The sequence below is a fragment of the Anas acuta genome, chromosome 5, assembly GCF_963932015.1.
Source record: "Anas acuta chromosome 5, bAnaAcu1.1, whole genome shotgun sequence".
In the NCBI taxonomy this organism is placed as follows: domain Eukaryota; kingdom Metazoa; phylum Chordata; class Aves; order Anseriformes; family Anatidae; genus Anas; species Anas acuta.
Window position 1 is genome coordinate 26726091 of NC_088983.1, and position 67570 is coordinate 26793660.

A 67570-nucleotide genomic window follows, 5' to 3' on the forward strand; every position below is an offset into this window, starting at 1 on the left:
AGCAGTAGCATATTAAAATAAAATAACACTTTTTTTTTTCTTTTTGTAAACCAGAACTGGTGTAATTGGCCAATGTCTGCTATTTCCAGCCTCTTACAGTTGTAGATATATTTTTCCAGTGGATGGATAGGTTGCAAGTGATGTGAATCGAGCCTCCTGATGTGTGATTTTTGGTGGTACTCTTCAGGACCTCTTATAAGCAGGATCTCAGGGCTCTGCAGCTCATAGCTGAGGAACCATAGGTTCATATACCATACTGACAGCTCATAAGGGAAAGAAGCAAAGAAATGAGCTCTTAAGTTGCAAAGGCTGCATGCTAACTAGATCTTAAATAAACCCTCAAGACCATGGATTCTGCCTTGCCCTTGTCAAGCTGCAGTGCTGCCCCTATGCGTGTCACCTAATCCAGAAGACAGCAGTGAACGGTGGGGGTTTTCACTTGTAATAGGATCTGTCCATCTTTATCTGCAGCACTGCATATTCTCTGGACCAAAACACTCACGTGTTGGAGACTGCCTCGTGGTGTTAAGGATTAAGCCTGTAATTTGCAACAAGTTTGATTTGTAGGAGGGAGTTCTCCCACCTCCAAGGATGGGAAAAACAACGTATTGCAACTTAATGCTGCAAAGACTAGAGTTTATCTACTCAGAGCTCTCCTAAACGTTACCTGCTCTGTTGGACTGATTCTGGTTTTAGGGTCCTTGCTTCATAGGGTGGCTGTGGTCTAAAAAGCAAGGTGTGCTCCAGGCTACAGGATACGTTTGGAGTTGTGAGACCTGGAGCTGGGAGGGATGCAGGAAAGCAGTTGCAGGTCAGGACTGCAATGAGTTCTCCAGCCTGCCTGTCAAGTGAGAACACAAGCAGAGGGCTGGGAGTGCTGAAAATCAAGGGAGAGGGTAGATTCAAACACGAAGCAGCTTTTATTCAGGGAAGATTCCCTTGCATGCAAGTGAAGTAAAGAAGTGTGTCTTCTTTATCCACAGTGGTGAATGGGCTTTAGCCAATTCTAACCTGGGCAATAGAGAGTCAATCTACTCCTCCCTGCCCAGCCTGAATCAACAAAGAAATGAGTTATTACTCTTTAATTACCAATACGTCACTAGCTCAATGGCAACTGAAAATGCACTGTGGTTTCTCTGGCTTCTAATTTTTTATAGGCAGATACATATAAAACAGTGCTGAGAGGGGAAAATGAATTGCTTACTCCATGGTCCTACAGAGAAAGCAAGATCACACAAATTCTCCATCTGTATTTACTACACGGGAAGACACAAGCAGGACTCTTACTCATCTAGAAATTGGCTCGCAGACTGGCTTCTCCCCAAGGTTGTAAAGTGCAGCAATGGTGGGGGAAATGAAAGCACAAAGCCAGGCCTAGATGCAGAAAAGAGGGCTCTGCCGGGCACTGGCTGCTGCCCTACATCCTTCAGTGCCATGTTGTGACAGTGGGGTGGACAGAAAATATTAGAAATACTAACAGAAATAGATAATAAAGGATGGCATAAACTTTGCAAGCTAGTTTTTAAATTTCATGGCAAACTGATTGTTATCCCAAGAAACTTTTTACAGGTTCTACTTTTTAGTTGTGATGTGTGCAATCTTTCATTTTTATCAAAAGAACTTGTTTAAATCTGTTGAGAAAATATGTATTTCTGTGACCTGAGAGGTCACACACACATTCCTTCATGCATTTGATCAGTGCTTTAAACACCTGTACCACAAACCCATTCTAAAAAAAAAAAACAAAACAAAACAACTTTTCAAGCTGTATATAGAAGTAAGGCCCATTAGCACTAGACATACTGCTTCATCATGGGAGGCCAAAATAAAGCTACATGCTGATTAATTGGTGCAACCAAATCCCTTAATTGCTAATCTGGGACCATATATCCCAAAACAATTAGTTCTCCATCCAGTCTTGAACACACATCTCCATGCAAAAGCAGTGGACAGTTAGAAAAAGAGGCCCAAGAAATTAGAGCATCAGATGTCAGGGCTTCAGCGGACCAAACCTGGGAGTCAGCTGCATTCCTAGTTAAAATCTGTCACAACTGCTATGCCCTAAACTGGAGGCCAGGAACTTCGTGGTCCTGAATACATGTTGTTTTCTCCAGCTGAGTCACTTCAGGCTGTTGTGCAATCACTCCAGGGAAATGATGGATGGAACACGCATTTGTTCTCTTCCTAGTCAGGGTAGGAGCACCACAGCACTCTGGGACCATGGGTAGGGGAAAAGACACCCTCAAACCCCTATCTTGTGCTTCTGGGATATCACCTGCAAAGGAGCCCTTTGATATTTCCAAAGATAGCCATCTGCAGGTCTTTCCCTTGGCAGCAAACCTCCATAGACTCCAAAGGGGGTTACTGACTATTGCCTGGCCAGAGAGCTTTCACAGCAGCCTGTGCCAGCCTAACCTCAGATTATGTCACTCAGACACAGTGCCATGCTCTATTTCTAATCCTGAAAATTTTCTGTGTTTTTTTTTTTTTTTTTTTTTTTTTTTTTTAAAGCCAGGTTTTCATTATCATTAGCTCCTCCTAATGGCAAACTTGGAATTCCTGGATTTTGGTTTTTATCACTACTAGATCTGTGCAACCCTGTTGACCTGTGAGATGCAGAAGATCCTGCATCTCCGGAAAGAGGTTGCCAAAAGATAGACAAAATCTCACATCTCGGAATGATGGGCCACTTTGGAAAGTTTGGTTTTGTTCTTTTTTTGGGGGGGAAGGGAGATAATTTCCAAGGTAGCAGGTAATATAATAAATTGCTTTGAGATCTTTGGGTAGATGATGCTGGAACCATGAAAGCTTTCAGGCTGGAGTAGGGGTTAAGACTTTATAAATGTTCTTTTGGATAATGAAACCATTAATTAACTGGAACCACCTTTGTTTAGGCTGAAAACCAAATAGCTCCTATAGAAGCTGCAGGATTGCTCTAATGCCAGGACTCGCTGTACTACAGCATCTCTCTTTAGTGCAGAAGAAATCAAGTCAGAGCAGAGTTTTATCCCAAGTCCCTTAATACAGTTTGGTACTGCCATCCTAGAGACACCTTAGACAAGCTCTGAGAGGAGTCAGCTGTTCCTCCAGCACACTAAGCAGAGCATTGCCTATAATGCTCTAGAAGCTAATAACACAAAGGATCCCAGCTCAGACAGCCAGTGCCTCCTCAGGGAAGGCAGCCAGGTAACTCCCCAAGGAGTTTAGAAAAGGAAACATCTGTTAGTACTCAAGCAGTCATCATCAAACCCCAAAAGTCTTGCTCTCAGCCTGTCCAGACCTTCTTCTTGTGCAACACCAGCAAGATTACACAAATCAGTACTCTCACAACCCTTATTTCTGCCCCTCTCTAGGTTTGGCATTTCAGTGCTGGCAAGAATATTAGAAAGTATTTTTTCTTTTTATTGCCAGCACGTTTAGGTCTATGAACTATCTGCAGAAACTGCTCTTTAATAACCCCTCTACACTTTACTCTTCCAGTTGAAACCTTTGAATGAAATAATGACAATATTCTGCATCTCTGTGCAGCAATGGGGAAAAGCTGTGGAAGTAACCCAGGGCTATGCAAAATCACGTTCTTCTACTTTTTGCACTGTGATTTTTGCAACTGCTCTGCAATGTCATATTCTGCATTAAAGAGTTTTCTTTTTAACAGTGTTAGCAATTGCCCAAGGGCTAGACATTATCTTCAGAGCATTAACTCATGTTCTGGTTCACATACCATGCCAAAAATGGGGGAAAAAATAATCTGCTTATTTGAAATCCTTGATAAAAAAATGTTGAGATTCTAAATGGCTAAACTTCACAGCAGATTCTCCACGACAAGGACCAGCTGTACTTCACCAGAGTTACCTAGTGGTAAAGTGTATTACAGGATTGTGCCATGACCTGCATCCAGCTGGTGGTTTTGTGACTGGCCACTGGGAAGTTAACTTATGTATATATGTATAGTAGCATTTCAGATCTAACTTAGTCTTTTGTTTTTAAGGTATTATTTCTTTCCTTGTAGATAACGAAAACAATCCAGTACCCTGGTGTTTATAGAGATACTGGAATTTAATTAATTTACTCAGTTATCAAAATTTTATTCATTTATTCAGCTAGCAAAACTGATAACAGCCATAGGATTTGTTGGTAGTACTAGATAAGGACTCGAAGCAAAGTTTCAGTCCTGAATCTTTAGAAATCTGGACAGAAAAAGGGGGAAAAGAGATGAGTTTGGAAACTGGCACTACCTCTGAATACATATCCTAGCCTACGAAAAGAGAATGGATATGTTTAGCCCTGATGGCAGCAAAAAGGCAAGCTGTAAAGCTATTGCCCTCTGCCTGTACCCATTTCCAGATTCCAGGGTGATGCAAGGAGCTGAGACACCCAGGGAGACGGGTGCTTCCAGTGAGGTGGGAGAAAAACCTTTTCCCAGTGATCAGAATGCTTAATGTTCAGAGACTGGTCCTCACCACCCCACAAGATGTCTGTGTACAGGCCGTGGAGAGACATTCGCTGCTACCTTCCAGCTTTATAACCCCATGGGCCCATCAATAAGCTGCAGTACAGAACCAGGAAGCTGTTGTGACACCTGGCCACTGTGAGCACTGTCCCAAAAGACAATATTGCTTCAGGGGGAAGACAATACTGCTTCAGCCCCAAACAGAAATCATGGGTTCAGCCCAAAAACAGCACTAAGTACCCCCAAACACTGGCACAGATGATGCAGCACGGGATGCTGCAAGCAAGCCAACATGGGGTGTCCTGCTTACACATCACACAACAGGAGGAGTGAATTCTGCGGCGCTGTGGCGGGATGGTAGGAAAGCAAAGAAACTGCTGAAGACCAGGTAAGGGGACCTTAAAGCCCACCTAATTCCAGCCCCCTGCCATGGGCAAGGACACCTCCCACCAGAGCAGGCTGCCCTCAGCCCCATCCAGCCTGGCCTTGGGCACCTCCAGGCATGGGGCCACCACAGCTTCTATGGGCAGCCTGTGCCAGGGCCTCACTGACCTCTGAGTGAAGAATTTTTTCCTTATATCTAAATCTAAACCTACTTCTCTTTTAGTTTAAGGCCATTCCCCCTTGTCTTGTCACCACACCCCCTGACAAAGAGTCCCTCCCCAGCTCTCCTGCATCTGCCTTTAGGTACGGGAAGGCCGCTGTAAGGCTTCCCTGGGGCCTTCTTGTGCTGGGGGCACAGGAAGAACACAGATGCTTGGTATCCCCAAAGCACATTTATAGGAATCATAACAGAAATTTTCATGGGAAAAGTCAATATAAGGCTGTCTTTGTGCATAGCCTTAATGAGAACAGACTTATTATTGCATCGATCACCAGTGTCTTCCAGGGACAGCTTAAACTTTTCTTAGCTTTGACCACAAATTGCTTCAGTGCAGGATTTTCCACAGGAAAAAAAAATAAATAAAAAAGGCAGTGCATTTCTTCTAAAAACCTCAACATGCTAACTCTGGGAAGAATGAAGTCAGAACTAAACTGAAGGGGTCACTGGGCCATCCTCTGTGGTGGGGAGGGCAGTGGCACCCCACAGGGCCCCCAGCCCTCACCCCGGGAGCTCCATGCACTTACAGGGAAAGTGAGAGCCTTGATTGCAAGCCTGGGGATGGCCAGGCTTAGAGAGCATCTGGAAGGCAGCTTAAAAACAACTGCCACTGAGAATTGTCCCTGTTAGCAATCTCTCCAGGTTGTAAAGTGGCAGCTGTAATTAAGGAGGGGCCTTGTTCAGAGCACATCCGTCTTTCACAGGTGCCAGTTTTGCACCTCTCTACCTTTTACACCTATTCCAGGGCCGCACAAGCCGGTGTGGCTTGTCGTTGTTTGCTAAGCAGGATTGTTTTGCTTCCCACAGGAAATACCAGATGTCACAAATTCTCTTTTATTGCTGAAGGGATGGCTGTGTTTGGGGGATGCCTGACACAGAAGGGTAGCCCTCCATCTCCCTTTCTCTCTGATGAGAGTTCTGCTCGGGGTGCCAGGCCTGGCATCTCTGAGATGGCCTTCCCTGATCCCGTTGTTATATGTTGCAAAGCCTTTCAGACTTTGGACTGAGCAGCTCCAGTCAGCAGATTGTGAATGACTCAAATGCTCTTCATCAGCAGATGTTGAACCTCCCCATTTCACTTTCCAGGAAGGGGGAAGAGATTGATTTATTCACTTTGCCAGGGTGGCAGAGGACAGAAGCAAACTCTAAAAAGGAACAACATATTCTCTGACATTTTTCAAATCCCGAGGCTTAATGCATGCAATCTGCCCTTCCAGGATTTCAGTCCTCTCATGAGTGATATTTTAATTTGCATCCAATTACAATTAGAGTGTGCACCATTTAACTTTCTAAGGGAACTCTGACAAGCTGACATGCGAGATGCTCCTCACAGCTTAGTGACAAACTGGTTGCAGAAAGCTATTGCAACTGTGCGTGCACATGGTTATGGTTGGATCACTGCTTCTCAGAGAGGCCAAACTGCTTGTCTTTGTCGTATGTTCCATGCTGCAAACTGGCAAGGGAGATTCTTCTTCTGCTCAAGGAGTGATAGAAGGAGGAAGGAGAATGGGAGAAGTCCGTCGTTGGGAAGAAATGTCATGCAAATGCCCCATGCTGCTGTGCTGAAGTCCTGAGTGAAGGCTTGGTTTTATTGCTCACCTTCACTTTTATTACAAGAGCAATTAGAGATATCAAAACTTTTGTTGGACATGGTGCAAACATAATAAATCGCCCATCCCCACTCCTCCTATTACTGATAATCTAACAACAATAAGCTAACCTGAAGCCTCTAGGTGGCTGGGAATTTATTGCTGTAGTAAGATGCAGATCACTGATCACCTCCCCCTTGCAGGCTCAAGCCTTAACAACCACTTTGTGGCTATATCTGCTGGACCTTTTCCTGCTCTGAAGGCTGGCAATTGGTTTCATCATCTTGGTTTCTGTATCACAGAACCTGCAAACTGCTTTTATCACCCGACAGTGCTTCCTGGAGCAGGAGAACAGGCTGAGGAAAAGAGGAAAGAAGTCTCCCCCATTTTTGCCCACAGTGCTGCCCCAAGCAGCGGGTTCTGTGGCTGTTTTTTTTTTTTTTTTTTTTTTTTTTTTTTTTTTTTTTGTGTGTGTTCCCCAGCAGAAATTCCCAGTAAACATGCACTGTGTGACTTGTCCTGCAAGGGAACATTGACAACTCCAGTCACGCAGAAATGGGACTGGACTTTTCTGCTCCTTCTTGTTCCAACAAAACAATAACATCCCAGTCCCCTATGCAGTGACTGCTTTTTCCTTTGAAAAATAAAGCAAACCAAATGTCTAAGCCATGATCCAGGGGCTCAAATCTGCAGAGCAACTCGCACTAATGGCCACTGTTAGTAAGAGAGAGGTGCAGTTGGATGGTTCCTGCAAAGTTAAACAAAGCCCTGATCCATCTACAACAAAATTCCCATTAAAAATCCTGATTTGTAGGATTTTATGCTTCTATGAATAAAGATAAAATGCAGACTATTGCCTAAATGTATATTTAGCAGAGGTCCCTGGTATGGCTGTGAGCTTTTTTGTCCCCAGGACACTTGACACTACTTGAAAAATAGGAGAGGAGCATGCAGGCACCTGGGGATGGGGTTACACTGCTATGCTCTGCTCCTGCTGGTCTTCTGTCTTGGTCACCAGCTGGGGAGATGGCCTTAAAGCCCTTGTCACATTTATCCTCAGTGCTGGTACTTGCATGTCATTAGGGAAGGCCAAATCATGTTCTCAAAGACACGTGGACAAGATAGAAAAAAGCTGAATCTGATGATGCAGGTACAGAGCAAAGGATCTCCTTTAAAAAAGGGGGAGAGCAAAGGATCCTTTCGCTGATGAGGAAGGCTTTAATGGGATGAATAAAGAAGGCCTGAAATCTTCTCTGCTTTTGAAAAGAGAAATTAGCTATTTTTTTCCTCAAATTGTTTTTCTAATTACAGATAAAGCCAAGTGCCACCTGGCTTTTCCTCTGAAGCGGTGCAGAAATGGGTGAGCTAATACCATTACATTACAGGCATCAACAACAGAGCTCATTTGAAATGGACCAGTAAGGAAAGGCACCCGCTTAAAACCATGTTTTCTTTTGTCAACACTTAATCAATTCGGACTTTAGACAAAAAGCTGAGAGAAAAGATTCTGAATGTTTCGAGTGCATCTGATGCTTAGTTTTACCTTCCTCTGGCAGATCTACAAATAAAAGCAGAGGGAAAGGGCTATTTCTTGCTGCCCCCAGAAAGAAGCACCACAAAGACAATGAACTTACGATTCTCTCTGGCTTCTTCTCTGCAGAAAGGGTGCCATCCGTTTGTGTTTTTCTTTCGGTAATGACCTGGTGTCTCAGCCAGCTCAAATCTAACTAGATAATACTCAAGACTGATGAAATCAAAGCTTCTTCAGACAAACCCTTCAGGGAGCTTCATGGCTTTGCTATTGTTCTCAGTTTTCTCATGATTATGAATTAAATCCTCTTGATATTGATGCTGTTACCCACAGCATCTTTGCAGCTGGGCTGCCAGCCCTTTGTTTTGGCAGTCTGGAGCATTCAGGATGGAGGTTTATGAGGCACTTCCCTTGTTTCCAGCCTGTTTCCAGCCTCAGGTTTCTCGAGAAGGTGAGGGGTGTTTCTGTTGGCTGGGAAGAAGCTGTCTGGGTTGGGAACAGTCTCATCTCTGTGTCACACAGCACACCCCTTGCACTGTGAGGCCGCACATCTTTTTCTGCTGCGATTTAAGTTGGGATGACAGAGGTGCAGGAGGCCTGTCAGGGTGACTCTGTGATTCCACTTGGCCTCCTGTTTGCCCTCTGGCTCCAGAGCCACTTTCCTGGCCTGGTCCTGTTCAGAGGCCACATCAGCAGCTCCCCACCTGGCACTTCCAGAACGTGTATTTCACCTGGGAAAGAGATGAGAACATGGGTGATGTCCTAGTGAAAGAGGCATTTTTCTGCTGGAAGCAGTCATCTCTGTGAAGTGGTTCACACTGAACATTTCGGTCCCTCCCTCTTACAGACTCAGATTTACTTGCAAGGCCCTTTAGGTCTCATTTTCTCAGAAGCCATAAGCTCTCATGGCATAGAGAGCACCTCTGCAGTTCCTATCTACATCCTAGCCTCACTGTCTTGCCTTCAGACCCTGAAATTTATGGTGCTAAGCTGATCAAAATTTTTGAAGAGTTCACAAGCCGCTTTTGCTGCACTTGTGGCCCTGTGTAACATTGGTTACTATGCCATTTTGTTTGGGGGCTGCAAATGGAGCACTTACTAAACAAGCCCTCTACAAAGCCTTGCAAGGGGTCACACTGCAGCATGGTGGAGCCAGACTAGAACCTAGAGCCCAGCAGTCCTGCCCCAGAGAAGGGGCAGGGAAACTTTTCTCTTCTTGCATAGCATTTCCCCCCACCCACTGGTCTCTAATCAGGGACTAAAGCTCGAGTCTTGCAGAGATTACAAATGGGGAACTATTTGCAGTGAGAGCACAGGCAACCTCTGATAAGCTGACGTTTCCTGACCAAGCAATGCTTTGCCAAGCAGTTCCCTCCCCTGAGCTCTTTCTGTGTGTCTGTTCGCTGTGCCAACTGCTAGAAAGTATTGTGTGATGGCATCATTATTTGCATGTTATTATTCTGGTTTTAATTTAAAGCAGCAGAGAATCTGAGGCAGATCTGCTGAGCTGGAGCCTGGAAAGGAACCACAAGGAGAAGTGTCTGTTTGCTGTACTGTAAACGGCTCAGCATCGATCCTGGCCTGTTATGGGACTGACCCCAGTCCTGTGTGGACTGCTTCCAATCATGTCTGTCTGTTTTCTCCTGCCAATCCATTAATATAAAGAGCAGAAAGGAAATTTAAACCGTCCTAATCACTTTTCACTGGGCCACAGCTCTGCCTCTAACCGTGCACATGCTTTGTCATTGCTAGCAGGTGATCATTGCTTATGTAGAAAGAATTGAGTGGCTGGCTCTTTTCTCGTAACATTTTCCCCAAGGTAAGTGGTGCAGCAAAGTACATGGAGTAAAAGGCAAAGCCTCCTGCAGCACTTAAGCTCAATTACTTTGCTGCAGTCTCTACGTGCAGTCGTGTGCCACTGAGAAACGACCAATACGTGGCAAAGAATACAGGTCTAACCCTCCTGTCCTTAATGTTTTGTGAACTGGTGCTTTGAGCCTTGTGCAATACAAAGTCCTGCATCTGCAAGGGTGTGGGGATGGGGCTTTCCATGGAAACAGCAAGCGTTGGGCTCCCTGGGGGGCTGAGCACAGCACACCTGGTAACTTTCAGGTAGGGTGCAAGAGAAGGATGGGGATCCAGGCCTGGGAGCATCCCACTCTGTGGAGCCTTTGCTTCTGTCTGCAGCCACTTGCTCCTCCCTGAGGAGCATTTGTCTGCTCTATATCCATCCATGCCCCTCAGTCTGCAGAGCCTTTTCTGCTCTGATTAACCCAAGACTGGCTCTTGTATCTGACACTGAGCTGTGTGGTGCCTTCTGATGGCCTTCAGGTGGAAAGGCCTTGGCTTTTCCAAATGCTCCTGACCCTGTTCAGGAAGGTAAATAAAGAGTTCAGCATTCCAAAATGCTTCAGCTGGGATATCAGTTAGCATTAAAAAGAAAAAAAGAAAAAAAAAAAAAAAGACCAGAATAAGGTTGGGTTTTAAGCTTTTGATTATACTGGAAATGTGACAAGAAGGTTAGCAGGAATCTGCCAGACTGGGCCAGCCCTAATGCTACCAATTTAAAATAAGGCAGACAAGTTTCTCCTGTGTTTTCAGCACCCAGTCCTTTGTGCAGTTTGGCAGTTCCCACTCAACCTATTTCACAGAGCACGCTTGATCTGATGAGGTGAAAGGGAGCTTTACCCTGCTAGTGCAGCAGCTGTTCTAGTCTCAGCCAGGGACAAAGCATGGCCAAGGTATGGGGAGATTTCCATGCTGTATGGGGAGCTGTGGCACCTGGGTATGGAACAGCTCTTTATTGCTACCCAGGAAAGGAGGACACAAGAAAGCAGAGTTCTTGCAAAATCCTGAAACACTGATAAGTTCCTGTACTCCACAGAGGCAATACAAGGAAATTAAGAAGAAATCATGACAGGCAAATAATGAAAAGCTATGGCAGGACTGAAAGCTAGTAGAAGATACCTGAAGAAAATTCCACCATTGGTTCCCTGAGTATATGTGAGCAGCAGGAGACATAAACGGTGGAGAAAGTTCATTCCTGACAAGAAGATCTGGGCCACTCAGTGGACATTTCCTCTGAGGGTGAGGATGTCCACGCAGGTGCCTGCTACTGGCACTAGAAAAGCATGAGCAGAGGCCCAGGACAGAAAGCAGAAGACTAACAGCTGCTCATCTATTGCTAAGCAAAACCAAAAATTACCTGTAACCGAAACAATGCAGTGAGGAGAGAACTGAATGCAGCAAAATGAGCAGGTAAGAAAGAGCACAAGGCCTGCTTCACAGTCTGCAAAGTCTGCGAGGATGGAGGGGAGAATGAGACAGTGAAATTGTTGTGGAATTGGAGATTGCTCCTGGGCAGGGAGGTCTGATGTGCATAGGCTGCTAGTCTTAGGGAAGCAGTGGTGAAGCTGAAGGTGTTAGCTGAAACTGCCCCAAGCTGGGCTGCTGCAGCAGCTCAGTAAAAAGAGGTGTCTGCTGCCTCTGGTAAGCACTGTATATAAAAATGCGTTGTTATTCTCCTGCCTGGCTGAATGAAGCATTTGTGAAGAGTCCCTAACTAATCCAGAACTAATGTGGCCCCCTAATCCTTCTCCTATAGAGCATCTCATGCCAGACTGAAGGATGAAATCTTGCTGTAGATTGAGCTGTGGGGCTCTTCTCCTCCTCACAGGCCTGTTGCCCTCACAAACCACCCTGGCTTTGCTCACGTTCTGTGCTTTATGGTGTGAGTCTGACAGTCGTGGTTGCTTTACAGCCTTGTGTGTGCTCCAAGAAAGCTTTGCAGCATGCCAGCAGCATCCAGCTCCAGCACAGCTATGAGAGGACACAGAATCTACTCCTCTGGTACTTGCTTCTAACACCTCTGTTACAGCTGGTTGTAAGTCCCAAGTGAATGCGGGGCTGTGGCACCTTCACCAGCAAGGCACAGTCCCAAAGCACCCGAGCTGGATGAGTGTGCAGGGATGGTAACAGCCACAGGTCCCATTGACAGTCTGGTCAGCATTCAGCTAAAGTAAGGCAGCTAGTCACGTCCAGGGTCAAGCCAGGAAAGTCAAACAACTGAGGAAGAGATGCGAGAGCAGTTTTGCCTATGACATATATCAGTCCAGGAGAGAATGGTCAGAGATGAACTTAAATGGGGGCTCCAGTGCACATGGGCAGAGGCTGTGGGGGTCCCAGGTGAGGCTGGTTATGTTAATTAAGGTCCATGGATGTCCTCAGTGCCCTGACACAGAGCTGCAAATGAATAGATGTAAAGGGCATGAATGATTCTTGGGCACAGTGACAGCCTCTGTGTCATCTTGCTTCTTCTGTGTCTTGCAGTGGGTAACCACAAACACCTAAAGAAGAGCCTGAGAACAGAGCATGCCTGGAGTCCAACTTCTCAGTGTTTTCACAGTCTCCAAGCACGTATAGTTTAGGGACTATCCAAGCCAAGTATGGCATCTGTGTCTTGGTGGCTCTGTCTGCCTTGAACCTGTCTGGTCTTTCCTGTCCAGCATCCCCCACGTCCTGTGGTGGGCAGTTCTGCAGCCTCACTACCCATCCTGTGAAAAGCCACCTCCTCCCGAGTGCTTTAAATATGCCACCTCTTATCTTCATTTGAGCCTCCTGAGCTTTTGTATCAGAGGAGGCAGTGGTTAGTTATCTCTGCTAATTTCTTCCATGCCTTCTTGAGCCATTTATATCTTGTCAGCAGGCGTAGGGTGGCTGCAGGCTGCAGGCCGTGTGCTCTCATCACTGCAGTCAGTTAACATGCAGTGCTTTGGTAGTAGGCTCTATGCCCTCTTTCTTCCTTTGAAACAATTTGTGTAATTTGATGGCACAGAGAAAAAGAGATGGAGGTACCCAGGCAAACATTTAGTCTTGCAAATACTAGACTATTTCAGAAAAAAAAAATAAAATAAAAAAAAAAAAAAAAAAAAAGCTACCAGCACTGAGAAAACATGGCATTTCTTGCTTTATCCCTTGCTGGCTGGTTGCTGGGCTATCTAAGCAGATCGAATCCCATCACATCTCGTTGCTTGCATTGACCTGATGCTGAAAAACACAGTTTTTCTGTCCATGTTCTTACCTGCTACCTATCACCTGTGGAAATTCAGTTTGAGACAGGGGGTGATATGCAACTCTGCTTTTCTCTCCTACAGAGATGGCTATTTCTTAATATTTTATTGATTATTTATTTATTTAGGTCAGGGCTTTTGGAAAGCAACACCTACTCTCCCCAAAATGCGGCTTGAGAGCTTGTGGAGATACAAAGGCCGTGGTCTCTGTTTTACATGCCTCTGGAGTAGGCTGCACCTCTCTGCCTTCTCTCTGCCTGTTCGTTCTTTAAATTTTACTCTTCAACTCTTAATGTGGCCCTGGAAATAATTCTTTCAGACAGCTAGTCCCCAGCAGCTTAGAGGATACTACTGCCTGCACAAGAGCAGCTGGACCCCCCTCTGCATGCCTGCAAGGCTAAAATGTGGTGATTATTTCATTGGAGAAGATGGGAGGGGAGAGACCCACGGTGGCTGTCCAGACTCAGTGCAGAACAGCTTAACCCCTGCACCACTGCATCTCCTCTGCTGTTCTGAGGTAGGAATATCTCTGCTGCTAGAGCAGAAAACATAGATCCCAGGCAGGTACAACAGGCAAGGGAAAAGCCCCACATATGGTGAGGGTATTGAGCACAGGCCACAGAAGCTGTCCTTTGAAGATGGCCCCTGCATCCTTCAGTCCTCCCCAGAGCTCTGCCAGGTCATGAATCTTCTGCCAGGCCCTGCCTTGGGGAGCGAAAAGGTACTCAGGGACCGAGGGAAATTTGCTCTTGTGCCATTGCAGACTGTTTCCTATTCACTCCCCTGGCTTGGCTGTCTGCTCAGCCACCAGGAGCCCAAGCCGCTCGAAGTAGCTCCCCTGTCTGACCCCATCCTTGCCTTCCCCACACTCCCACCCTTTCCATCCCTACCCTCCAGCTGTGTTTGTAAGTGCAAGTGCAGACTCCAAGAGTGGTCTGTGATGGTCTGCACGGAGACTCAGGGACTGCTTGTAGTGTTCTCCCTTTGCAGATCGCTCCAGCTCCTGCTCCCAAACACTCCCATTTGCTCCTGTTCACCAGCAGGTGACTGGAACCAGCGAGTGGCGAGGCCAGTAGCTTTTTGGTGTATCCCAAACAAGAAAAAGCAGTTTCCACCTCATAACTGCAAATGAGGGCTTTCTGCCCCTCTGTGCATCTCCCTCTGCTCTGGCAGCCAGCACTGCTCCTCCCTGTGCCTGTATCCTGACACGGAGTGCAGGCTGGGCACAGCCACATCGCTGCAGGACAGGAGAGGAGGCACTGCAGATATCTCAGCAGCCTGCGCTCCTCCTCCCCTGCCCGTAAGGCTGCTAAGCAGCATCAGCACGAGGGAGCTTTGAGCTGAGCTGTCACAACAAGAGCAGGAAGCAGCAGAGGGAAAGATGCGTGGGGGACATCGCGCCCTGCAGCGTGGGACCCAGCAGAGAGCAGGCAGTGACCCAACCCACCAGGAGGCTCCCGGAGCAGAGCCCTCCACGCTGCATGGCTCACAAGCATGTTTTATGTAATCCCCCTGGGATGGTGTTGGTACGTTGTGCAGGGGGGAAGAAAGCAAACCTGAGGAGGAAAAACATTTCCTTGTGGTAACACCACAATAAAGAAAGGAGAAGAAGGTAGCGCCCTCCCCTGCCTGCTCCTTCCCAAAGGGAAGGTTCAGCATCTCTCGCTCAGCTTTCTCTGCCGTCCACTTTATCCAGCACCCACTGCTCTTGAAGGGAACTGTTCAATAAGCTTTGGATTGGACCCATGTCAGCAGGAATCTGCAAAAGCTGACAGATGAGGTGGGAAATGCCAGCAAATCAGTGGTGCCCTCTCCTGCCTGCCCCATCATTCATTATTGGTTTGAAGCCAAGTCTTTTCTGCTTTTACAGATTTTTTTTTTCCCCAAATAACCCTTTCGTCTCTCCTCAAGTCCTACCCCAGAAAAGCAAAACTTAGAGCATCCTCCCAGAGACCTCTTCTCTCACAGCAGTTTGCAAGCCACCGCGCTTACATAAGAGTTGGCACTTTTCCCCTTCTGCCTCCCATTTCCTTCTAACACTCTTTAAAATCTTGCAGACTCATTTATTTTCTCTCACGTGATCCTGGCAGAGACTTCCCTGCTCTCTATTTGGCTGAGGTCTGAGTGGACCCTGCACTCACCTGTCCTGCACCAGCACTCCTGATGGTGCCAGGTGGACTTCTTCTGTCTGCAGTGCAACCCGATTTAACCATATTTGCAGCTGCTTGGTATGCCGGGCTGTACAAAACCACATTGGTGTGCAGTGGGAGACGTTTGATTCACATATTATTCAGCTGTAGGGCTTGCAATTCCACCAGTGGGGTCCTGCAGCAGTGAGTAAGCCTCTGACACAGAGGGACACCTGGCCTGCAAACTTAAGACTAAGATGTGAATTCATCAGGTTCCGGTATTTATATGCATATATATGTATATATAAACCAGCTAGGATTTTAGTTATTAGTTTCCAGCAAGTGGTCACATTTAAAAGGAAAAAAAGACATTTTGCCACTGATTGTAGTAACTATAAAATGAGAGAGTGATGCAGGTTTAGAGGTCCTGGTTGTTTTCTAGGAGGCAGAGAGCTGACTCTCCCTCTCATGTGTGAATACAGAACAGTCTGCAGTGAAAAAAAAAACACGTTGCTCTGCATATTATTCACCCATGAGGTACCTTTGTTTATGTAGAGATTTCCAGCAGTAAGTTGTCCTTCATAATCCCAGCAGCTAACGCTGCAGCTCAAGCTTTGTCAAAGGTTGTCTTTTGCTGTGATTATTTCCATCGGAGAAAAAAAAAAAAAAAAACTGCTTAAAAGGGAGTGTGATTACCTGTGACACAGCACCAAGATGGATGGCTCCAGGAGCAACCGATTACACCTGAGAAAACTCGGCAGGCTCGAGACCATGCAAAATACGGGAATCTCTGACCTTGTGTGTTTTGTGCATTTTTCTGTCAGCCGATGCTAAATCCACATTAGTGAACAGCAACGAAGGAAGAGGCTGGCTGGCAAAGGTCAGGACTCCCACTGATCTGACTGTGCCCTTGCCTGTGAGTTTGAAAGTGTTGTCGGAGCCCTTCGAGCCCTTCTGTTTCCCTTTGGTGGCTGCTGCGGTCCAGCCCTGAGGAGGAGACCTTGCTAGCTGAGCTGGAACACGGTCGTATTGTAGCGCTGCTGACTCAGCTAGTTTGCAAGGGTCAGCTTGGAACCCAGCCTACCTGCTAATTTTTCCTTCGATGTCTGGGGAGTTGGAGCATGGGGACAGACCATCTGTCACGCCCGAATCAGAAGACATACTTTAAAAGTTTGCTCGGGAATTAAAACGTTCATAGGCTAGGGGTCAAACCTCGGACTCTCTTACACTTGAGTAACCCCATATGGATTGGCATTGGCAGGAACCAGCAACCTCTAGGGCACGCAGACATGCTGCATTACACATCTGAAATGCATGGCCATGCATGAAGATTGCCAGAGTCAGGCAGAAACAGCTGCAAAAAGCAGCACCAGGTTTTGATGGAATACGTGCTGACTCCCACTGGAGGGGAAACAACACCCATGGGGAGGAGGGAGGGCTGCCCTTCAGGCGACCTAGCTTCCTATGGTCAAATGATTGCTTCCCCTGCCAGCTTTCGGCAGAAAAAAAAAAAAAAAAAAAAAAAGCTTTTTGGCCTTAGCAAAACAAGGCCACAAAATCTAGGTCCCAGGGGTACCCGCATGGATTTCACGTGCTGGGATGAAGTGATCCCAGTGACCGACAGAGGCATCAGGACACAAGCTGCATGGGGGGAGAAATTATTTCTGAGAGCACAACTGAACTTGTCTACCACTTGGGTTTGGGGCATCTAGCCCTGCTCTTACACTGCAAACCCAGGAATTGTCAAGCTGTGGGGTGGTACCCAAGAGATATTTGTGTGCTGATTTTTTTTTACTATAGGTCTTGGATGTCCACAAGGGGGTTAATTAGGGATCAAATCACTGTTCTGCTCCACCAACATCGAAGTTACTGGATGCAGAGAGCAATAAAAGCTCAGCTGTGACTTGATCGTGAAGGACTGCTGCTTTATGTGGTGGTGGTAGGAAAACGTGGCTGGGAGGAGGTGTTTTACTAGCCAGGTGAGTGCCTGGCTGGAGATTTCAATAAGCCTTAGAGGTCTGGAAGGGGCTGGGGGATGTGATGATATTCATAACAAGGGTAGCTTCCCTATGGGGCTGCTGAAGCATGGGGAGCAGTGTCTGGCTGCACTGCCTGGCAGTACAGCGGGGCTCAATCTAGCCTGAATTTGCTTTTTATTTAGGCCTCTGGAAGGCCTTGTGTCTTTCTACTTCCCTTTCAGATGTGTTCATTTGCCTAATGCTGTGTCTTCCAACTGGCCCTGGACTGATCAATGCTAAGCAGTATGAAATATTATTTTTTTTTCCCCCTAAAATGTAGCTCTGCTGGTTACTGTGGGTTACAGGATACAACCTGACTTGTTCTTAGACTTTTTTTTTCTCTACCCTTAAGGATCATAAATCTGTATTACTGCTAGTGGGTGACAGCTGAGATATCTAAAGACTTTTTGATTAAGGAGCTGGAAACCCACACCCCCAAAGCCCAACTGCATGACTGCAAAATAGTGGAGTTGACAATGCTGCAGATGAGTCAGGCCCAAAGCAGCTGGGTTAATTTCCAAACACTCCTCTCCTGCAGTTCCTCCTCCTTTATATCTAAGGCTCCTGGCTGCCTTGATGAGAGTGATTTTGATTAATGGTGGAGAGTAGTGTGAGAAGACAAAATCAGTGCTGAATCCTCGAAGTATAAAGAAACAAATGCTGTTTTCCCCTGAGGTTTTTATTTATTCCAGCAGTGTTATGATGGTGGAAGAAAAGCTAGGGTAGGAGGGCTGGTTCTGGTGACTTCTGGAGCAGCAGCCTCTTACCTTCCTTTTCTGTGAATAGGGGAAGCTTTGGCTCAGGATGTGGGCTTTTTTTTTTTTTTTTTTTTTAATTAATTAATCTTTTAACAGATCTCTATTTCCAAGTTGGCTCCTGTGGTCTTCAATAAGAGGTAACTCCAATGAAGCTTTTCAAATTTTACCTTTTTGTGGGGATTCCCTTTTGTCACATAACAGTTATATGTTTTGTGCCTCTTCTTTCTCAGTGGAGGGTACTGAAATCATTCTTCCTTATCGACGCAGCTCATAGGAGTGTTAGAGAATAAGAGCTTTGTGTCCCACAAGCCCCATGTGTACTGGAGGGTAGGACTACAAACCTAACTTCCCAAGGAAGTCAGAGCAGCAAATATATAGTTGAGAATTAAAAGGGAGTGCTTGGAATGGGAACATCTTCTGTGTGAGCCTGCTTTTCTGCTTTGGTGAGGAGGTGCAAGCTGCTTGGAGAGGCCTGGTGGACAGTGCTCACGCCACAGTAATTTATCTAAATGAAGGAGATCCTATGAGACGAAATGATGCTCTGACTAGCTCATTCTCCCATCCTCTGTTCACATTGTTTGAATGTGTTTCAGTGCTCGTAGAGGAAGAGGAGCAGTAAAATAGCTTGTCAGTGTGAACAAAATGACAATGCTCCTTTCCCTTCAGAAGATCAGACCATCTCCTCACCTATAGGTCTAGCCTTTGAGTTTCCCTTCCCTTATTCCCCTATGTACTGAACAAACCCTTGGACCTTCACCAATGCAACTGTGCTCTGCCCTGCTGCACCTCAAAACCGTGCTGGGAGCCTGTGATCCCAAGGCCCTCTTCCCTCAGGGTTCTGCCACCTGCATTGAGAATGCAGCCCACCTCCAGTTCTGGGAATAAAAGGTATGTGCATGTGATCCTTCTGTAGGGAGTATATCACCTGCAGCATGCATGCAGGCAAAACTGAGATATGTGAAAGCAACGTTACCAGTATGTCTAGGGGAGCAAGCTCCAATGGCACGCGTTCACCTCCACATTCAGACGGGTAACCCGCAGAGAATGCAGTGACGCACAGCTCAAATGAAACTTAATGTGAACCAAAAAGAAAAAAGAGCAGCTCAGCTACACAAATCATTGGCAAAATGAAACCAGTTTGAAAGCCCAGCTGGGAAAATATGGCCAATAACAATTTTAATTCTTGTGTGATGAGTAATGTCTCCTGGCACCTAGCGAGCAGTTGACATCAAGCTAGCAGAAGTCAGAAAGGACACTAAATAATGCCATGTTCTGCCGTGATGTCAGCGGGTGATAATTCTGGAGCCTACAAGTAGGCATCAGTTCCCAAGAAGACTAAAGATAATCTTACCCTTTCTGGTACTCCATGGGTGGGCGACTGGGGAGCCGGTCTTGGCAGCAGGGGATGCTGCCCAGTCGTGCAGTGTGACTGAAATCCCTGGGTAGTGAGAATTGTACAGTCAGCTGAGTGGAGACTTATTTAGGAATCAGATGGTTTAGGTTTATCTGGCCATCCATGGCAACAGACTGTTTTTGTTGGCTAATGGGCTCTACAACCCCTTTAAAACATTTACCTTTGTTACCGAACGTGCTAATCAGCTGAACTTCAAGTCTCCAACCCAAAGGAGGATTTTGCTGTGAAAATTCTCTCTCTTGGTAATTTTATGGTAGAGGTGAGATGGTGGGAAGTTGGGAGAAGTACAGAGAAGAGAGATGAGGCACAGTGAAGCGGCTCCAACGCGCTTTAATTGAGCTGTGCTCATGCGTTGTGTCTATGTTGAGTGCCTGTTTTCTGACAGCCAGGCATGTCTGAGGTATCTCAAACTGGCAGCTGAAGTCTCTGATCCCTTTTGAAATGCTTGGCATGAAAGGTGAGTGGGAGATGATAAAAAGATGTCTGTAGCAGCTTTGGAAATGAAACTTGGATCTGCTGAGTCTTGAGTTGGTGTGGTGGGTACAAATTATACCATTTGGCTGATTTCTGGAAATATTACAGTGTTTACTGTGGCTGCTGGGTAGACAAGCCCATGAGAAGGCCACAGACAATTCCAAAAACCTCACACACAAGCAGTTATGCTCACACACAACACAGAGCAGAGCTACTTGATTGAATTTGACTCTTAGTCCAAGCCCGTGGATTGCTGAGGGGGTAGTGTGATAGATATTGGTATCTACTGCATCCTTTTCTCATGGTATAAAATTACACCCAAATGCAGCATTGCACCATTTCAGCACTGCTGGGGCTGCAAGAAGCCTGGCACGCTAAAGGTACACTAAGGAAAACAGTGGCTAGATTAGAGGTTGTGGGAATCTCACCATTGGGTTTCCATCGCTCTGCCTTTCCCACTGCTTTCAGGGTGAGGGTAGCTTGGTAAGGAAAAAAGGAAAGACCCCCAGAGTCAGAACTGCATCATATCAGATTTACACCCAGAACTGCTGTCTCCCAGTGGTGCTGCTTTCAAGAGATCAGCCTTCAGCAGTTGGTTGAGTTTTTGAACTGAGATCATCTCTGAATCACACCTGCTGCTCCTGCAGACTTGTGAAGGAAGGTGTGTCAAGGTAGTAAGCACGAGACCTGAGCAGTACCTTTCTTTGTGGAAGATACTCAGTGAGCAAAGTGTTTTCCTGGTCTCTTTTAGAGACTCTTGCCCTTTCAAAAGGAAGGCTGCAAGCCATGGTTGTGATCCATGAATACGATTCTCTGAAATGTGCTTATTTCTTTGAAGGGTGCTAACCCTCTCTTGCAGGAACTCCAGCTTGCCTTTCTCCTTCTGCTCTCTAGTCTATTAAACCAGAAATCATATGTTACTCCAGGGAAGTTAAAAACTACTAAAAATGGTTGGTGATCTATTAAAAACCCAAGAGGTTTATCTAGCATTTTTGGTAATTGTGCAAACTTTGTGGAGTATTTTTTAACTTGCTTGGTCTGCTTAAGGTTTGATGTGGCTTGAGTGATGTACTGAAAAAAACAATTGCTGCACTTAGTCATTAATGAGTGGAGGGCTGTATATCTCATTCATTCTGCTAATATGCCAGCATAGACAGATTTTTTTCAGTGTGTTACGTTGTTACTCAACACATTGTGCAACCATTTGGGGTTTAGAAGGACTGCACCCAGTACCTTATTAATTCAAATAGCATGGTGCCAGCCCTGGATCAAGGGGAACTAAAGACCTCATGCAGCTTCAGTGGTTTGTTTGCATTGTTTTCTATGCCAACAGCTGTGAACATTCTGTATGGGCAAAATTAGTGATGTAATTTGCAGTTTGTTTTTTTTCTGATGATCAAAAGATCAGAGAATAAGTGGCATTTGTCCATGTAGCTTCATACTGATAGAGGAAAGAAGCCTGCAAGTATATTTGTTTTCTTAAGGGGTTTTCTTTCCTGATGTGATTATGCATTTTTTCCTGTGCTTTTGCAATATCAGAATTGTCAGGTCCTCTCTTATTTCTCACTGTTGATGGAATACTTGGAAGGTACCAAAGAGGAGACTAACATACAGATATGACTCAAGTCTCTAAAATGTGATTGCCAGTTGCCAGCCCTGAACAATTCCCAAGTTGCTCTTCCTGTGCTCTCCCTATAGACACCTCTAGGATATACAGACCTTTGATATGAGCCTCCAAGCCAGCAGCACCACCTGCTCCCAACTTACCTGCTGCTCTTTCCCTCGGCATGAAATGTCTGGCTAAAGTTACTGGCCCCAAGGACCGAACAGCTGCTGAACTAGATTATTAACCACAAGGAGAGGAGCTAGAGAAATACAGAGACTAGTCACTTATGTGTATTTTTTCCCTTCAACTGGGGAAAAGACATGAGGTTAAAAGGCAAGAAAACCTTTGTTTAAATTGTTGGGTTTGTGTGCTGTCTCTTCATCGCTTTAAGGTAATCAATCTACACAGCTTCTGCCAGCCAAAAGCTAGTTCTTAGTAGCTGATAAAAAGTTCTTCCTCTATACCAACAGAGAATGTAGCTCTCTACAGCTGGTTAACATTCTTTATAAAACAAGAATAGAACACACTGTAGCATTCCATTATAGATCTTGGCAGTGCTGTACATGAATGGCAAAATCATATCTGTAATCACATATTAATCCATCTCAAAGATGTATAAGCTGTTTTTGCTGTGTCTTTTGCAAGGCTCTTTGTGTTCAGCTGGTGTTTTATCACATCCACCACATCCCTGTCCAAGATACATCCTGTGCCTTTCTCCCTTCCACTTCAAACCACCTCTTGTCAGCTTGGGACAAAACCCTATGTTTCTTGGTGTTTGTCCTTCCATGTGATTGTATTGGAAAGCATTTGGATTGAATATGCCCATGGCCAAGTAATCTAGCCCATGCCATATAATCCAGCCCATGCCATATGACTGATGGTAGTATATACTCCTCCCTGTTGTCTCGAAGGGGTAGAAGCACCTGGGAGTATTCTACTGCTCTTGGGCACAGTTGTTGGATATTATAGTGAGATTATTATTATTAGCCTCCTTTACTCTCCTCTCTATCCTTTTTCTTCTTCCTAAAAACAGATTTAATTTGAGCACCACAATGTTCCCTTGGATCTGGTGTAAGAATATTTATTAGGGAACCATTCAACAGCTTCTGCTTAAACTCTTCTTTCCCCTCCCCTCCTCATACCTGAACTCTTTAATTCTCATGTTAGTGGTTTCCCTCTCTCATCTAGCACATACCCTTTGAGTAAGCCAATGTCGTTTCTGAAGAGTGAGCCTGTATTACAGAAGTTTCCACACGATTTAGGACATAAAAATTACTAAAGGGGTCTGCCTGGAGCACCAGACAGGAAGGTTTAGCTGTGGTAGAGATTAGTGGTCTCCAAAGTGTGGTGTGCATACCTGGTGTTATGCAAGATGATCTGCTGGAGTGCAGGAAGAAAATGTTAGAACTTCAGTAGTACATGTATATAATGCATAAACAGATAGATATCCTTATATTGGGGAGTGCGCATTTTTTTTTTTTTTTTTTTAATATAGTGATAGGGCTATGCAATCAAAAAAGATGGGAAATGACTGCTCTATATTACCACAGCCTGCCTCCCCTTCCAGGAGGGTTTTGCCTAGAGGGTTTTATCTCCATGCTGCCAGTCCAAGGAGCCCATCGGACCAGCAATTTCGAGTGTACTTTAAACCTGGGTATGAACAGAAAGAGCACAGAGACAGGAGGGCCCCACATGAATAAAGATATGACCAGAGAGAGACCTCTGATGGTCTGGTTTCTGCATATATGCAAGCTAGAAGCTATTATTTGGCCTGCAGACAAGCAAAACTCCAGGGGTTGGTATGAGTTTGCCAAGCATTTGTTGTTTTCTGTTTTGAAGGGGGTCCCTATGATGTCCTCAACACAGAGGCTGGCAGATGGTGCTCTCTCATATAGTGAACGTGTATTTAGGACTGCTTTCTAGTATAAGAACAAACATTTTAGTGCCATTTAGAAATATATATGCACTGAGTCTGCATATAAAAGGCAAGAGATATTTTGTCCTATTAATATAGATACTTGTATATTTTATAGTTTGCAGTTGTGTTAGACAGTATTTCTGCATTCACTTTCAGTCTGTCATTCTAAAGAGAATAAAGCATGTGAAGCCAAAGAAGGCAAATATTTGCCCAGTAATGATTTAGGGATGTGGATGCATTTCTGTATGTATTTTTTAGGGAGTGTTTTTTTTTTCCTAATGCTGCCCCATGTGGGGCATTGCCACTCTGGCAAGCCCCCCCCCCCGGTGTCCCCTGAGATGTGGGGACATTGCTGCTGAGCCTGGCACTGGTGAGCAATGCCGGCTCCTGGGCTGTGGGGTCGTGGCAGAGGGGTGCATGTCCCCGAGACCCTCGCTGGCCAGGGTGGGCTCTGTGGAGCTCTGAAGGGGCAGTGCTGTGGCTGGGAGCTCCAGATGAGGCCCTTAGATGGAGGGGATTTGGAAAATCGGCTGTGATCTTCTGGCAAAAAAGCCAAAACAACCTGAAATGTTAACCTGAGCGTGACTGTCTGCTACCTACAAAATACAGGTGGGGCCCTGCTGTGAAGCCTGCCTCGATGGCTGGGAAGCAGGGCAGCACTGAAGTTGTCCAGCAGGCGCCGTGAAGTTGTTCTCCATCCCCTGTACTTTCTTCCTGCATCCAGCACCTCTTCCTGCCTCTGCGTGCTTAGGTTTCTCTGTCTCTGCATTGCCATCTACCGGTGAGATTGCCAAGAGACCACCGACGATGACCCATGAGGACCACACCAACCTCCAGCGACCCGCCTGAAGGTCCCTGGCTGCTGGAGCATGTAGGGCGCTGCAGCTTTCCTGCATGGTGCAGGGCATGTTCTCCTCGGACAGATGCTACTGCAAAGGCAAACGCCCCTCAGTCAGCTGCTGAGCATGCTTGTGGAGTGTGAGGTGGCTGGTGTGTGACTTGAACGCTGTTGTTCTGCTTCTGGGATGGGGCTGAGTGTAAAAGAGAAGACCGAAGAAAGCCTGAAGTGGTCTGGGTGAATGTCGATGTCAGGGCTTTAAGGATTGAGTTCATCTCTGCCTCCTGTTAAGTTTTATTCTGCAATAAGGGCATTGCTGTTGTCAAAGTGGCATGAGAGCTGGCTTCTATCAAAGACGTTAATTTTGGCTGACATGAATGCAATAGGTTAAAAACAAAAACACGGTTTAAAATAGGCTTTAATAGGTTAAAAAAAAAAAAAGTGGAGGGAAGAAGCTTTAACCCTTCCGTGTCCTTACAGGCTCATTGAAGGGGAGTACATCCCTTAGCCACTTTTGGATGTGTAAATGCCCTTGTCTAGCCTGTGTTCCTATCAGTCCAGCTCTCAAAGGGTGTTTGGGCAACCTCCTTCCACCCACTCCTTCTTTGACCCTTTTGGCAGTCCTGGATTTCCTGGGTGAAGGCTGGGAAACCAACAGGGCCTTGGCAGGCCAGAGAGGAAAGTCTATTAGGGCACGTAGCATGGCCCTCTGTAATTGCTTCCTCCTGCTGCCCTTTCCCCTGCCAGCCCCAGGGTAGTTTCTGAATCTCTCCTTGACTGGGATATATCCCCCACGTGCCAGGGGAAAATCCATAATCAGCTCAGTTAATGTTAAACAGATTGTTATTTGGGAAAGTAATCACCAGAAAGTATGTTACTGGTTAACCGCCCTCTCTTGCACTGGCTCTACCTGATCTCAGGAGGAGAATAATGGCACTGTGCAATGCTGTTCTCCATCCTCTGCTGACCCTGCATTGCCCCCCATTTAAAAAGAGGTACACATTCATGCTGCTGCTTTGTCATTAGAGCAGCTACCCTAGTTTTCCTCTGGTACTTGCACCGTTTAGGATGCATCTGACTTGTTTGGGTTGATTTTTCTTTAAAAACACACACAAACAAGTACTGACTGATGGCTTGTGAATATAGTGTCTCTTTCAACCTAGGAAAGCCTCAGAGCTTGTCTGAATTCAGTCAAAAAGTTTATATATTTTTTTAATTATTTTTATTTTTTTTAGCACAACAAACCAAATATATCTATTCTCCACACGGAATTAATTTGTGCAAATTTCTGTCCACCTCATGTTCTAATATAAAAGCTATAAACCCTGGGATGGAAAGATGCTGGGAAGAATGGTGTCTTGCAAAAATGCCACTAGACACGAGGCTGAGAGCAGCACTGCCAGGCATTGCTGTAATAATTTTTGTTTCTTTGGGTTATGTAAGTAGCTACAGAGTCTTCTTTCTGTGCCTAAGGCCAGACTGCTGATAGTTCAATGGAGGCTACTGTTAAGGCAGTGTGCAGAAAGAAAACAATTCAAAATTCATCAGCAAATGCATTGTCTGCACACACTTAGACTGGAAAAAGCGAAAACTCAACAGCATTGCTTACAGAGCATTCAGTCAGCCTCAGCTTCAGCAGCGCAATTTTCAGGTGTTCTTGGCATGGGATCAAGGTCCTGTTTTGTGGTGTGAAGAGGAGGGAGGGCAAGGAGGTTTGAAGCAGGAAACAGCTTCACTTGAATACATTGCACTCAAAATCAGCTGTGGTGCAGTGTGCTATTTGACCAAGGAGGCAGTATTTAAGCTAGATTCCTTATCGTGACTGACCTCTTCAAGCAGGATAAACACAGCTTTCAGCAGAAAAGATACAGGCTTAAATTCCAAGTTATAATTTGTAATCATTCTTTAAATCCCATCAAGCCAAAACTCTTACCCAACATGGCTCTAAGCAAAGATGAGATTTGTTGACTATTCTCATCACACTTTATTCTTCTGGCTGGAGGTTACCTGTTCTCTGCCACCCCTCTCAGTTAACCACTTTTTTGGGCATTTGGACTTTTGCTTATGTTGCTCTTCCAGTGTCCCTTTCTGAAGGGATTGCCTATTGTTCCCCAAAACACCCTTTGCACCAGCCTGGGATGCTCTTCAACAAAGGAAGCAGCTAGTGCAAAGCATTCTGGCATGACTCAGAAATCCTTACAGATGAGCTAAATGCAGCAGAGCAGAAACCAGGTCAACAGGAGTTCTCAAGAAAATTTAGCTATACTTCCAGCATCTCTCTTCTGATCTGTTTCTCTCCCAACTCTTCTACTTCAGTGTATGGCCATACCAATATCAGAAAGAGAGGTGTGATTAAAATCCTTGTGTGGACAAAGCAGGTTGTATTGGCTAGTGAAAGCATGTTTTGCTTTCCTTTAGGGAAAATTTATCAGACCTATTGAGAATACGCCCTTTCTCCTTCTCCCCTGCTATCAGTGAGGACAAAGCCTGTCTGCGTTGGGATGGTCCTCGCTCCTAAGAGCTCTTGTTCTGTGTGCACAGTACCCATCCCAAGCATTCCACGGCTGTTCACCAAGAAGATTACAAAGCAGAAGTAGAAAACATCACATGCTCCCTCCCCCCTTGTGGTGATGTTGGAGTCACTGTGCCATGAGAAATCCAAATGATGGAACAGCCAAGAAGGTCATATTTGAACCCTTGGGAATATGAATCAAATTATAGTGCAAGCTCCAGTTCTGGTTTGTGTGTGTGCGTGTATATATATATATATATATCCCTTCCAACTCAGGATATTCTGTTCCTATGATATATCCATATTTATGATGTATGACAGCACTGCTACCTACTGGAGCATATACCATACCACACCAATGGTGTGTAGCTGCCGACTGCAGTGCAGGATGAGCTGCAGCAGTGCTGCCACCCAGTCCTCGTACAGCATGATGCCCATCATGGGTGAACAATGCATTTACATTCACATAAGGGACTTTTCAGGTTGCTGTGTGGTAGCAGGGTAAGATGACAGGACTGTCACTAGAAACTTCTGCCTTGTGCCATAGACCAGAGGCTGTGCTGGACCAAGCCAACCACCAAGTTAAAGGCCTGGTCACATCACGGGCTCCCTGAACCTCACGTTAACAGTTTGCAGGCACCCTCACTCGGCCCTACCTCTTGCACAGTCCATGGCAATCTTCAACCCAGGCTCCCTCTGCCCTTAGCCTGTATTTTCTCTTCAACTCTCTGAAGGGTGATGAGCCTAGTAAGGATCTGCAAGCAGAGGCAGTGCTAGCCAGTGATGAGAAAGTTAATTAGGCGTAGAAGGTTACAGCAAATTGTGCCATGGCATCAGGTATGATACTTGTCTGATAATGCACTGCTAGACGTATCTTCCATGCTGTGGCTTAGCTGTGAGGGTTAATGTGTTTTTTGAGTTGTGCTTCAGGGATTCCTATGGCTGAGCATGACATCCATTTTTCATGATGAAGCTGCAGTAACACGATGCCAGTGGGACAACTCTGTATGTGTCTGAAGAGAACTGGAGCATCCTGATGGGTTGTGAGTAATGCTATATCTGTAGTTGTAATGTTCAGTGGGTGCACAGAACCAATCTTTTTCAGCTGTTTGCACATATTTAATTCATTATAATAACTCAAAATGCAACCACTTTGATGCTCTGTCCCTGTGACCAATTCTTTAATTGGGTTAACATTGCTACGAACATGGTATTACATGAAAATCTTGGCTTTAAAATAAGTTTATGAAGAGCACTTGGAATTTTAAGTATGAAATTTGACTTTAGGTGACTACTGCCAGTAGATGGAATACCCCGTATGCTGATATGGGGAGTTTAGCTCTCTGAAATTGAGATTTGCTTATCTGCATTTCTACTTCTAGGGACATGTGTTCCACATTTCCTTGCATACACCAAATCCATTTTAAAATGATAGTCAAGATCCTTATGCAGTGTCTTGATTGAGGAAGCTAGAAGGTTCAGAAAAGACACATAATTGCAAGGTCAACCAAGACTCACAATTCGGGGGGACTGAATTCAGAGCTGTGCAAAATGCAAGACCAGAAAGGAACTGTGGCCAAATTCCTTCAAAACTGTCATGCCAAAATGAGCAGCTATTCTACAGTTGGCTGCAGGCACTAGTCCTGATGGAGAACACAGGCTCTCCTTCCCCAACTAAAATGGCCTTTGTGTCAGCCCAGGGTTCCTCACTAGGAAAATGCACACTCCTCCAAGAGTGTGCTGCCTCAGTTCTTCGGTGCAATAGGGCATATTCCAACATCGAAATTTTGGAAAGAGTAATTCTCAAGGAATGCATTTCCTTATCATTTAATTGATTTTAATAAAATAGCTCCAAAGAACCAGCATGGGCATTTTTTTTTTCCCCACAATGTAATTTTTATTAGTAATTTATTCAGCCTAGCAGATGCCAACATGCAAACTATGCAAAGAGCAAATCTCTTTCTCCAAGTGTAAATATTTACTGATCATAGTCAATGGTATTTAGTACTCTGCAAACATATTGTCAACAGTTCTATCCAGACTCTTCCCTAATTGCAGCTTGAGAGTTGGCAGAGGCATGTCCTCTGTGAAAAGATGGCTACAGGAAGGGAAGAAAAAAAAAAAAGGAAAGAAAAAAAATATGATAACAGGCTAAATAGGTTGTTGGCTTAATTTGATTGGAGTTATACCAGAAGTGAATATAGCACAAGTTAAACTCTGGTGCAGGAGCCACACAGAGAGTTGGAAGGATGATCCCTGTGCCTCTAGAGGGACTACTCTCCCCCAGCAGGCCATGGGCCTGTCTTGGCACTGCTCTAAAAGGGACTTTACAGTGTAGGGTAGGAAGGTTCAACCTTCCACCTGCTTGAAGGGATGTAGTTCCACTCCTTAGACATAGAAAGAGATGAAGGATTATTTGCATTGCCTCAACTGGCTACCTTTATCTGAGCAGTCCAAAAGAGTAAATATTTGCTATCCCAACCACCATCTGTTCTGGAAAGGAGACTATTTTTTAAACACAGACCTGCCTTTTGTTTGCTAGCTGTCAGCACAAAACCCTGCATGGGTTAATGTCTGGAACATAGCTCGACTATACTGGAGCCACTTCTGCTTAAACTAATATCCGAAAATCTCCTTTACTGCACCTCCAGCACAATCCCCTTTGATGCCATTTCATTACATCCCATAATCTCTACTCTCCCAACAACCTCGAATAAATACAAACCAACTGAAAGATAAACAGTGGCTTAGACCTCATTTATATTCTATGAAAACCTCGTATTGCCTGCATGTCTTAGCACCCCAGCTTTTCACACAAGGCGTGTAAAGTTGCAAAGATCTTTAAACACCTTTCAAAACGATGTCCTCTGGGAGCCCGAACAGCAGACGTTCCCCGTGCATCACAGGGAGAGAGATGAGCAGGACATGTTCATGACATCAGGTTCTCTTTGTTTAGGTGATCACGGCTTTACTTTAGTACCTTTATTTTCCCATTCCACATCTGGGCTTCTCCATGTGCATTTTCATTTATTTTTTTTCTCCTTAGACTGCTTCAGAAATGTGCTTGTTCCCACCATGCTAACCCAAGGGGTGTGAGCCCTCCTGCTTCACATTATTTGCTCCATCTTCGCACTTGGTCCTGTCAGAAAATCTTTTTCTACAGCACACAGTCCTTCCCCCTGTTTTCAACCATCTCTTCTAATTCTCCTGAATAGCAGAGGTTCTTCCTCCCTTTCTCCTTCTCTGGAAAGGAGGGGAGGGAGCATTTCAGTAGATGTCAGTATCTTACATGAAAGATAGGATGATACATCTACACAACAGATGCAGGCAGACACGCTTTAAATTGAGTCCTTAATGTGGAGCTCTGTCTGGCTCTGCATTTTGTCTACTTTTAATTATCTGATGGACTAGGGTATAAATTCCTCCTCCTCATCGCTCATTTCTAAAAGCAAATTTCTGCGTTCTAAAATTACATCAGCATGTGTGAATGATTTCAGCATTGCTTTCATCTATGGCCAGATGAGCAGTAGCAGCTGAGATCCTACTTGAGGTAGCAAAAGCTCCTGTTTCACCTGTTCAATGTCACAATCACTGTATAAAGCATCTCACAATATGGACTATGCCTGTATACACAATGCTGTCACCTGCACTTTTTTTTTTTTTTTTCTGAAGGCTCTTCTCTGGGCCATCTGGAAGTAACCCAAAGGTGCTGAATGTGTGCTTGATCTAAAATGGGTGCTCATGGCTTGAAGAAGTTCTGCTCCTTCTGTCGTTTTGTGGAGCTGGCTGCACGTTGCAGAATGCTGCTCTGACACACCTATTAGGTACGTGTCCATCCGTACCGGTACACACTGCAGTGCAGAAACGCTCCGAAGTCCCACTGCTGCTAGGGTTGGCCCTGATTACACACCAAAGCAGCTGCAGACTGGTGCTGTGCAAACCTTTGGCGTTGACAGAAACACCAAAAACGGCAAAATAACCATTTATTATTGCAGGGTGTGCGTTACTGAGCTGTCAGCCCCAGCCTTTTTCTATCTAGTTTTTCCTTTCAGGGACAGTTGTGGACAACCAGCCCAGCCGCCCTTCCTTTACTCAACACAAAGCCTCCTGTGATGCTTGCTTGCAGAAAACGTGGGGAAAACGCACTGGTAATGAATTTAGTGTACCTAAAGACGCTCCTGCGCCTGCCCCCAGATGCAGCAGGAGTTTTCATGCTGTGGCACAAAGCTGCCCCTCTGGCTGCCCCTCCTCAGCCGAGAGCCGGCCGGGGCACGAGCCTGACCCCCAGAAAACAGACAGATCTCAACGCACGGTGCACATTTGGGGTAATTTACGCGTGTTGACAGCAAAGGGGCGTTTGTAGCCCTGCCCCGTGCGCAAACTGGAGCCGGGGGGGAGGCGAAAGGACGCTCACGCAGAGGGCGGAGGGAACCACCCCCTCCTCCAGGCCCCTCCACCCTCCACTGGGCCCAGCCCCGCGCAACGCCATTTCCGCCCTCCCCTCGCCGTTTCCGGGGTGACCGGAGAGGATGGGGGCGTGCCCGGTGGGGCGTGGCCTATGAGCGGGGAGGCGGGGCCAATCACGGACGGACCAATGGGAAGCGGCGATGGGCGGGAGGGGCGGGGCGCGGCGGCGGCACGTGGCGGGGCGCGGCGCCGCCCGGTTCCGCTCCTGCCCCGCGGGGGCCGCGCCGGTACCGGGCGTGCGGCCGCCGCCTGCGCCGGGGTAAGCGGCGCGCTGCGGGCGGGGGGGCACCGCGAGGGGGCGGGCAGCCCTACCGCCACCGCTTCTCCCCGGTCTCGCTTCTCCCGGTCCCGGTCCCCCTCTCCTCTCCCTCCCCTCCCCTCCCGGTCCCGGCTCCCCCCCCCAGCCCTTGTCCCGGTCCCGTTCCCAGCTCCGGGGGGTAACGGGGAGCACCCGGTGCCGCTGCATGCCCGCACCGGGAGGTGAGCAGCTCCCCCGTGATCCCCAATAGGCCCCTTTTTTGGGGGGGTGGGGTTGGGAACAGCCCTCCCGGTGCTCGCGGGGTGTCCGGTGGGCTTCGCGGCAGGGCGTCTGTCGTGGGGCTGGGGTCCGGAGCTGTGCAGCGCTGAAGTGGTGGGGAGGGAGGAGCCCCGTGTTGGCAGCGTGGTTAATAACCCTGACTGCACCCCAGGGCTCCCCGCAGCTCCTTCTATTTCCCTCTGGGCCCTTTCAAAGATCCGGGGTCTGGGGCGCTTCCTGGTGGTGCCACAGACACGCACGGAAAGTCTGGTGTCTGGGTAAGTGAGGGAGGCTGCACGGAATACAGATTGCCTTTGTGAGTGGCATTCCGCTCCGCGTGGAGGAATGAAGTGTTTTTCATCCTGTGCCCCATCACTTACCCCAAGGAAATGTTTTCATTAGGTTTAACTGTGCCCTGGGCAGTGTTAGCATGCTGCCACAAGACAGTAAGAACAAATCCTGTTCTTTGACCAGGCTCTTTAACGCAGCATCTGCCAGGGACATCCTGTTCCAGTGGTTCTTGTCCTGGTGGGTTTGGTGAATCCCTTAACTCGCCTCTCTCTGTCTCCAAACTTTGTCTTGTAGGACTGGCAACGAAAAATCCTGTGTCAGGATCCTATTGAGTAAGGTGCCTTGGCATCCAGCGTGTTAGCTGAATGAATCCCTGCCAGACTTGGTCATGCGACAGCACTCCGGCTTCCCGATAAAGTGAGTTAACCGACTGCTTGCCTAAGGAGCCACCATAGGAACGCTGACCCTCCCTGCCTGGAGCTAATCTGCGACCTTGCTGATTGAGGTGAACTCCCTGATTCTGAGTATTTGGTGCCCTTTAGGCCTCTAAGGGTTTGTGGCTGATCAGTAGCTTTGAAAACTAGGCTCTAAGATGCACGTTGTCTCTCTCTCTCTCTCTCAAACGCGCATGCATTTATTTATTAATCTTACTTACCTATCATAATCATCCACTACTGTATATGTTAATGCAGTCCATTACATGGCAATGGGTAATTTAGAAGGGATCTGTCCATTTTTATTATCTTTTGTGTCTATAACAGGTTAATGTGCTTGCTGTGCATGTTTGCTGCTTGGTTCTAGTTTAAATACTTTATATGCTTGTATATGCATGTGTCCTTCTTTGTACTTTTCTTGGGGAAAAGTTTGGACTATGTGCCTCTGAACGTGTAGCTGCAGACATCTTTATTTTTTTGTTTTAGCTGTAAATTCCCTGTTGGGTTTATAAAACCATCTGCCAGAAAACAGGCCTTGCATCTGGCTATCTGCTATTGAAATTCTAATTGGAACCTCTGGGCAACCTGCAGCCTCAGCCTCCTAAATGGAGTCTCCTGGTGCAGACTTTTCAGAGGCAACGGAAGTAATTTGCAAGCAAAATTTCAAGCTTCGGTGATGAAAAATGCCCGTGCTGAAGGCCTGATAATGTACTTAAAGGCTCTGGGTGCATACCCTGGATTACAGGGTAGGTGCCTGTTTAAATGTAGTAGCTGACTTTTCAGGGTATGTGACTGACTAAATTTTCAAGGGACAATGTTGCAGGGATGTTAAGGAATGGAGATGTTTGTTTTAAGCAGTGTGTGCTGGAAACATCCAAAACTTTGCCTGAAAAAACTGTGCAGAATTGATTTGAGTCGAGTTTCTTGTCTCTTGCTTTGTTGTTTTTTTTTTTTTTTTTTTTTTTTTTTTTTTTTTTTTTTAAGACTTGGTTAAAACTTTTCTCCATGAGGCTTTTAGTGCATGCTTCCACTGACAGCTGCCTGCGCTTTAACGCGTAGCATTAACCTAGCACGTGTTCTGGGTAGTGTTATCCATGCTTGAACCACAGTTTCATAAATTGAAAGCACCATAAAGCAGGTCCAGCCAGAGTTTATGCCAGCATGCTGAAGTGAAAAATGATGAGGAAGCAGGAGGAATGAACTTGTTACTCGGCTGTGCACTCACAAACCAGAGGAGCATGTGCGTTGTCGTTGCTGCTTCTTCCTGGTTGATGTGTGCTCTAGGCTTGGAGTGGTGCTGCGCTGTTCAGAGCAGTTGCATCAGTGGGTGGGTGTCTTGCACGTGTTTCTTTCCCGGTCCTGATCTACATACGGAGATCTTTGACATTGCCTGCGTGGGTGTGGGGAACAGCCACGCTCACATCCTTCTGCTCTGACCTGTTTCTGGCTTAGAGGCCTGCTCTTGGAGCTGGACCCCACACGTACGCGTGTTCAGGCACTGCTCGTGTCTGTTTTAATTTATCCTTCCCCTTTAATTGGTACTTTACATTTGATACACGCTCCTAATAGCAAGAACAATTATGCAATAGGAAAGCTGAAGGAAAAAGCAGACAATTCACCAGTGCTTGCGTGCAGATCCTCAGCTGCAGTGAATTGTTACAGCTGCCTTGCAGAGCAGTGGCAATCCACACCAGCTGACTGTTTGTCCTTTGAAGTGCTTAAATCAAGATCAGATGCCTTTCTGAAAGATGTTCGTGCTATTAACACGTAGCTGGTGCAAGGTTCATTTATGTGGTAGGTGAGATAACTCCCTTCGGCAGGGGAGTTACTGGATGAAATTCCATGGCTTATGCTGCACAGGAAGCAGAACTGGGGGATCTTTGTGGCTTTTTTATTATATTTTTTTCCCTCCTACCCTTCAGATCTGTGACTCTCTAAACCACAAAAATGGAGTCAAAGGGAGGTAATTCTGTTGGAGCAATCTGACTCAATACTGTGTGGGTAGTGTGTGGGGGCAAACGTTGATGTTCATGTCTTTTAGCCAGGCTGCCAGGACTGAGCAGCCAGCGTGCTTTGTCTTCTGGTGCTGAGATGGGACACTGACTCACCAGCTGAAGGACTGGGAGAGCATTGTACTTCTGCTGGATGCCTTCTGATGCTGTGTGCTCTTAGCTTAGTGAAGTTGCTTCCCTTCCTGGCTTCCAGCCTGTCCTCAAGGTGTAACCCTTTGTCATACCTGTACTGTCAATGTAATCCAGTACATTTGGATCTTGAATTACTCCCAAAGAGCTGTTGACCTTGTTGAATGGGAAGCCAAGAAGTCCTCTGAAATAAGCTGCTGTATTCCTTGAGCCCGTTCTGGCCTGCATGCAGTCTGCAAGCATTCATTCCTTCTCTGTGAATTCCACTCAGAAATTCATGGAGCTTGCGAATCTGGTGAGTTTGACAGCTGGGGTGTAAGGATGTTGCTGGAGCTGCAGGGACAGTAGTGATGCTGAAAATGAATGCAGGCAGAAGCTGAAGTGTGCTTTGGAAATGTCATTCACAGTTCTCCTAGCTCTTGCTGTTGGCAATCCAAGAAGGCTGTCACAGAGGTAAGGCCCCAGGGTGCCTGCAGTAGGTTGTCCTTTCCCGGATTGGGAGCTATCTCCTTGTAGCGTGGTGCAGGATCCCCCTCTTGCAGGGGTGTGAGGGTTTTAGGGTGACTTGTTCTTCGATTTGTGAAGTTATGACCTCAGGTCTTGGCTGTGTCATCGGCATGCCTTTCACTAGCCAGAACATGCCTTCCCAGTGCAATGCTGCGACTTCAGGTTTCTGAATCTCTGCTCCCAGCCCCTTCGGTGCTGTTGTTTGGTGGCACAGTGGGTTGGGTTAGAACAAAATATCTGCCTTCAAAACACTCCTCTCTTCTTTTCCTTCTTTCCATTACTGCATGTTCCTGTGAACAGATAATCCAGGCTCTACCGACACGAGCAAGCGACAAGAACTGTGGAAGTAAGTGGGTTTTACAGCTCAGCGAAACCACCCGCTTGCCTCGCTGGTGTGGAGAGAGGGGTGAACGCTTAGCTGCCTGTGCTGTCTGGATTCCTTGTTGCTTCAGGTCTGTAGGCTTATTTGTGGAAACCCTGCATGTAGCTGATGGCTCTGCCGTGTGGTTACCCTGATTATCACTGAAGTGAGGTTTCCTGCAGTTGGTTTTGAATGTCAGTCAGCGTAGGTGCCAATGCTTCTGGCAGTCTTCCACTACCTTTGTTTTTTCTCTGCTGTTGTGGGCTTTGCCTCCAGGATCAGATCTTGAATTCCAGCATTGAGGAGCGGGAGTGTCACTGTGGTGACACCGAGCTGCTGTGTGTCATCAGATGGGACGAGGCTGGAACAGGCTCCTGCGGCGCAGCTCTGGCTGCCTCTGCAGACACTGCCTTGCTGTGGTGGGAGAGCTCATCTCACTTCACGTAATGTGCTGTCCCTGCGACAAAGGACAGCCCAAGCCCGGATTTTCCATCATGTCCTTTCCTCCAAGTTAGAGTGATAACTTGCCAACTGTTTGGAAAGCGCATTGGGGCACTTGTTAATTTTTCTTGTAGGAAAAGGTGGTATGAAGGAAGGAACTGAGGGCCGAGCACCAGCAGTGTGGATTCTCAGCTCAGTCCTTGTGCTGATGAGCTGAGCAAATCAAGTCACTTCATCTTTGCAGCAAAATCCTTCCTTCGTTCCCTAGCTGTCCAGATAGGCCTGCGTCCACTTTAACTTATTAGGATCGGGGCTATCTCTATGTGCATGCAGGCAGACTTGGGCTGTAGGCCTTGCTGAGTCCTTTAGGTAGATTGCTGTGTAGTACAAAACACAACCACAGACGTTTGCCTTGCTGGGTAGGTAGGAGAGGCATCCTTGCACCAGTGGAGAGGAGGAAATGGAGGAAAAGATCATTGGGATTGCCTTCCCTAAGCGCCAGCAGAATTGGTGCTCAGCCTGGACAACTGCTTTATGCAGTAGTTCAGCAAAACACTTGAGCATGCACTTCAGACAGAGGAGGTGCAAGGGTTTTAAGTTTGCCGTTTTGAAAAAATGGAGGGAGAAAAACAATTTGGTGAAATGAATGAATATTCTCTTTGAATTTTGCGTGTATATTTGTGCTGGGTTTGTTTATTGAGCATAGGGAGAATTTGCACCACTTTAACTAAATCTGTGTTTAAATCCACTTAAGTTAAACTCCCAATACAACTTGAATGTGGAGACCAGACTGAAATCTCATTAATTTTAATAGGATTAAGCATGTTCTTTTGGTGGGTCTTCTTCTCTATCTTTCTTTGTCTGGCTTCTCTGTATTAAAAAGCAGGATAAACCTCTCTGCTCATCTATCTCTTTGTGCAAATGCTTTGACAGTCTCAGGGATATGGCTCTGGCTGCATACAGTAATTCTTCATGCATTTTTTTTCTTCTGAGCTTTCAGCTGTAGTCCTTCTGTATCCAGGCTTTTTTTAGCTTTTGCTTCCCCTAAAGGCCCCAAAACTTCTGACAGCAAGTCATAGTTAAGTGTTAGCCTGGTAGGTTTCTACCCTCAAAATGATTTTTTTTACGCCATCTGGACAGATCTGAAACTGGTGTGGAACAAGTCCATTAGGAGAGGGAGAATTGGTTGAAGTTAGCAGGAACTGTATGTGTCCAGATAAGCTAGGACAAAATTTGTACCGATTTGTGAACTGGGAATATGCTGAAGAACAGGCAATAAAGGACCTAATGCTATGAATGCAAACAGATTGAAGGGAAATATAGGGGATCTATTTAAAATCAAGTAAGCCATTAATTGGAAAGGAGACTGTGTAATGCATTTGTGTTACCTGTTTACACTGAGAAATGAGGAAAGGAAGAATACATTTTCTTCTGAATCTAACTCTTGACTATTTTTTATGTGTGTAAGTATGTAAAAAACATTATAAGAAAACTTCCTTTCCCTCTCTTCAGAAAATATGAACCCTGCAGCAGGTTTTTCTGCTCATTCCTGCAATGCCCTTCATGACATTTTGTTTGTATATGCTCCCATACGAAAAGTAGACCCAGGCACTAAGCTGGATGTGAAGAGACAGGATTGATTTTCATTTCCAGCTCTGACTGCTTCCAGCTATAGGATCGACAAGAGACTGTTCAGTCTTCTCATGCCTCCTGTTTCTCCCAGTGAGATAAGGGAGGCTTGGTCAGTCTTACCTCCACTGTGTTCTTTTGAACCGATGCCCTGTTGCATTACGGACTGATAGGTGTTACAAAGGTTAAGCTGCTGTATGTGTGTCAGCAAAGCTGTGTGCAAACTGTTGACATCATCAGCTTATCCTTTTGCTGGAAGAGTTAAACACCTTCCCCCTCTGACAGAGGTTACACTGAAGGGAGTGTTTGCACTTCAGTTCCTATATCTAATCAAAAAGGAGAGCGTGTTGGAAAATGTCATGGAATAAACTTTCTTTCTTCCCCCAAACAATGAACAGGAGACTTACTGAGCAAGTTAAGGATGGGAGTGTCTGATGGTTGAGAAGCATCCAGTGATAAGGTCAAATTCCCAGTGTCAGAGCAAAGAGCATCCCCATTTACTTCCTAAATCTCTACAAACAGTCTTCTGGATGCTAGTCTAATTGTTAATAAACAGAAAGTGTTGCTGTAAACTTTGTAATGCTTGTCTCAGCTGTGCTGATCAGGGTTTTTCCTTCTGAGACTAATTTTCTCTAAGGTTATGTCTGTCCTCTTGTTTCTGAAACTGTCCCAGCTGATCTACGAAAATGATGTTGTCACTAGAATTTCACAGTAATTGATGTGAATCTTCATGTGTGTTCCTGTCACTCTTGGACCTGAAGAGGCTTTAATAAAGGAACTCTTTTTACCCCATAAATAGTGAGCAGGCCAAGAGCCCTTGGAGCATTTCTGCGTGGCAGCTGGTTGCATGACAGGATCTCCCTTTGTGTAAGGATGCCTCTCAGGTTAAGCTTGCTGCATCCCTTACTAGATTCCTTACCACAACAGATCCTTGGTTAGTGATTAATAGCTTGCTAAACTTTGCAGGCTTCGGTAAGATTATATCTTTGTTTGTGCACATCTAATCCTTAAACATAAACCATCGAACAAGCCTGGGGCTAGGAGTGGATACAGCCACACGGAGGCTCCTTACCTCTTAATCAAGTGCATTTTGCAGTCTTGCATCTTAAGTCGCTGTCTTATTTACAATTAAGCTTTGTTAGATTGCAACACGTTAATAAATACATAACTGCTTCTCTCATATGAGTGAGGTGTATAGTTTCATCCACAACACCATCCTCAGAAGGAATAGCTGAATGAAAGAATTTTAGAATAAAATCAAAAACGCCTGGCGGGGGGGCGGGTTGTTTTTCCTCTGCCTTGCAGCTGCAGGTTTCAATACTGTTAGCAAGCTGTTCTTTTTGTGTTGTGTGTTCTACGCTTGGTCTCTGACCCCTCTGAAACTGGAAACAGATGTAATGCAAACTGTGGAGTGGGCAAGTAAGTGGTCCTCTGGGAGCTGACTGAGAACTGCAAATCCTTGTGCTAAATGAGCTCTTAGCTTGTTGCATGTCTTGGGGCAAATCCATTTATTTGCAGAGCAGTATTGAAATCAGCAGAGGTTCCTTCTGGATTTGAAGTATGTGCTCCAAAATTGTGATTCATGAGGTATATCCCACAGTGCACTCAAGCATTCACATTTACAGTTGCTGCTGCTCAACATACAGTGAATGCCATCTAGTGAACATATTTCATGTGTCCAATGGCAATGATTCATCTTTGTAAAGGATATCTGGATGAAGGAGAGAATTTGTGAAACAAAATTCATGCGCATATTTATTTTAGTAATTTATTAGACATGTAAGAGATGGTGATGCAGGAGACCACAAGTGGTTTTAATGTGCCTGTGTGTGTACATTACCTCTGTTGCCACCCTGATAGCAAGGTTGAGGTGAAGAAACTGAGTGAACAAAGATGTTAGGACTGAGCGTAAACAGTTTGCTTTCTATCTTGGCAAACTAATGTACAAATCCTGTTGTTAGACACAAATAAAAGACACTAGGATGAATGCTGTCAGGAAACTTAACTATTTCTACCACTGTATTTCTGCCCCTATAAATGGCTTTTGTTACTGTAGCATGGAAAGAGCTTGTAATGCCAGCTTAAAGCTAACAGTTCTATTTTTTTATACAGTTCCAGTAAAACATTGCATGCCCTTGGCCTGTTGTTAGTACATCTGCTTTGCTCCTGCTGAAGACATCAATGGCTGAAGTCCTGTGTACAGGTGAGCGCTTGCAAAAAGGTCCCGTGTTCACTTCTGATCTTTGCCCTGCAGAGGTGCAGTGCAGAATGAGGGATCTGTTGTTAATGACTGGGTTAACTTTTTCTCTTGTCTCCAGGAAAGTTATTGCCTGAGGGAAATGGAGGAAATGTGCAGCAGCTCTAAGAATCAAAGGCTAGATGGTGGGCGTGCCGTTGAAGTGGTTATAGTTTCTTTGATGTTATAGGCATTAGTATGTGGAAAGAGTTTCCTATCTTTGCCTTTCAGTGCTAGAGGATTTGGTAAGCAATATTTGAAACCTAATTCTTTCTGAGATGGCTGTCATAAGAACAAAAAATAAGGTGTGAACATCTAATCCTCATTCTGTAGGGTTCTCTTTCTGCTACGTTATCTGCTTGGGCAGATTTACCTGACAATACAGTTCCAGGCAATTGAAATATAAGTGCACTCCTGTAAAGTGGCTTGGATGCTGCAGAAACTGAGTGAGAAAGAAACTTGATTTTATTTTTTTTTTTGGTGGAGAAGCTCGTGGAGACGATCACTTCTTCCTAGGGCAGAGGAAACCTTTAATTTCTCCACACTTGTGAAGATCCTTGCACTGAAGGGTAAAAGTACTGGTTACTTGACTATTCATTCCATACCAGCTCTCAGGAATACGAGTTGTTATAATAGCTTTGTTAAATCCTTCTGTGGAAGCTTGCATACTTAACTCTAGATACAGCTGGCAGAGCCGATGGTGTTTCTCTGCCCTGCTGGAGCTCGCATGTGTCTCTGCTGTCATTACTCTGAATTAGGACCCTGAATGTGGGGTGGAGCCTCCTCTGATGGAGAAACCCCTGTTCTTGTGGCTCTTTAAGTCTTCATGGTTATTGACATTAGGATAATTTATGTACTTCCTGCAAATGATAAGGGGTCTGATATAACATTGTAATTTACCTCCTAAATGAGCAGAATAAGTATCACCTGAATTGCTTCTTAATTCCTGTGCTGTAGGTGAATCAATTTCTTGAAGGCAAATTTAATTCCCTCAGGGTGTACTTAAGTAGCATTTTGGTGTGCTGCTTGGCCTTTACAGAAAGGGAACTGTGGTTTGAGAGGAAGGGAGTCTGTGTTTGACCCAGATGGTTTGCAATAACTTCACGTGGCACTTGAGTGGTGTTTGCCTGAGCAGGGTTTGGCACAGGGGGTGGTGGACAGGAGGAAGAGATGAGTTTCACAAGATTGCTTTGTCATCAAGCTTTGAGGTAAGTTTTCAGGTTAGTTCATGCTTTGGCTAAATGCACCACTTATGCAAGTATTTTGTTGATGATGGCTAAGGGTCATTGCTCTCTTTAGGTGCAGGCTAGCCATGGTATGTAACAGGACGTGCAACTTGGTCACAGCTTCTGGTTTCAAAGAGGTTTTCTCAGTGTCCCAGTTTGATTGTTGTCCAGTCCTTTCTGCATTGAAAGAAAACTAACCTTTTTTTTATACCTTGACAGGTTTTCGTAGGGTTTGATCCTTGTTGAAATCTGATGTTAAGATTTGCTCTGTTGGTTCATTTCACGTAAGCCTAAAGACAGGATTCTGTGTGAAAGGCCAAAGTACATCTTTTAAAGAAGTTTTGTCAGAACTCAGTGTAGCTTGTTGTAGTACAGTTTGAGTGAGTTCTGCATGCTGGGCACAGGGCTGACTTCTGTTTGTTCAAACCTTAACTTTGGAATGACAGAAGAGAGCTGGAAGAGCTGAGGGCTGTTGCCCAACGGGCAGTGGAAGTGTCCCCACTGTTTCTTCTCTGTTTATGCTTGGAAGTTGTGATATTCATGCTGCTGAAGCCTGATGCCCTCCAGTTGCTGACAAAGGTGAGAAGTTGGTATTGGTTGTTACCTTCCTTCATAGGGCTTTGGCCCAACAATACATTAAGGCTCAAGGAACCAACCTTCTCTGCTTCTGCCTTCTGGTGGTGAGGTTTGGCATCAGGAACAAGCTGGGAGTTTTGCTTCTAGCTTCTTAGTAAGACAGCTGCAGCCTTCCACAAAGGACCATTTTCCCTCGAATACTGAGAAGAGATTGAGGGTTCTGCAATGAACTGACCCACAGCAGAGAGGGAACCTGAAAAGAAGACTGCTGGCCCTCTGACCCATGCGTTTGCTTAAAAGATGCCTCCAGAGTTTTCTGTGATCTCATCTGTAATCTTCAAGGTTTTTGGATTATTTAAGAAGCAAATACAGTTCATAGGTGTAGACAGTTATCTTTGTCTTGGCATATATAATATCTTAAAAGAATAATGATAGGTTTTTGAAGCAATTCCTTACCAGATTGGGAAGAAAGCCTTCACTTGCTTGTGAGAGTAAGTGAAAGCATCCCTCCCACCCGGCAGGATAAAAGTTCTGACAATTGGGAAGAGTTTATCTTTTCATGGCTGTAGCTGTTCCTTCTGCCAGGGCATATGTTATCACTCTGAGGTTCCTGTCCTTCTGTATGGATGACTTTGTTGTTTATGGGGCAGATCTTGGTTTACCACAAATCACATTGTACTGAATCAAGGAAATCTGAGCTGGTGTCAGCTCATTTGTGCACTTAGCTGTCAACCTGCCCGGTTTACTGGTGTGATTCAGGGCTGCTTCATGCGTAGCTAAGCAGCCTTTAACAGGAGCAAGAGCTGCCAAGAGGGCAAGGGTGGGTTTGTGGGTGGAGGCCCCAGCAGCCAGCTGATAGACTGTCTGTCCCGTGTGGTGAACTTGTCTGATATATAGTTCTGAGGATCCTAAACTTGCTTTGAGGGAGGAGGCTGAAAAAATGTTGTTCCCTGGTGTTAGCTGCCTGTGTCCCCACTCATCAGCATTTACAGCCTCTTCTCATTCCAGGTTTGCGAAGACTCTTACAACAAACTGGATTTGGAACAAAAGGTGGCGTTTGGTCAGCAGGAAGTACATGTTAATTCAAGTGTGAATTGCTTAATTCTTGACATGCCTTTCGTTTTGTGTTTGATTTCATTAAATTACAGCCTGTTCCACCAGTTGATTCCTGACCTTTGGGGGAATTATGGATGGGATCAGACTGGTTTGTACTGGATTTGGCTGGAGCTGAATTCTTCAAAAAACACGGTTCAGTGTATTGAAGAGAGTGATAAGAGTTACTACTTGTGGTGTGGGTTTCACAGACTTGTCCTTATCCTCATTTTTGTTGTCCATGCTTGGACAGCCTCCCCCAGGGCAGTCTCTTGACTCAGATAATTAGTGTATGCTGACCTCATTTTTGGACTGTGGTGGGCTATTCTTGTTATTCTTTTGGCATTTCTAGTCCAGTGTTCCCTTCATTACAGGATAAGAATATTTTTGGCATAAAATCAATAGCCAAGAGTTTCTAATGGGTTCAGTCTGTGCTGCTGCTCGTAGGACCCAACTGGAGAAGTAAGCCTAACTGCTTGCTTTTGTTTTGAGCCAAGGTGTTCCAAGTTGAGAGAGGACTTTTAGCTTTGTTTTTCAGAGCAGAAATCTCTCTAATAAGTGAAAGGCAAAGTACTACTCAAAGGGATGTTATTCTAATAGGCATGCAATAGTGTTGAAAATCTGGTTGAAATCTGTGTTCAGGTATGTATCATATCTCAGCCTGCTGGGTCTGTCTGTGTTTGGAAGTGAAGAGAGAAAGTAACAGCCAGTGGCAGTCTTCAGGAGTCCATAGGATAAGGATAGAAACGTGTAACATATTGAAATACTTAGCAGAGCTACACAAAAGTCTGTGTGGGTTCCTTTAGGAGAAAGATCCCATCAGTTTGAGACATATCTTTTCCAGCTGTGTTTTGCAATTGCAATTTTCCTGCTGTAGAATATAAGTTGATAAAAAGCATCTATGTTGATGAAATCCATTTGAACTGTGTTTGTCTTGGTGATTCTTTTTATGAAGATCAGACCCGCTTCTCTGGTTCTACGAAGGAGGAGGAGGGAAAAAAAGGAACAGGACATTCTGTACTAGAAGCAGAGTTCTACTCTATTGAGGCAAAATTTCAAAATAATGGTAGTATCTTATTTGATCAAATAGGGTAGGTGGGAGGATAAAGCAGACCTGTTACTCAGGTCACTCTGTGAAATGGTTTTGGGGTCCTTGTTAGCATCATCATAGGTGGATCTTCTATATCAAGCTCAGAAGGGTTCAGAAAAACTTGCTGCTGCCTGTGCAGTCCCTTTTCTTTGAATGAAATACACTTTATACAAAGGTGCTTGTACTAGGAAAGCTTTAAGGAGCTCAAGCGAAGGTTATTTTACTTAATGAATCGGTGTCAGTAATCAAAACTTATTTAAGTTCCTCTGAAACTGCAAGGAGGGAATGTGGAACGAGGTGAGTGAGCACATCAGTTGCCGTGTAGGAGATGAGTGACCCAAGAGCAGGGAACCTGCAGAGAGGGTCAGAGCAGCTGGGGGTGCCTTGCTCCCAGCCCATGTAGCCAGCTCGGTGGTGCTGAGTTGGGCTGGTACTTTGACAAGTGCTGCCTGGACAGCCACAGAAATCAGTGAGTAAGGAGAGGGAAGGATGTATGTATCACCTGTATGTTCAGATGACTGTCGGGTTGAAGTTTAGGTTGGTGTATGGCTTACAGAAGACTTTTTGTTGGCTAGGAACCTCCCACAGGGAAGGCCAGCAAGGATTAGGAGAGCTGCTATTGAATTTGATTCTCCCGTTGTTTAGAAAAATAGATGTGGATAATCTTCTGCACCCACCATGCCTGGTGATTTCCACATCTTTTAGGCTGTCAAAATCAAAGCAGTGAGGCCTGTGGCCAGCAACCTTTATTTGTTATTACTATGAATGTCTCCCTGGCTTGGAGATTCTGGGACAAATCCTCTGATTTGTGTCAACATATATACAGTGAAAAGCTCCCTTGTGTCAGACTGGTTTGTGATAACCTGGAATGTGTGATAATGTGTTCTTGCTGCATCTCACCTGGCAGCCCTTCCACATAAAGCTACCTTTGTCTTTTAACTAGTTTTATAGTTTAAAAAGATAGAGGTTTTTGAGTTGTTTTGCTTTCGAAAATCTTACAGTGGAGGCAGGGTTTTGAATTAAATCTTTTGATTTAACTCTCCATATTTTAGGATTTGTGTGAAGATCAGAGAAAAGAGATCCAAAAATGCTCTCCTTAAACCCAGTTCCTCTAGTGTTGAGCAAAAGTTCCCCTTCAGTCATTGTACTGGGACCATACTCTGACCATTGCTGTGCTGTCTGAACTTCTCTTTCTGAGCTCTCCATGGTGTTGCCTTATGCCTTTAATGTCAGGTGCTATCATTTCTGAGTATAGTCCTGCTCAAAACCATGCGCAGACTTAAATTCCTGAGCAAATCTGCAGACCTGTATGTTCTAGGTAGAGGTGTTTTGTTTCTAAATGCCTAAAATTAGCATTACAGCTACCTGAACCTGCAGAAGAGCATAATGATCTCTCAAAAATATCTGAAGTGAAAGATGACATGTGGAGCTATTAGCTTCAGTGCAATTTAACCTGACCCATATTGCTAGCAAATTGCTGACTTGTAAAAATTCTGCTGGGCCAGGAGGTGGGCGAGTGACCAGACATTTAACACATTTGTGGTTTTATTTGTTTGAGAAGTAACAGCTGGTTAATTGTGCCTTCAGGCTGAAATCCCTTCTTAAGTCTCTGTTAACTCCGGACTTGGGAGTTTCCAATTTAATAGCAGCTCAGAGCAGTTCTGAGTGTGCGTGCTGTGTTTTAACGTGGGAGTGCTGCTTCTGGCTTCCAATGTCATCTATCAGGAAGCACGAAGCACTTGTACTGCAAAGTAAATGCTTCTCTAGGTACTTAGAGCCCAAAAACATGAGCTTGCCTCCTACCCGTGTAGAAGGGTATTTGATCTGTATTAGCTTGGTGGCTGCGGAGTTCTGGGGTGATTTTTTGGGTGGTGTTGAAAGCTGTTTAATTTGAAACACGTGGTAGCAGATGCCCTGTGTACAATCTCCTGTTCCAATGAGACAGTAATCTTTGCTATCTTTTTTTTGGGGGGTACGGATTATGCTAGGGAAGGTTGCAGTTTTGCCATAGCAAACATTTTTATTCCTTGGAAGAATTTGTGTTGACAGATTTATTGTCCAGATCCAGCTTTATGCAGTTAGCATTTGGCAGTTCATTTTTCTTTATATTAAAATGGGATTGTTTCAGATATTCCAAAACAAGCCATATTTTCACAAATGAAACAGCTGTCCAGTCACTTTTCACAGGAAAAGTCCTGCAGAGTAGTAGTTCTCACCAAGTGAAATGCAGAACTTGGCAGTGAATGTGGGCGAAGAAGGATGGTGGGTGGTGGTAGGTGGGGAAATTCCTGGTTCTTAGGTTTTAACGTTTGTTTTGTCAGGGGTAACCTGTGATGGGCATAAAGCCTCAACGGTGCCAGTGTGGGCTTTTCTCATGAGTTAGTAAGAACTGGGTGAGCTGCCCTGTGCTCAGAGGAAGAAGTGGGGAGTGCAGGTGAGGAACTGAGGTGGAGAAAGACAGAGGCAGTCAGTGATGTAAGAGACGAGTCAAGCTGATAACACTCAAAACATAACTAACCAAAAAAGAACAACCACAAAAACCACCAGGGCTCTATCTGCCCAAGATTGTGAGTCAGTAGCACTGCCTTGCTTCCATGGGAAGCTGGAAGTGGGGAAGGAACCTGAGCTCTGGTTTCATCAGTTGTCAGACATGGGCTGTAACCACAAAAACTTCCTTCCCCTCTGTGTTATTTGTGGGGAAAGGAGTGTGGGAAGAGTCGCTGAAAGTCTCGAACCTTTAGAATATAGCCCTTTATCTGTCTATATGAGGCCTGACATTCAGACCCTGTGATTAATCTGCCTGTTGCATGGAAATGTTTCTCCATTCCTTGTGGAGCATGGTAGCTGCTGACCTTGCACAGCTGCTTCTCCCTGTTGCTGCTCCCAGGGAGCTCTGCAGAGCACAGCCCGTGGTGTACAGCATCGTTTGTCAGCGTGGAGCCTGAAGGGCTTTATACTTGGGAAACTTTCACGTGTCAGCCAAGCCCCAGTTTAATCACGGAGCTTCTCAGCAAATCTTGGAGTTCCACCCCTCTTAGAGAGTCTTTAAAATGTTTGTTTTAATTATGTAGGACATTTTGGAAGTCTCATTAAACATTTGGCCATTTACAAGCAGAAGAATAGATTTTCTTGCAGGGAGTAATAAGTGGCAGCTGGACAAATACTGTAGCAGCTGCAAATTTCTTTCAAAGATCACCATTTCCACGCCAGTCTTCAGAGGTTGCAGCAGCTCAAGCAGCCTTGTCAGAGGCTGTCTGCTCAGTGGCTGTGGATTATCCCTTGCTTTCTAGCTTAACATCCATCTAAATTGGTCAGACGTGAATTTGGAGGGGTGTTGATGACTCTGAACAAGGATGCTCTGTTCTTTTGAGTTTATAGTTGGCAACTGTTGGCATCTTTGGGCTCATTCCCTGCAGCTTGTGAATGTTTCTGCAAACGCTGCAGTTGCCTTTGCTGTGTGCCGTGTGGGTTGGTGGGAGATTGAGCCACAGATGGGGACTAAAATAAGATGGGACTGAATGAGGGGGCTCACATTTAGGGGCAGGGAGGATGTATAATCTTGTGACTGCTTAATTAAAATGTTTTCACTTAGTGGTTTGTCCTCAGGAGTCTGTATGGTGGAGTCTTTGTGGACTCAGGCAAAAAAAAAAAAAGTATGTATCATACAAAGCCATTTTAGTGGACATGTATAGGGAGAAACATCAGAAAAGCAGCAGCAGACCTTACTGATGTCTAACACTGTCCTACCAGCTGCAGTAAGGAGTGCCTGCTAATGTGGAAGGATGTGCCAGCTCTTCTGTAATACATAGCCAGCTGTTATGCTCTGAGGAAGCTGTGTAACAGGAGAAGGAATATAAATGACATTCTTCTGGGCTTGAGCTGGCAATGTTTGCTCTTTGCATCGTATTTCAGAGGACGTGTAACTTGTGTCCTGGTGTTGCAGAATCAACATCAAGCATCAGGAACGTGCTCCTCTTTGTGGGAAGGTCTGGTTCCCTGTGAGGTGCAGGGAGATGTTTACCTACCAACCTTTTCGCAGAAGTTACTTCTTGGAACAAAAAGATTCTATTTCAGGTAAGTCTTGTAGAAAAGGAGCCATTCTTACACATCACTCTCCTCCACCAGCAGGAGCCTTGAATGTGCTTCTGGGCTCATGTCAATGCCAGGTGTTGATCAGATTCAGCTTGTTGGTCCCGAGCCTAGCCTGGCCTATGTATTCATGACTGATTTTTATGCACAATTTTCTTCAAAACTCCCTCAGAGTGTAGAATCTTGCCTGTCCCATCTCAGTCACCCTCCCAGCAGAGCGTTTTGTTAATGCTGGAGAAACAATGGGGGCATGGAGAGTCTGTCCTGGAGCAGCAAGCAGACCTTTGACCACTGCAGCCTTTTCCAAGGAAGTGAGGAGCTTCACGAGCTTTGTGAAGTACAGTTAGAGGAACTGTGCCCGGAGCAGGGATCCCCTTCCCAGTCATCAGTGATGTGTTTGCAGTCCTGTAATTCATAACACTGCTTTACAGCCTCTGCTCAGCTCTCTGTGTTTATGGCACGTGACATTTTGTAGAAACACCTTTGTAATTAACTTTCCTTGGAGACCAAAGGAACTTGATGGCTTTCAAGCTGCTGTTGAGAGCATGATGTGACTTCATCTGGCCGTGCTCTGCTGACCAGGGGTGGTGACTCAACAGGAGATGCAGGGGAGAACATTTTAACAGAGGCTTTGAACCCACAGTTCAAGCTATATTTACTTGCTCTGGGGCAGGTTCTTTGCATAATGTAGTTAAATCATTTTCAAATGATCTGAAGGGCCGGCTATTTTTTCTCTAGCACAGTAACAAAGCGTTGTTGTTCCTGCACATTCTCAACCTGGTTTGGGGCTGTTATAATTCATGTGTGACAGACACGGTTACAGATACAAATCATGACCAAAGTGAAGTTTTGTTGCTGGGATAAGTAGCTTCCTTCCATTATTCTCATCCCTTTTTCTTGCCTTACTGATGCAAATGTGATTCAGAAATCAGCCTCATTTACTCTGGTGCTGCCCCTTCTGTCTCCAAACCTGTACATGTGTGCCATTTCAGAGAGAAACTTGGAAAGCCAAATGCTCCTAAGATTGCAGCACAGATTCTTTTGCCTCCTGTGTTCTGGCCTCAATTCACAAAACGAGATGTGCTTGTCTTTCCTTAGCAAAGCCTGGTTTAATTCTGTTTTCCAAAGAGTGAAATATAGCACTTGTTTTGAGAGCTGATGGCACATGAAATATTTAGCAGCAATTGCAAGCTGAATCCAGGCCTTATGTCTTTTCAATTTAATGGGAGACATAGCACCGTTATTTACGGTGTGTATTCTGCACTTGTCTTCCCTGCTTTGTTGTGACCCTGAGGACCCCACGATCCTGTGCTGTGTCCTCGTGTTATTTCCCTGAAGGACAAGGAGTCTTGTTCAGTTGCTTTCGGCTCTGGCCCAGCCTGAGGGAGTGTGAACTGCATGGGAGTCTTCCTGGCAGTGAAAAGAGACCATGGTACCTGCAGTTCAGCGTGCTGGGTGCCGTGGCCTTACTCTGGATTCCTCTGTAGCAAGTCTGTACTGTGCGCTGCCTGCTCTGTGCCTTCCTACCCAGCAGGATGCGAAATCTCAAGGTTTCCGTTCCACCTTCTGTCAGAAACAGGCGGAGATGCTCCGAGGAAATGGAAAATGACTTCTTTGCAGTTCTCTGACCTCATTTCATGTTGTTATGGGTTTTGGAGCAGTCTGCTGACTCTCTGAAGCTCAAGGGAGCACATGTTGCCCTAAATGACTTGCTTTGTTTGCGTACTTCACACCTCTGATTTCTAACAGCCCCTCTCCCTTGTTCCATGTTTTTCTCTAGCTCTGCCTCTCTCCTTTTGTCATGCCGGGCTCCACCTGTGTCCAGTCACTGCATGCACCTTGCAGCTGCTTAACCAGGAGCATCTGAGGCTGGGATGGCATGGAGACGAAGGGTTTATATTCCAAAGGCTTTGCTCTGCTCTTGCAACATCACCCCCAATCAAGTAGATGTTGTTTGAAACAATACTTTTTTTTTTGTTTTTTTCCGGATTCTTTGGCTTCAACTACAGGGAAATCAGCAAGAAGGGAGGAACACTTTGGAAACCCAGCAGGCAGCGCCTTCTGGTTGTGTGTGTACATTGCAAAGTCATCAGTCATTCAGTTGTTGACTCAAAGTTATTCTGGTTTTCCAGCGTGCTTGTTCCCCACTGAGTTACAGCCGCAGATGGTAAAAGTAAACTTTGCACTTCTCAGAGTGTAGTCTTTTCCCAGATTTTATTCACTCACTGGCTTTTGTGGTTTGGTTTGACTTTTAATTTCCTTGGAAATGCTTTACATATGGAAAAGGTAGCGCTCAGTGTGAATTTTGCTCTGATTTCTCAAAATTGCTTCCAATAGGAATGGTAATGTTCATCTCTTCATGTTGTCTCTGACTATAGCAGAGAATGGTTTCATCTGAGGAGCAGCATGACCTGGAGGGGAAGCTTTAGCTAGTACTTCTCTGGGATGTAGCTGTGTGGGGTGAACGCTCTGTGGAATTTGTTGGAGCACAAATGGAGCCATGTGGGACTGGTTAGAAGTGTGAGGGGAAGGGGGAAGTAAGGCCTATTGTTTGTAATTATAAAAGGCAGTGGTTATGTTGGGAAAAATGATCTGTAAGTAATTGTGATTCCTGCTATGGATGTATGAGATTGTGCGAAGGTAAAAGAGGCAAAAACACCCCCAACAACGCACTGGCTGGAGGTTCTGGTATTTGATACAGCATCCCAAGTGTCATCTGGACTGTGTTTAAGGTATGGCTGTGTCTGATTATCCCCTGGCTGGCATCAGGGCGTCATTTAGAAAACAGCACTGTGTTCTGGAAGAGGATTATGGTTGTGGTACTGGTACTCACTGGAGCAACTTAAGCACTTCACTGGGGTGGCTTTGCACGTGCTTTGCTGCAGCATGAGCTGTTGAACCCCTCACTTGAGCGAGCACAGGGTGTGCTTTTGCCAAGCACTGGGTGCAGCACTTACAGGGATGGCTGTGTTGCCTGAGGTCAGGCACAGTGTGTCTTTGAAAGCCTCCATGATGGTGTCTCCTTGTTCTCTGTATGTTTTGAGAGCCCCAAACATGGTCCAAATTCAGTTCTTCTGCAGTTGGGACCCTCTGTGGTAGGTCACCCTTGTGAACTGAACACTCTGCACCACTCATAAAGTGCTCCTGAGAGCTCTGGGCTGTTGCTTCTTGGCTTTGGGTCTTGAAGAGCAGGGAGTGTTCAGCTTAATGCTCACGTTACTGTAACGAGCATCACTTGGCCCTGAGGAGACTGCTTCCTGAGAGGGAAGGGGGAACTGCACTGAAGGCAGGCATTTCTCACAGCTGGGTTCAGTCTGTCCTCTGTTACTGGTGCTGGCCTAATCCAGAAAGGCTCCCAGGTGCTTTGGAAGGGGTGAGAGGCACTCACTGGGATTTTGGTGGAGCTGTTGTAGTTACATGGGACTGAAGTCAGCTGGGACTGGCTGGCAGGGGCTTCTGGCCTGGCAATGTGGTTGGGGACACAAGGCACTTTTGTGTGGGGCACAGTTATCTGCACTGACACAACAGCTTCTAGGCCTCGTGTGATTAATGCACGATTGTACAAGTAAGTGTATGAGTGCCTGGGTCAAGGCTGGGAGTCATGCAGTGGTAACTGAAACACTGCTATATCTGCATTTTGGAACTGTAATGGGAGACTTGCTCTTTTGGGATTGCTTACTGTGATTACAAAAATAATGCTAAGTGATATATCTATAATAGAGAGCTCTCTGTATTTGTATTCATTGCTGTTCCATTTTTTTGTATAAAAAAAGGTAAATGCATACATTTATTGCACAGCCAGTTCATTCCTGTTGACACTTGAGGCTATAAAATATAACTTCTTGTAAGTGTTGTTACCTTGAGAAGTTTACTGCAGACATAAACAGGGCTCTCTTTAAAATGTAAAACTTACATGTTAAGATCTATATTTTTTTCCTGTGGGCCAGGTACTGCTTGCTGGATCTCTGCCTGTGAACTTAAACAAAAACCCTGCAGTTGTTTCTGCGTAGCATTGACAAATAGTGCTCTGAGTATCTTGATAAAGTACCTACAGTGTCTGCGAGGGAACCCCAGATTGCCTGCTTTTAGGTTGAAGGATTCAGAATTTAAAGCAGCCTTTTTCTGGCTGTCAGCTGTAGAGATCTGTTTGCTCTAGGAAAACGTCTCTTGCAGGCAGAGTATTTTACATCTTTCCCTTTTCCTTACTGTCAGCTGGAGCTTTCTGTGGTTAAACTATGTGGAAGTGCCTTGCAATTCAGAGCAGTGGGGTAAGTATTGAAGTTACTTTGATGGAGTAACACGAATTGTTTCCCCTTTCAGATTCCCAGACTCAGACTTATGAAAACGTGGAACTGCTTTCCTGAACTGCAGATGTCAGCACGCTGTGTTGCAGGGCACTGCAGTTGTGCATTGCCCAGGGCTTCTCTCCTGTGTTGATTCTGTTTCAAATCCTTCTAGCTCACCCTTGGAAAAGCCAGAGAGCCCTCAGCCAAGCTGGGGCTGGCTGTAAAGCTAGTGCATTCCCTGGCAGGCAGGACTAGATGGGGCTGGTGAGCTGCCTTTCTCCACCAGACTTCTCAGAAATATTTCCATCTGCCAGCTGGGACAACCCAGGCCTGAACTTCTGTCTGTAGTGAGAAACCCACCCACACAAAGCAGCCGTGCTGCTGTGCCTTGAGTTTTGAGTCTAAATGTCTGATAGCATGTTCAGGTCTAACTGCAGGATGAGAGCTAAAGCGTGCTTCAGCACTGAGGGAAGTGCTGAAAAACTACTTAGGGAAGAGGCCAATGTTTGGTCTGGTTCAGGCTGGATTGTTTGGAAGTACCTGTTCATACAAAATTTAAAGAAAATCTTGGAAACAATAGGGTAAATCTAGATAGAAGCTGGTGATCTGCTCTGAGATCAGTAGGAGTTCCTCCAGTGCCAGGGTGAGAGCTCATCCACGGAGACAGAAGTCTCTTGTGTTCATTGGGAGCGAAGAAAATGCTTTGCCTATTTATTGTTTTATGTGTGGAAATGAAAGCTTACTGTTGGTGTGGGTCTTCCTCACTAACAGCTGATGTCCGTGTAGCACCTTGGAAGATGTGAATTATTGGCTCTTGCTTGTTTTGAATCGATGTTTTTGACAATCAGCAGGAAAATTGAAGCAGGAATGAACCCAACCTGATTCTTGGTTTGGACTGGCTTGGTGTAAAGGCAGGGTGTCCTGGGCATAGTCCAGGACTGCCTATATTATCATTATTATTATTGTTGTTATTATATAGATGCCTATAGTATCAGTGTTCTCAAGCTGGTCAAAATGCTTCTGATGAGCCTGGGAACAACATGAAGGGTTCCAGGATGAGCCAAAAGGCATCGTGTCTGTGTTACTGTGGGCTTTGAGTTCAGCTTTGTGCACACCGACTGTCTGACAGCTGTCAGATAACCTTCTCCAGCTGAAGTCAAAGCAAGAGGCAACAGAGCTCTTCCTGTTCTTGATGCTGTTCTTGACTGCAAATGATAAATCTCACATTTTTCTTTAAAATGTCTTTGCCTTGCAAAATTAGGGAAAATAAAGGAATAAAGTAAGTATAACCCACCGCCTGCAGCTTTTGTGTTGAGTTGTTTTCTGGTGATATCTGAGAAAAGGAGAGCAAAGTACTGTTTCCAAAGAAAGACCGGTGAATTTGGGAATAGGCTTTTTTCTTTCTGCCTCTGCTTCATTATCAGTATGTTAATCCTGGTAGTGATACCTGCCTGTGCCTTATGCACATTTTACTGTCATTCTTTCTGATAAGAGTGTATTTAGTAAAACACTTCAAGTGTAGCCTTTTGATATAAATCAATCACTTTCTTTTCTTTGTAGGTATGTTGCAGTGGATCTGAAGGTGATACAAGAAAGCATTCTACTGTGCTACAGGCTCCTCGAAAGAGAAGCCTCCTGGCAAGGCAACCCTGAAGATGTGGACTGCCGTTGTATTCTTCCTGCTGATTTCCTTCTGTATATGTGAGAACCGATTTCCTGTCCTGAAAGGAAGAGGAGTCCATATAGTGCAGATAAACAGGCTGACAACTGAAAGGCAATGCAGGCAGGCTTGTAAAGGCTCAGCTGCTTCAGGTGAGGTTCTCATCCTTCAGCAGGAATTCCAGCTGGCTTTTCTCTTTATTAAAGGTCTCTTTTGCTCCCCTGACAACTATCTATCTTAGCTCCAGTTGTTTACAGGCATTTACAGTTATGGCTTCTGTGTGCAGTCCTGCGGTGCTAAATAATTTCTGACAGCTTTGGTTAAATTGAATCCAGAGCAACCATTTCCCAGGGCCTTTCTAGCTTCCGTAAGAAACAGCATTCATGTGCTCTTGGTGTGCGCTGGTAGCGTGCAAATGGTGTTAGGTCACTTGACTTGAAGGATGATTATTCTATGCTGCCAGATGTTTGCAAGTGAACAGCGCTATAGTAGACAGCTGCACTGGAGTGAGTAGTCTTGTGTGTGTTTTATCCACCTTTTGAAGAAACTGGTTGTTAATTATCCTGCAACCGAGCACAGCATTAAGACCAGGGGAGATGAGAGCCTTCTGGTGTCTACCTCTGAGATGTCTTCAAAAAGCATTAAACTTCTAAATGAGTCTTTGAAAGGCGTCCTTATTAAGGACCCTAACTTGTCTAGCCACATGTCAAATCTAGTAGCGTTTAAAAAAAATCAGTGATGCTGTGGTTGAGATGAGATGGCAGACAAATGTCTGACAGGTTAATAGGAACATCATAAGGACTTTTTTTTTGATGCTTAGAGCTTAATTATTTTATACAGGAGTCTGCTCTATCCCTTCACAGTGGAAAGAAAGCACCTTTGCAAACTATTTTTTTTGTCTAGGAGATAAAATATGAGTGGGTTTGTTTCCCAGGCACCAGAGCTTCAGAGCTCCATAGAGAGCTGATACTTGGGGTCTGTAACATTACATGTTTGTCTCTTCCACCTGAGAATCTCTAAATGCTGTGGATGTGTCATCTTAACTTCACAAGATCTTTGTAAGGGTAGAGAAGGTGCTACAGCTGCCTATTCCAGAGAAGGGAGGTGAGGGACATCAGGAATTCAGTCTGTAATCAGGGTTTGGAATGGAGACCGAGCACATACTTTGCCCTGTTGCTGACTTCAGCCACTTTTTTGTTCTCATCCCCTTGTTTCTTATTGGTATGGTGTTTCAGAATGAGCAAGTCCTGTTGTGTGTTAGCTGTGTTGGGCAGAGGGGCTGAGGGTGTAAAAGTAGGTGACCTGGTCCATCTTTGAGAAGCCATACAAAAATACGTACTGCCCTTATCAGGTTTTACATTCTTTATTAAACCCACTAAAGCAATTTCATTCCTCTTTCTTACTTGGTGGCCAGTCTCTTTCTTTATCCTGTGTTAGCGGGGAGAAAGAAAGGATACAAACTCTTGGCATAAATGTGTAGTCAGGTGCAGAGAGATCATCTGGAGAAAAAGACCTGAAACGTCTTTTTTTTTTTGTATGTTAACATCTCAGGTATGTCCTGCTTACCTTGCTCATCAGGAATCTGGGAATCCTCAACTGACATATTCTTGCTGAGATGGGCACATTCTCCATCTTGTAACACTTTCCCTAGCAGCATCTGGAGGCTTGAAGCCGTTATGTTAGAAAACATACAGAGGTTAAGAGTTACTACCCCTGTTATCAGCCCTGGAGAATTTTCCAAGCAAAGAGGAGTGGCAGGGCAGCAAGTGTCTTGCAGTGGAAACAGCAGCCAGGGTCCTGGTCTGCAGCTCCAGCTCTCCTCAAAGGGAGCACTCATCAGTCCAGTTCTGTGGAAGCATTCAGTTCTTCCAGGGTGCGGTTCTGCTGGCAGCAGAAATCAGGCTGCTGAAAATGCTGACCCCATCAGTCTTTTTCTGACCTGACTTACTAGATATGTAGCTAATACAAGGTATGCTGCTGGCTTTTTTTCTTTTCCACGAGAAATGAGAACTGACACTATTTACAGTAGTAGACAGTCTGTGATCCTCTGCTGGCATGGTTCTCAAGCAGGGAACAGGAGGTGGGATTAGGAATCAGAGCACGTTCAAACATGGTTTCCTGTCTGAGGAGGGGACTTGATTATAGCCTCCTATGTGTGCCTGTTGAAGCTCTTAATTTTATTGCTTTTTAAATACCAATTTTAAAGTGTTTGAATGGTTTCATTGACTTTCTTAACATTTTATTTGGTAAGTCAGTAAAATGCCACTTTGCTAGTTTCTTTAGGGCTGTCAAAACAGACTACAGTTGTCGGTACAGGGATTTCTCCAAGTTCATAAATTTTCCACAAGCTCTTTTAATAACTGTGGTAATGTAAATGTTTTATTGTAAAAGTTCAAGCTTCTCACAGCCTTAATCCTCAGTGAGGGTAATTCTCTTTGTAGATAAGAGCCATGTGTACCATATGTGTCTGTTCTTTGCCCTTTTCTACACTTCTAATAAAACACAGAAATAAACTTCTTCTACTGCCATACACATAAGTTCTCTGATCTACTGATGGGTGGTCAGTTGGGTACACATCTGCTTCATCCCAAACCGAGAGCTATCTTCTCCTGTTGCTTCTTGTTACAGCACATGATATTTCCCAGTCCTAGAAATGCATTGCACACAAGGTAACAAGTTAGAAAGGATGCCAGGAGTGAGAGTTCCTTCTGTGATGACTTTTATGTGAGCTTATTTAACTTTGTGTTGGGATTTGACATACTGAAAGGCCATTTCTTTGATGGCTCCCCTGGCCAGTGGTATTATTTTTCAGCAGATGATTAAATTTGTGGAACTTCAAGCACTGAGATGAGAGCCATGTCTCACAGAGACATATGAGAGATGTCATCCATCTGCCCATGGCTGACAGTTACTATCTCAATTGCAACTCACTTTTTCTTCCTTATTAAGACATTAGGTGAATGCTAGCATATAAATGGGGTCTGTCCAAACTCAAAGGCACACCTTGTTATTGTCTGGGTGATCAAATTGTTGTTAGATGTTGGCTCCAGGGGACAAGCAGGTTGGTAGGCTGCAGCTGATATATATTAACTTCAGTGACTTCAATTATTTTCACGAAGGCTGAGTCAGGATCCTTTTACACTGTACCTTCCAGATATTAGTTGGTTTTTGTTTTAATTCTTCATTTTCAGCCATGAAGCAGTATGTTCAGTTATGCTGTGTATAATGACCCATTTTCTTATTTGTCTGAAAGTGTTCTTTGGTCAGGCAAGGGTTTGAAGAGCCTGACTAAGGTAAAGTCTGTTCTGGCCTATTGGATTTTAGGGGTTCTGTGTTGGAAGTGGCTAATAATCCTCATACCTGCCTTCTGCTGTCTTTAGGTAACAATCACTGCAACTGGTCTGTGCCCTACCAGAATCACTGCATCCTGTTGCAGTGCCACCAGCTAAGTGTGTGCCAAAATGCTGAAGAGCAAGAAATCAAAGATCTGCTTGGAGGTAATGCTATGCTTCAAAGTCTTGCTAAATCCAGGATCTGATCTTTTTTGCCTTAAATTTAAACCTTGACTGGCTTTCAGATAAAGGGCGATGGGTTATGAAATACCTGCAGGATGATTCTGTAACTGAAAAATGTTTTTCTAACAGCTCTGGTACTTAAACAGCTAACAGTTTTACTAACAGCTCTGGTACTTAAATGCACATAATATGTCTTTGGGTAACTTTTATTGGCCTCTCCATGTGAAAGGCATGATTCATTCAGCCCATGTTGCATTCCACATTCTTGTCCTTATGAAAATAAAGGCATAACAGATATATTTATATTTTTTAAAAGAGAAAAAATGTCTTGGCATTGTATTTTCTGAGATAGCCAGGATTTTTGTGCCAGAGGCAGCAGGCTGCTTATATAATCAGAGCAGTCTTAGTAGCAGCTGCTCATGGTCAGTTTTGAGTGCTAGGGTCTTCAATTTTAATTGACTAAGTAACAAAACAGAGCTTGCTCATAATCGAGGAGTCAATCTTCTAAAGTATGTTTCAAGAGTATGCCGTATACAGGCTTAAAAAAATTGTTCATTGTTCTTTTGCATTGGCAAAGGTTTCTCTGCAACATAGGAACCAGACCTCTGATAAGCAGATGGGATTTATGTCGCAATAAATCTAGATCACTAGTTGTGAAGGAGGTTCTCCTGAAGGACAAAGGTATATGTGGAAATTCTCAGTTTTGAGAGGTGAAAATTAGGAACCTAAGCATGAAGGGCTTATTGAGAATGTGTTACTTCATGAAAACATGACGCTGCTGCTTCAAAGCTGGTGTTCATGACGCTGCTCCTTTTGTGAACGTTTGTGTTGTAGCTCTGTACTTCATTACCCTCCTTTCATGGAATTAATTCCCTGGTTGGGCAAATGCCAGAGGTCTGTGGCAGGAAAAAAAAAAAAGTAACCCAAAGGGGTTGTATACAATAAAGGCAGGGGTCTGGATTTTCATGTTGTTGCTGACTCCGGGACCGATTCAGTCCGGTTTCTGCATGTACTTCAGAATATACATTCTGGTTAGCACATGGGAGTGGGAGGTCAGATTTAGGCTTGAGAGTTTTATTCTTACAACTTTTTTTTTTTTTTTTTTTTTTAAGAAATCATCTTTGGGGAAAGGGAAACAGTCCAGTTTCACCCCCAAAGCTATCCACAGAAAACAAAGAGGATGGTGAAGGCACAGATTGAACAATACAACAGAGAGAACCAATTTCCCTCTACCGCTCAGGCTCACAAGGTTTACTTGAGGCAGTTGGCTGCGACTGCAGGTTATCCTGAAGCATCAAACACAGGAAGACCTGCAAGCAGTGTTACTACCACCACCACAACTGTCAGTGCTACCACAGTTGTAACAACAGCGAGTACAAATGCAACAACTGTCCCTGGGGAAGCTAATAAAACTACCAAAGCCTCAAATACTTCGGGAGTGAACCTTCTTACCACCATGTCCACCACTGTCCCTTCTCCCACTCCTGCTAAGGACACTGCTTCCACTTCCAGGAGTATCAGCAAGCTCCTGACCACCGCTGAAAAATTAGGAAATAATAGCTTTAGCTCAGTATCAGCCTCCTCTTCTGCTCCCATCACTGCCACTGCTGGAGCAGATACTCAAACGAATCGCACCAAGCAGTTTAGCACAGCCACCAACATGATCAGTGCTCCCCACCCCAGTAGCCTCAATACTGTTGGAACTAGCCTGAAAACACCGAGCACAACATCAACCACGCTCACCAGACAGGATGCAGTGACATCTACCACTGCTTCTACTCGTGCTGCTACGTTCAGCCCCTCGGTGAGTCCACATTCTGCGAATTCAACGTTCTCCATGTTGCCAGAAACAAATAGAGCTCCAACATCCTCGAGTGAATCAACCTCTTCTCAGGGTCCTACGAGAGGTGCCATGGGTTTACCTAGTGGCCCTACAGCAGAAGCTACAACTGGGCATGAAATAAAGTCAGTATCTCTTACTCCTTCAATTAAACATACAAACACCACTTCAGCAAACACACCTGGAACAACAACTTCAAACATTGCAGAGACTCAGGACACAAATAATGACTATCTTCTCATTGCTGCGGAGCCTCTGACTCAGTACTTAGTGGATAAAAGTTCGCTTCTTGCAGTGCTTTTATTTGGTACAGTTTTTTTCATAACTGTCATAGTCCTTTTCCTTATGCAGGCTTATGAAAGTTACAAAAAGAAGGATTATACACAAGTGGATTACTTGATCAATGGAATGTATGCGGACTCAGAGATGTGAAAGGGTAGGGATAAAGCAATAGGCAGAAGAGATGGAAAGGCCTACCTGGCTTGTTTTTCTTTCCCAATTGCCTATAACAGAAACTGAAAGTGCTTCCAAATTTAATTCTGGTGCAATTTAGGAGAAATGCCATGTACTGTATTAAGAAAAATATATATTTTTTATTCAACTGCAACAGGTTGCTGTAAAAAATAGTCATTTTTAAAACCTTTCCATAATGTACTATAGCTTTGATCATTATTTTTCATTGTAAATTACCTATCAAGGGGTAAGCCATCATCCTCTGAAAATGATGTGGCACTTTTTCAACTGTTTACATTGCAAATTTATCATGTTTCATTATTTTCATGTGTGTTCCTTTTTGAAAACAAAACAGAGGATGCTCTCACCTTTTACAAAATACTCTGAAATCACTCGATGAGAAGTGTGAAGTATTGCTACAATGGGGAACTTTTAATCTAATGTGTGTTGTATTTCGGTACGCTTCTAGCTTGTAAAAAGAGGTCTGTTTACAAGGCATTGTAAACACTGTTTACTGCTAATCCAAGATACTTTTTTCACTAGGGAGCAGATTACTGTGCATCTTCACTTACATGATCTTATTTTTGTATTCACTCAATAAATGGAGCCCTGAAAAGGGCATATCTTATTGCATTTCTGTTTTCATTCCTGTTCTCTTCATCTTAGAAGCAGACAAGTGGCCTTTTGAGGCTTGTGCCAATGAGATCTATTTGAATATTCCAAGTACAGGGTTTTAGAGGACTGCAGTGGAGGTATGAATGTGTCACAGAAGATGATGCTTGTCTTTTAGGGTATGGCTTCTGTTCCTTCAGAGGATTATGCTATCAGTCTCCCAGTGATGCAGAGACACTCATCTTAGTGTGATTAGTAACTTTCATGCATAGAGCATCAGGCTCTTTTCTTGCATTCAGGACCAGCACAGAGTCTCTGGTAATCTTGGAGCCCTTATTGCACATGCACACACACAGCTGACCTCTGAAGATCTGCAGTTGAGAGGGAATATAAAACACTTAATTTGTGTTACATATATATAATACATATAGTATTCTTCAGCAATTAATTCATATATACTAGTAGCAAAAATGCTGGATCAAGGTGCATTGTATTTCTTTTGTCTTGTATCTCACTACAAATTAGTTGGTTTCTCTTTGAACCTGCTTGCATGTAATATGGAGGCTGATAATAGGCAAACCTCAGAATTTGAACTGTTGTGTTTTGGTTGTTATTTATCCAAATCCTTTGGGTGTTTAGAACTTGGGTGGAGTCTGTAGCCTGGAAAAGGTTACCGTGACTTGTTCATAATGAAGCTGAAAGTGCTATGAAAACTGCTGCAAATAGCACTGGCAGCAGCAGGGGCGAGGGGTGGTTGGAAGACAGGAGGTAGACGGTAGTTTCCTGAGCCTCTTCTGTTATAAAAGGCTTCTTAACACTGCTGTGGGTTTGGGGACAACATTACAGCAAATAGAGTATCTTGAGGAAATATATTTACAGCCTGCTTGTCTGTGTCTGACTGCATTTTACAGTGCTTTTGCACAGACAGCATCTGTGTTCCACTAAGTTAGAGCATCTCTCAAAGAAAAAAGAGAAAGTGTGGTTTTGGGAGCCACCCTCATTGGAAGGCTTCTTGTGTAAACCACAATTCACACAGTTTCCTCAAGAAAGAGTTTGGGGGGCTGACTTTTTTGTTGTATTTTAAGGTTATTTTTAACTGGTGCCTCTCCTCTAAAGAATGGAACTAAACCCTAATTTCCTCAGTCTTCCCAAAGCTGCCCATGTGCAGCATCTGATGCAGTAAAGCGCTCGAACATCCCTCAGCATGCTTGCATCCTGTTGAGGTGCTTGGGCCTCTCAGCATGCTGCTCTGAGCTATTAGCAGACACCAGACAGATGCTCTACAACTGCCAAGTCCAAAGACTGATCTTTACATAAAGATCTCAGGTTTCACCTTCAATTGCCTGACTTAAGCAGGTGAGTCACTAACCACAGAGCTAAGCCTGTGGTCTGCGCTGTGCTCCAGATACTGCGATAAGAGCTGTCTCAGCTCCCTGCTGTCTCCCAGGTAAGGAGTTGGGTGTTACCTTGGATTCAGTTCTATACCTTTTCTCCTCATTTGGGCTTCTTAAATAGAGGCTTGCATTGAGGTAGGCTGAATCCAGGCACTAGTGATTTCCGTTTTAATTTCTCACTGTGTAAGTGAATTCTCCTTAAGTACCTTCCTGCATAAGGAGCTGCTGTTGCAGCTATTATCTAGTGCTCTGTAGTAATTCTTTTTTTTTTTTTTTCCAAATGTCCTGACCCATTTCCACTGGGGCAAACTGATCATCAGGCTTGTAAGAAACAGGATTTTTTTTGAATGAACTTTGCACCAACTGGCCTTATTTCTTTTGGTCTCTGTGGATTTCTTCATAGAGGAAGACGAAAAGTTGGATGCTGGATTCTGTGGAGTGGAGCAGAAGCTTTTAAAGTAGCTTAAAGTAGCTTTATGTGAGACCTGGAAAGGAGAGGAAGGGGCCATTACTTTAGACTCTGAAAACAGTTTTCTAAAAACAGACTTTCTAGGGTTTGTTTATTAAAAAAACAAATAAAAAAAGCCTTCAGGGATAATTTAAGTATATATAATATAATTATGAGAGTTGGAATTGGGTTACAACTGTATTTACAATAGTCCTAGGGAGTTTCTCATGGACAGAATGAGAATCTTACAACTGCATCGTAGCTAAAAGAAACCGCTACCATAAAAATCTTTGTGGCTTCTTAACAGGTTCTTACAGGAAGGTGAGTACTCATCAGAAGCTTATTGCAGTTCCCACAGCCTGTGTGTGTTTACATCTCAGTCTCCTCTTCAGATACTGGCACAGCTTGTCTTTTTTGTTCTTATTTGAGTTACAGCACTTCCAGCTGTGAATTAATGTCTCAGCAGAAACTGAGGTTTTTAGCGTAAGTTTGAGTGCTAGATCATGTCTTGCCTCAGTGCAATTTTGCAACAAGGTAGAGATTATCATACTTACCATAACAATACTCCAAGTGTGGTGCCAGCTGGAGAAAGGGCAACTAGGTTTGTCTTTGCATCCCAAAGGTTTTGTGAGACAAGCTCAGTTTATGCATTAAAAGTACTAGGTTGCAGCCTGGCCTCCAAAAGTCAAGGTGTATTTTCTGGTTTGTTTATTGAGACCAGTTGTAAAAATTTGGCAGCTTCGCTCGTTCTGTAATGCTTTTGCATCTAGCTACTCAATGGGAGGGCAGTGGGACTGTAGAAGCTGGGCTGCTCATGCTGTCTTCCCAAGGGCTCTGCTCTAGAAGTGGCTTGATATGCAGGTCAGAAAGAATTAGAACTTCTTCCCTGCTGTCTTTTTAGGTTGGAGGCCACCAGCAGCAACCAGTCACTTGGTAATTTCTACCTCAAACCTTTTGTTTCTGTGTGGGTGAAAGCCTGCCTCCCAGCATGGCTTTGCTTGTTTTGGTTTTGAGTCTGCAAATGGTGGCAAAAACAATTCCTTTTTCTTGGTACAATGCTGCAGTAAGAAGCTAGTACACTAAACAAGGAAATACAACGCCTTTTGAAAGTTTGCTTGATGAATTCATGGTATAACAATAGATGGGGTCCTACCAAGTTATCTAGAAGACATCTGCCAAGGCACTGCCAAAAACAACGCTGCTGCTGTGAAGCATACTGTATCTGATCCACATTTGGTTTCAACCTGTTGCATGACCTCTTTCTTAATGAAACACAGGAATATCCTGGAATTAAATTTAGGTTTGATTAATTCTAAATGCCACCTCCCTATTACTTAATTGCCTGTATTAGAAGTATGATGCTCTAGACAGCAGAGAATAAAGGAAATAATGGAATACTGAAACATGGAAAAATAGGAATGAAGAACTCATAGACTGAAAATGTGTGTTTGTACTACGCCGTGTGGTGTCCAGAGTTGGGGAGCATAAGCAGAACTCTCATGCATTATCTTTAAAACAGCTAACATAGGTAGTCAGAAGACACACGGGGAGCTCTGGAAACAGAGGTATCTGTGGAATTGGTTTCTCTGGATTTGTCTGGTGGTTGCGAGTTTCTGGCATCAAAGAAAGAAACCTGAGCCAGCCCTGCCCTACTGAAGCATTTCTAAGGACTTTTTCCACTGTGGGTTCTCTGGTATGCAGTAAAGACAAGTTCATATTACAGCATCTCCCTTGACCAAGGCAACTCTACTTGTCTCCTTTCCACAGCCTCTAAGTCTCATGAAACTTCATTATCTTTGTTGCACTTGACTGAAATTGGCCCGTGAGTTCAAAAGCAAATACTTTCATGTTGCACAAAATATGGGCTTGTAAGTTCATGCTTTTCTAGAAAAAAAAAAAAAAAAAAAAAAAAAAAAAGCAGGCTCCACAACAGGAAAACCTAGAACTAGAATGATTCCTATCTGCTAGAAGGCCTAGGTCGTTCAGGGTCAGGACTCTGCTTTGACATTGTGACAAAGCTGGTGTTTGCTATACAGCACTTTGAGCTGTTTTCCTTGTGGTTTCATGTATTTGTCCCTGACAAATCTGATCTATAACCACTCTTACGCTGTTCAGGTTAATTGTTCAGCCTGTGTCAAAATGTTGTAGTTCAGCTGTCGTTCAAGAATGTGTAGCAGGCCGTTATCCTTCATTGTGTTCATGTTTCTTAAAATCTTGTCTTTCTGTGCTGTTTTTGGGTTTGATCGTGTTGAGAGCACTCCTGCTTTGGCTGAGACGTACCAGCAGGCTGTGCTGCGGTGCAGCTCTTAAGGAGCTCTCCTGTTCAGCCTCCCTCTGGCAGGGAAACCCCAAAGGTCTGGGAAAAAAAAAGTCTCTGCTTGATCTTGGACTTCCCGGTTAGCCTTGGGTGATGCTCAGCTTGTGCCTTGGCTGGAATCATGTTTGAATTATGAAGTAGGTTTGAAGGAGAAATCCTTTGCTCGTGCATAGAACTTGCCCAACATCCTGCTGCTCTCAATTAAAAAAAAAATAATAAATATTTGGACAGGAGTGTGTAGGAGTGTGTTTGAAAAAGCAAACAAATAACTTGTCTTCATGTAAAGTGGATAAATGTTTTAACCCCTTCAAGCTGAGACAAGTGAAACCAATTATGCTAGTTTGAGGGTAAGTGGACTTGGGTAAGTGGTTCCTCTTCTTTAGTGGAAGCAGATGAAATTGCAAAATCCAAGCTTGTGAGTGTAAATACTGTTAAATATTCCAGCACAATTCCTGTAAGGCAAAGGAATAGAGAAGAAAGAGGGAGAGGATCAGTCAGCCCGAAAAGGCTCACGTTTAGAGGTCATGCTCACATTCATGGATGGGTGGGAAGAAAAAGTAAGTCAAGATTTAAACAAATTCTAGTGTAGAATCATAGAATATCCCACAGGACAGAAAGAACCCACAAGGATCATCGAGTCCAACTCCTGGCACCACACAAGTCTACCCAAAAATTCACAGCATGTGACTAAGTGCATTCCAAACATTTCTTCAACTCTGACAGGCCTGGTGCCGTGACTATGTCCCTGGGGAGCCTGTTCCAGTGTGTGATAACCCTCTCAGTGAAAAACCTCTTCCCCATGTCTAGCCTGAACCTCCCCTGTTGCAGCTTGACATCATTCCTGTGGGTCCTATCGCTGATGACTAAAGAGAATAGATTGGCACCTTCCCTTCTACTCCCCCTCATGAGGAAGCTGTAGACCGTGATGAGGTCTCCCCTCAGCCTCCTCTTTTCCAGGCTGAACAGACCTAGTGACCTCAGCCACTCCTCATATGTCTTCCCCTCTAGGCCCTTCACCATCTTTATAGCCCTCCTCTGGACCACAACCACAACCCCCAGATGCCTCTCTGCAGGGCTGCTCTCCAGCATCTCATCGCCCAGTCTATATGTATATCCAGGGTTGCCCCATCCCAGGTGCAGGACCTGGCACTTGCTCTTGTTAAACTTCATGTGGTTGGTGATCGCCCAACTCTCCAATCTGTCCAGATCTCTCTGCAAGGCCTCTTCACCCTCAACAGAGTCAACAGCTCCTCCAAGTTTAGTGTCATCAGCAAATTTGCTCAAAACACCTTCTCATCCTACATCCAAATAATTTATAAAAACATTGAAGAGGAGTGGCCCTAAAATGGAGTCTTGAGGGACCCCAATAGTGACCGTCTGCCAGCCTGATGCGGCCCCATTTACCACAACCCTTTGAGCCCTGCCCATCGGCCAATTGCTCACCCATCATATGATGTATTTGTTTATCTGTATGCTGGACATTTTGTCCAGTAGAATCCTATAGGAAACTGTGTCAAAAGCTTTACTGAAATCCAAAAAGATCACATCAGCTGGTTTCCCTTGATTGACTAGGTGGGTGATCTTATTATAAAAGGTAATCAAATTAGTCAAACAGCACCTACCCCTCATGAACCCATGTTGGCTGGGACCAATGACTGCATTGTCCCCCAGATGCGCTTCATTAACTTCAAGGATAATCTTCTCCATAATTTTACCAGATGTGAGACTGACAGGCCTGTAATTGCCAGGGTCTTCTTTCTTGCCCTTCGTGAAAATTGGTATATTTGCCAGCTTCCAGTCTACTGGGACTTCTCCATATTCCCAAGACTGTTGAAAATTAATTGAAAGAGGTCCCGCGATGACATCAACCATTTCTCTAAGCACCCTGGGGTGAATCCCATCTAGACCCATGGACTTGTATGTATCCAGCTGGAGCAGCAAATCCCACACACATTCAGGGTTGGTTGGGAGTTTATCATTTCATCATGGTCCTCCAGCTCAGGGCACCTGGTGTCCCAAAGCCCATCTTCAGCATTGAAGACAGAGGTGAAGAAGGCATTAAATGTCTCTGCTTTGCCTATGTCCTTGTCTGTGAGGTGACCTTCCCCATCAAGTAACAGACCTCTGTTTTCTTCGGTCCTCCTTTTTCTGTTCACATATTTAAAAAAAAAATCTTTTTATTGTCTCCCATAGACCTGCCCATCTTCAACTCTAATTGGGCTTTGGTCGCACAAATTTTCTCCCTACAAATATGAACAGCATCCCTGTATTCCTTCCACATTGCCTGACCCTGCTTCCAGCAGCCATACACTTTCTGCCTAAGCTCCAGCAGAAGATCCCTGGTCAGCCAGGCTGGCCTTCTGCTCTGCCTGCTTGGCTTCCGATATTTTGGGATTGCCTGATCCTGTGCTTTTAGGAGGCAGTGCTTAAAGACTGACCAGCACTGATGGATGTCAACGCCTTCAAAAGCAGTTTCCCAGGGTACCTTGCTGACTAGTTACCTGGGCAGCCTGAACTCTGCTTTCCCCATATCCAGGGCTGAAGTTTTGGTAGCAGTTTGCCTTCCGTCACCAAAAATTTTAAACTCAAGCGCTTTGTGGTCACTATGACCAAGATGGCTGCCAATTAGCATGTTCCCCACAAGACCCTCTCTGTTCTCCAGCAACAGATCTAGGAGGGCACCTTTCCTAGTTGGCTCCCTTAGCACCTGCACTGAGAGGTTATCATCAAGGTGCTTTAGGAACCTCCTGGACCATGCTGGCTGTGTGGTAATCCCAGTTGACATCTGGCAAGTTGAAGGCCCCCATAAGGACAAGGGCAGTTGATCTCAACATATCTCTTAGTTCCTCACAGGTGGTCATGCAGGTTCCTGTAGTCCAGCACTGCCTTGGAAATTTCTGCAAAATATTTGCACCTTCCTTTCTGTTTCTGAAATTGGAGAGACTCTGTTGGAGAGAGCAATTAGGTCCCTGAGCAGTCTGTGACATGCAGTGAGCATCCTTTTTTGAAGGAAATGGTGAGCCTCATTAACACAGCCTCCA

At 44.9% G+C, this 67570-nt stretch overlaps 1 protein-coding gene and 1 long non-coding RNA gene across 11 annotated transcripts; one reads left to right on the forward strand and one right to left on the reverse strand.

Annotated features, from left to right (window-relative positions):
* Positions 1-7843: 7843 nt before the first annotated feature.
* Positions 7844-16014, reverse strand: LOC137857181 (uncharacterized). Its single transcript, XR_011097004.1, has 3 exons — positions 15911-16014; positions 15382-15614; positions 7844-8902 (listed from the first exon to the last, which is right to left on the reverse strand). It is a non-coding gene; the product is annotated as an uncharacterized lncRNA (long non-coding RNA).
* Positions 16015-31504: 15490 nt separating this feature from the next.
* LOC137857182 (uncharacterized protein C11orf24-like) lies at positions 31505-60391 on the forward strand. 10 transcript variants are annotated; one of them, XM_068683379.1, is made up of 8 exons: positions 31505-31633; positions 32477-32687; positions 35565-35610; positions 39808-39898; positions 47828-47989; positions 53851-54102; positions 57331-57447; positions 58578-60391. In XM_068683379.1, the coding sequence occupies exons 6-8, from the start codon at positions 53946-53948 to the stop codon at positions 59735-59737; spliced, it is 1434 nt and encodes a 477-aa protein (XP_068539480.1). In that variant the 5' UTR covers positions 31505-31633; positions 32477-32687; positions 35565-35610; positions 39808-39898; positions 47828-47989; positions 53851-53945; the 3' UTR covers positions 59738-60391. The 10 variants fall into 10 exon arrangements, with proteins under 10 accessions (XP_068539480.1, XP_068539478.1, XP_068539476.1 ...); XM_068683377.1 differs by lacking the exon at positions 47828-47989; XM_068683375.1 differs by lacking the exon at positions 35565-35610.
* The last annotated feature ends 7179 nt before the right edge of the window (positions 60392-67570 follow it).

Coding starts and splice junctions, on each gene's coding strand:
- LOC137857182 (XM_068683379.1), top strand. CDS start 53,946: ATGTGGACTGCCGTTGTATTCTTCCTGCTGATTTCCTTCTGTATATGT. Junction 54,103..57,330: donor TAAAGGCTCAGCTGCTTCAG/GTGAGGTTCTCA, acceptor TGCTGTCTTTAG/GTAACAATCACTGCAACTGG. Junction 57,448..58,577: donor AATCAAAGATCTGCTTGGAG/GTAATGCTATGC, acceptor TTTTTTTTTAAG/AAATCATCTTTGGGGAAAGG.